Source organism: Panthera leo, chromosome C1 (assembly GCF_018350215.1).
Source record: "Panthera leo isolate Ple1 chromosome C1, P.leo_Ple1_pat1.1, whole genome shotgun sequence".
NCBI lineage: Eukaryota > Metazoa > Chordata > Mammalia > Carnivora > Felidae > Panthera > Panthera leo.
This window is the reverse complement of record NC_056686.1, coordinates 140681927-140754015: the sequence shown is the minus strand read 5'-3', so window position 1 is coordinate 140754015 and position 72089 is coordinate 140681927. Positions and strand designations below refer to the sequence as shown.

Sequence of the window (72089 nt, the reverse complement as noted above, 5' to 3'; positions counted from 1 at the left end):
TGCTTGGTGTTAGGTAATGTGCATCTTCAGCTTTACTAGACAGTACCAAATTGTGCTCCAAAGTAGTTGTTTCAATTTTATCAACAATAAATGGGATTCCTGTTGTATCACATCTAGTCAACAATAGGTATTTTCAGACTTCAAAAATTAGTCAATTTGATAAATGTGAAATGAGATCTCATTGCTTTAATCTTGTTTTCCTTATTAGTAGTAAGATTAAAAAATCTTTTTATATATTAAATAAACATTGAGTTTCCTGTTTTGCGAATTGCCCATTTTTTCTTTTGGGCTATTGATTTTTATTTCTTCTTTAAGTGTTCTGGATACTAATTCTTTTGTTAGTTATATGTGTTGCAAATATTTTCTCCAGTCTGTGGCTTGTGTTTTCACTATTTGCATTGTGTTTATTGTAAAAAAAAAAAAAAGAGCCTTAGTTTTAATATAGTGAATTTGTTAATCTTTCATTGTGCCATTTGTGCTTTTCTGTGTTTTATTTAAGAACTCCTTCCATACTTCAACATCATTTAGTTTCTTCTAAAATGTTTAAGGTTTGGGGTGCCTGTGTGGCTCAGTTGGTTGAGTGTCTGACTCTTGATTTTGGCTCAGGTCATGATCCCAGAGTCATGGGATTAAGCCCCGCATGGGGCTCTGTCAGTGCTGAGCATGGAACCTGCTTAAGATTCTATCTCGGGGCACCTAGGTGGCTCAGTTGGTTGAGCATTTGTCTCTTAGGTTGTGATCTCGCAGTTCATGGGATCGAGCCCTGCGTTGGGCTCTAGCTTACATGGGATTCTCTCTCCCTTTCTCCCTGCCCCTCCCCCACTTGTTCTCTCTCTCTCTCTCTCTCTCTCTCGCTCTCGCTCTCGCTTTGTCTCTCCCCCTCAAAATAGACGTTAAAAAAAAGGATTCTCTCTCTCCCTCTACCCCCTTCCCTGATCACGTGCACTTTCTTTCTCTAAAAAAATAGAATAAAATGTTTAAGGCTTTACTTTTTCACGTTAGGTTTTTAATCTTCCTGGAATATTGAATGTTTATATAGTGTAAAGTAAGGAATCAGATGGCTATCTTATTTTCCAGTCACCACTAGTTCATTAGCAGATCCTTACCCCATTGTAATTACACCTCTGTCAAATATTAAGTGTCCACACATGTGGTTGTGCTCCACTTTTACTGAGCTATTTGTCCATTGCACTCTCATTTCTCTGACTTAGGAATGGGATCATTTTTCTGTATTAGATTGTCTAATTAGTTATTCCTGGTCCATAGACAATTATCAGTTGTTGTATAATGAGCTTGTATTTACTAATCTTGCTGAGTCTTTCATTAATGGTTCATTACTGACTTGAATCAAAGAGGCCTAGTTCCTACTCTCAACTTTATTAATTAACAAATTCCGTGACCCTAAAAAAGTTATTAGTGTCACTAAATTTCAATGTTCTCTTTGGAAATAAGCAGGTCATAATATCTAACTCATGAGGTTGGTTTGATGTGAAGGTTAAGAAAAGAAAATGGATGTCAGTAGCCTAACACAAAGTAGAGACCCCAAAATGCCAGGTCCTTGTAAAAATCTTAGTGTCTGACAAATAGTCTGGTAATTAGTCGATGTGTAATAAGGCTAATTAAATCAGATCTCTCACACACACATGCACGTGTGCACACACACAGAAGACCCTGCTGGCCATCCAAAACTCTAGGTTACATAGGTTACTAATGCATTTCTATAGTCACAATGTCACAGGCTTCATTTGTGTTTTCTTCTTGAATAAGAACATACTACCCAAAGAAATCCAAAACATTAGGCTGGGGGAAACTATTCTGGGGGAGGTAAGCACTGGGAGGACACAAAGTTATCTCTTGGTTTCAGGTAAGATCCATGTGCTTTACATGATTCATTATAGATCTTAAAGCTGTCAGAGGAAAAATGGCCATTACAATTATGTGACTTTAAAGTATTTTCCAAAAGAGCCATATCTGTCATCAGTTATGAAAGCTGACCAAATGTACATGATGACAGACAGACAGCTGGTTCTCATTCATATTAAGTTCCTCTCAAGCAAAAGGAATGTTAAGGAAATCTGGCCTCATATTATGTTGATTCCAAAGTAATTACATTTGTTATTTCCTGGCGATGCAGTAAATCAAGCTGTGGCAAGTAGGTGGATATTTCACAGAAGTAATTTTGGAGACCATTAAATATGGTCACATGGTGTGTTGAACCCTCTTCTGCCTCAAGACAAATAATGTCCAGTCCAGGTGTGGGAAAAGGGAGAGAGTGGGAAAGCAACTACTTCCTTTAAAAGAAGGGAAATGCATGGTTTTCCACATGCAGATGCAAAATTTGTAAGAAACAGAGGAGTTCACTTAAGGCATGTGGGGGTCAAAGGGATGGACAAACTGCCCCTGTGCGAGAGATTTCCTACCTCTCTGTTCTCAATCCAAAAACTGCCAAGTCCAGCTGCTTCCCAGGCAGTCATGTACCTCCCCCAAACACACCTGCTATCCCAGCACTTTACTCTGGGGTAAGCTGGCCGTTAATTAATGTCTACAGCACAAGGGTTTATGACCCTTCTGATTTCATTATAGTTAGAAGCTCTGTAGAGCTTACTCCCATTCACATAAAGGCCAAATGCTTTTAGAATCCTTTAATAAACCGATTGCCTAAAGGCTAAATTCAGGAAGGAATCTAATATAGGCACTAAATGATCATTTTGTTGTCTAAAAGTCTCTGTTCAAAATGGACATAATTCTTCTTTTAGCCTGTGATTTGACCTCTCTTTAATGCCAGCTTCCTGAAGTATTATCACAATGTAAGAATAAAGAAAGCAAAACTAAATTTGACTTTAAAGGGCATCCTCGCCTTACACACAGATTTGCCTAGGAGTAAAATTAAGACCCACTGACTCTAACATTTCTTCCTGTAGACATCAGAGGTTTAGCTATCAATTGCTCAATGCATTTTAAAGAATTAAGGAATGAAAAATCTGGAATGCTTTAAAGGAAAACTGCCTGGAGGCCTTAGGAAAAGATGACCTCTGGAAGACCTACCCAGCTCCAAACCATTCCTTGGTAGAGCACACAAAATGGATCCGTGTGTACAGCAGCAAAGGAAGGCGTGGCTCTTGACCCATTACGAGTAGGTTAGTTTCAGCTGCCATGAAAAATTCAACCCAGAGGTGAAGATTTTTCACTTCAAAACTCTTCAGAGCAATTGGGCCCTTCTCATTGTTCCCACCTTTGTTTAACTCGGCCAGTGTTTGTCAGTCAGTTAGCTTATAGCCCACTGAATTTCATTCAGGGAATCTGAAATCAGAAGTGACATAAACATATGGGGGGCATGGAGAGGAGGGACAAAAGGAGAGAGGGAATGAGAATTACCAGTCAAATGGGAAAAAGATATTTTTTTTTGCTTAATTTTGTTTCTTCCACCCCAGATTCATTTACTTCATCTACATGTTATATTTCAAAAATGGGACACAGACAGCTTATTAAGGGAAGTGGGTTTTGGTTCCTTATTTTGGGGAGCATTTGCAATTCCAGAATATTCATTAAGTTAAATTAGGGTTTTATTAAAAGTATGGTTTATTATGTAAATGGTAGAAAAATAAATATATAAATATCTATGTACAATACCTATAATGTATTGCATATATACATGTAAGACAATGTTTGTATTGCCTTTAGCAGATCCAGAATACAGATACTATGGAAAGTTCTGAAAAGAGCAGAACAGAGGGGCCCACACAAAATGGTGTGGAATGATGGGTGATAGTCACTAAATGTTTCCTTGTTTATTCTTTTCTTTCTTCTACTTCATATGGAGATGTCACAAACATCTCAATCTACAGTGAGGGTGCTAACATCCTGCTCTGTGGAGTCCATAATACCAGCCATGCCTAGGCTGGATTCTATGTGCTCATCTCCCCAATCTGGGGAGCACCACACTGACTGTGACACGAGCCTCAGCTGCTTGGGGATCCAGACTCTTATGCCAGTTTTCACACTAACCACCTCACTTGGAGACCTCACTTCATCTCTTAGCCCCCAGTTTCTGTACTTCCTTGGTACAAAGTGGATTTGCCGTACAGTTTCATTAATTAATTAATGAATGTGGGTTTTTATTTTTATTTTTTTAATATATGAAATTTATTGTCAAATTGGTTTCCATGCAACACCCAGTGCTCATCCCAAAAGGTGCCCTCCTCAATACCCATCACCCACCCTCCCCTCTCTCCCACCCCCCATCAACCCTCAGTTTGTTCTCAGTTTTTAAGAGTCTCTTATGCTTTGGCTCTCTCCTACTCTAACCTCTTTTTTTTTTTTTCCTTCCCCTCCCCCATGGGTTTCTGTTAAGTTTCTCAGGATCCACATAAGAGTGAAAACACATGGTATCTGTCTTTCTCTGTATGGCTTATTTCACTTAGCATCACACTCTCCAGTTCCATCCATGTTGCTACAAAGGGCCATATTTCATTCTTTCTCATTGCCACGTAGTACTCCATTGTGTATATAAACCACAATTTCTTTATCCATCCATCAGTTGATGGACATTTAGGCTTTTTCCACAATTTGGGTATTGTTGAGAGTGCTACTCTAAACATTGGGGTACAAGTGCCCCTATGCATCAGTACTCCTGTATCCCTTGGGTAAATTCCTAGCAGTGCTACTGTTGGGTCATAGGGTAGGTCTATTTTTAATTTTTTGAGGAACCTCCACACTGTTTTCCAGAGTGGCTGCACCAGTTTGCATTCCCACCAACAGTGCAAGAGGGTTCCCATTTCTCCACATCCTCTCCAGCATCTATAGTCTCCTGATTTGTTCATTTTGGCCAGTCTGACTGGCGTGAGGTGATATCTGAGTGTGGTTTTGATTTGTATTTCCCTGATGAGGAGTGATGTTGAGCATCTCTTGAATGTGGGTTTGATTAGGAACTTGGATACTTAACAGCTTACCCTGCTCCATTTGACGATTCTGGTCACCATTTTTCATTCAGAAAAATCAAAGGATTTTTACTGCCTTGGCTAACAAGATGGCATATCAACTGGCCAACAGCCTTTTCTAGACATGTCAAGAAAGATACATTTGAATATTGGTATGAAATCCGTGAAATTATTTGTTTCAACATTAGGTTTTCAAACTTACGTAGTAATAGCAAGAACTATGGTTATTACACATATGATGATTTTGCACACTTTTCAAAATGATTTAAATAATTGCACCCCTTCATGTAGGATGACGTAGATGAAGCTCATGTCTTGGAGAGTGCAGCACAAGTTAGATTTCAGACCCATTCACCCTCTGCAGCAGCCAGGAAACACCATTGTGTAGCACACTTGTAAAACAACATGTGGGGGCCCAGGAGGTATCATGTACATGACAATTCCAAGGCATGCATAAACCTTACATTATTTGTAAGTCCCCTTCGAACCACTAATAAGTGCAGTTTGATTTAAAATCAGACGTCTCCAGAGTAAGGAACTATAAAGGGAGTATAAGGCGACCTATAATTATGCCAAAAGAATATAATAAAATTTTAATTTAAATTAACCTTAAAAAATTATGCTTCACTAATTTTCTGGTGATTTTTTTGTGTGGTAAAATATATAAAACATAACATTTACCATTTTAACCATTTTTAAATACAATTCAGTGGCAATAAATATGTTCGCAATGTAATGTAACCATCAGCACTATCTACTTTAAAAACTTCTTTAACATCCCACACAGAAACTCTGGACCCATTAAATAATAATTCCCCATTCCCTTCTCTCCTCAGCTGATGGTAACCTCTATTCTATTTTCTGTCTCTATGAATTTGCCTATTTTAGGTACCTTATACAAATGGAATCATATGATATTTATTCTTTGTGTCTAGCTTATTTCACTTAGCTTAGTGTTTTTATAGTTCATCCATGTATCAGAATTTCATTCCGTTGTATGGGTATACCACGATGATTTATTCATCCACTGAAAGACATTTGAGTTGTTTCCACCTTTTGGCTGTCGTGAATAATGCTTCTGTGAACATTGGCATTCAAGTATTGTTTTTGTCCGTTTTCAATTCATTGGGGTATACACCTAGTAGTAGAATTGCCAGATCATATGGTAATTTTATGTGTAACTTTTCAAGGAACCTCCCAACTGTCTCTAGAGTGACTGCAGCATTTTACATAACCACCAACAGAGCACGAATTTCCGATCTCTCCCCAGGTTCTCCACATTGCCAACACTTGTTATTTGTTTATTTTTTTATGATGGCCAGCCTAATGGGTGTGAAGTATTATCTCAGTGAACTTTTGATTTGCATTTTCCTAATGGTTAGTGATGTTGAGAATGCTTTTATGTGCTCATTGACCATTTGTATATCTTTGGAGAAAGGACTTAAGACCTTTGCCCATTTTTTAATTGGGCTGCTCGTTTTTGTTGTTGTTGTTGTAGAATGATGGGGATTTTATGTATTCTCGGCATTAATTCCTTATCACATGTGTGATTTAAAAATATTTACTCACATTCTGTGAATTGTCCGTTTACTCTGTGGATACTGTCCTTTGATGTACAGAGGTTTTAAAACTTCGATAAAGTCTAACTTACCGTTTTTTGTTATTATATACAACTAATTTTACTGTATGCAGTACCAGTGATGCCACCACCTGCCCATTTGTCAGCTAGTGTGGAAGCTGTCTTGTAGGTAGGATAGGAGTTCCACATCATGAAGAGCTGTCCCTGGTAGCTTCATGTGATTGATGACTACCAGTGCTTCGTAATACCTTGTAATTCAAGGGTTTCCATAAGTGAATTTGGGGGTCATATTTTTATGTCATTTATATATTTTTATTTTTATATTTTCATGTGTATATTTATAAGGTTAACATTCACAATTATGGAGCTAAATGACATGAAATATCTTGCACAGAAAATTCAAATGCAAAGTAAAAATAATGCAAGCTGAAGGCAATAACAAGACCATGGCAGAGTTGACACTTCTGCTCTTGGTAGGAGCTCTTTATCAGCCACATTAAGAGGATCTGACAAGAAGTCAGTAAAAATTCACAAACACCAATACATCTATTTTAAAATGTGGATTTAAGTCAACCCCAGTTAACGATGCATCAAACTCGGTCTATACCATGTGTTAGGATATTAGTCAGTGGTAGTATGGAGGTATGATAATTTGCAAGACATTTTTAATGTTTATTTTATGCTTATTACATCATTTTAAATGCTTTTAAATATTATTGCATCCAGAACATATTTTTTAGAGTAGCTTAATATCACATACATATGTAAATTAATAATTTTATAACGAATACTTACCAGGCATGCATTCTCCAATATTTTTTATTGATGGGGGTATTTTAAAAAGTTTAGAGACCATTGAAGTCCATAAAAAGAAGTAAACTTACAGATATATTTATCTATCAACTTTGTCAGGTGGATAACTGGCACACTTTTATGCTTAGAATTTCTTCTCCTTTTAAAAATGTAACATTGACTCGATTCCAGTCTATTTGGCAAAAGTTCCCTAGTGGATCACTGCAAAGGCAGCAAAGCATTAGCACGTTTGGCTTTATTATTTATGTGACAACAGTGTGCTTTTTTTGTTTGGGTCTATACAGAGTCTGTGTATGTATAGTTGAGTAATCCTTGGGACCAAACAGTTATAACTCCAGGAGGCCGATTTGATGCCTGAGGAAAATACCATAGCTTGAGTTGTGTGAAAGCCATTCTGGACCTCAGTTGTGTTAGTAGAGAAGATAATTTTCTCAACAGCAAACTGTGGATAATCAATCACCTTGAATCTGGACTTCTCACTGTACCATTCTATTATCCAAGCTTATAGATTTGCTAGGATCCTTACTTACCCAGACATTCTCCCACTGGTGACCCTTCTGCCCACTTCACTCCTTATTAACACATCCATTGAATACTGAACCAGGCAGGGATGGGAATTTTATTTGGTGGCTTTATTCCCTTGTTGTTTACATTGGCATGAAATTTTTGGGTTATATGTGAATTTTCTTTATCCCTGTGGATCCTGACTTCACAGCCACGGATAATCAACCGCCAATCAAACCTACTTTCAAAACAACCATCTTCAAACTAAGACATGGTTTTCTGGTCATGCTCTAGATGGTCATAGCTGTAAAGCCACTTATGAGAAAACTTGGAATTTTGATATGATTTTACAATAAACTTATGCACTTCTTTGAAACCAGAAGAGCAGCAAAGCCAGGCTACACACTGAAATTTTTTCTACATGAAACAGCCTGAAGTTAATTGAGAAAATAGCATTCAGCTTGTAGTTACCCACCTCACCTAAAGTCTGCAGATTAAGCTGGGCTTACAGAATCACAGAGTTAGAAGGGAACTTAAGGAATACCTTATCTCTCCTCCTCTCTGTACTTGTGGTTATGTGAGATCTATAGTAAAAGCTTCCTTTTCTAAAGGAAGTGTTAAACTCTCTCAACACAGGATTGCCCTATACAGCATCCTTGAGAGATTTTCTTTTTGTCCATTCCAGATGACCGTGTCTTTTGGAGTGTTTCAGGTGATGGGGAGCTTTCTACATCCTAGAGGGGATCACCAGCACCTTGAATTATTTAAGTCCAGATGTGATGTTCACCTGGCTGACCCCTTCCCTTATCACACCCATCTCTGGCTCTCTCATTCCTTAGTCTGAAGGAATCTGTTCTTTGGCTTTGCTAACCCTCTAGATTTATCATCTTTTCATTTTTCTCTCAGTCAGTGAGTCACCTTTGGCTTTTTATACTTCTCTGCTTAGTCAGGATCCCATAGTCCATCACCCCAGCTTCTCTCTTAACAACCGGTTCAACTTCCCTGGTTTCTTTTCTGAGCGTATCCTGAGGTTTCCCATGTTCAGTCTCGCTGAATAATCAACCCTTGCTATCAGAGAAACCTGTTCATGCATAGGCCCAAATAAGACAGAGCTCTTCTGTTCAACGTGCAGTGCAGCTCTTTGCCTCCATGCCCCTAGATACCCCCAGCAGATCTCTGAGATTTTTGCCAATTTGTGACACTGTTCTAAGGTGCATCCTTTCTCTAATCTCTCCAAGAACCCTCAACAGATCCTACTCACTGAAGTCGGTGATGGTTCTTGGGAGAGGATTCAGTGCCTACCCAAACTGGGTAGTAGGAAAGGAGCAATGGAGGTGTGAATGGACCAATAAAGACAGTAGCACATTTAAAGAGAATATATAACTGAATCATCCTGAGGCTTTTTACAGAATAGCTTACTAAAAGTAGGTCACCCAACAGAGAAACTATATTTCTTATCTACCTAAATTCCAAAAAAAGATGACCCAACTCTGATCAAGAGTGAAAATGTGTGAGCAATGGTGACAGAAAGTGCAAGGAGATCCAAGATAAATAGCCACCCATGACATGGGTCCCACATCTTGCACCAAAACATTTTTGTTTAATCTAAAAGAGAAAGAGAGACAAAAGAATGCTTGAGCAGGATGCTGGAGCTAGGAAGTAAATCTTCCACAGTCATAACCAAACAGGGTTTCTCAGTTTCCTGCTTAGAAAGTAGGTGCTGAGTCAGGAATCTGGGCTTCCCAAGGCAGAAGCATCTTTAATGAATGTTTGGTGTATCTTTGACTTAGACCAGACTCCAGAGCTGTTTTTGCTTTCCCAGTGGAGGGCTAAGCCTATGAAGTCGTTGACAAGAATATCTTTCAAATGGCTAACAAACAGAGGTTACTCAGACTCTGGACCAAGCAAACAGTCTGCTCCCTCTGACCCTATACCAGGGTATCTGCACCCTGCATGATAGTGCCTGAACAAGATACAGTCTCTACCTCAGCCAGAACCATAGCATTGTTGGATGCTGTTTTACTGACTATTCTTCTAATCTGTTCAGGCTTCCCACAGCAGCTGTTCTAATCCTTCAATATTATGCAATTTTATTACTGTGCTGCATTCACTTTACTCTTAAAAAGGTAATCGTGCTTCTTACTTCACGGGAAACAGAGGGCTTCACTGCTTAGATAATAGCAAATTGTATGTATTGCATCTTATGTACAGTAGTCCCTCCCCTTTATCTACAGGAGATAGGTTCCAAAACTCCCAGAAGACGTCTGAAGCTGTGGATAGTACTGAACCTTATATATACTATGTTTTTTACTATATGTACATACCTGTGATAAAGATTATAAATTTGGCACAGTAAAAGACTAACAACCTTATAATAGATAATAAAATAGAAAAATTACAACAATATACTCTAATAAAAGTGATGCTAATGTGGTCTCTCTCTCAAAATATCTTTTTGGACTGTACTCATCCTTCTGGAGATGATGTGAGAAGATAAAATGCCTACATAGGGAGAAGAAGTGAGGTGAATGGTGTAGGTACCGTGATGCAGTGTTAGCCTCCTATTGACCTAATAATGATATGTCATAAGGAGGATTATTCATTTTCACATACAGTTAACCACTGTAACTGAAACGTTGGACAGTGAAACCACAGATGGGAGGAATGCCGTACAAGGAAGTGCTTTTATTGTTTCTTACAAATGGTCTCAGTAATATTAACATCACCTTTATGTAGACTTACTATTCCGTCCTGTCAAGACAGTATGAAGTCTTAGAAAGAGTTCAGACATAGGTCTGAGGAGTCACTAAGCCTCTGCTCATTTTATGACTCCACGCTTCTTCTAGAAAATTGAACATATCAAAACAAAAACTAATCCAAACCCAACTTTTTTTTCTGATCTACTCTACATATCTTAATAAGGAGAAAGAATTTTGAAGTTTAGAAATCTTTTGATAAGATAGGAGCTGAATAGAAATTGCATTCAAATGTGAACAGCTGATAGGACTGTACCTCTGTGCACAGATTGTAATGAGGGTAGGAATGTGAGGGTGAGGGACAGGTTGAGGAGACACAGGGCTGAGGATAAGCTTGCTGGAAGGACTCAACCCGTGAAAAGAGGAAACTTGCGAACACCAAATGCGAGCACTACGTGGTTCTCAATTATACCTAGTGTTGGCCATGTCTGTCTGTAATTGAATGTGCAAGACTACTTAGGGAAGAAGAAAGAAAGAACCAAGGCATTGTCTCTAAAAAAGGAGCGATGAGTGAAAAGTTAAGAGAATGACTTACGTTAAAAGTAATATATTAGAGATTGTCTTAGCTTCTCCAAATGTCATCTCAATCAGTATTTGCCCAGGTATTAGCCAAGAATTTATTATGGTAAAAAAGGACAACCAAAATATTCATTCGTGGAGTATGGTGATAACCAAGGCAGTGACGGGGGTGGGGGTGTCCTCATTTCATGGATGGCAGCTTGGCCAAATTCAAGGACAACATTGGTTTCCAAAGGAAACATTCCACTCACTACCCCTCACCTTTTTTTTTTTTTTTTTCACTTGATGAATTGTGGAATCATTCATTCTCTGGAGGTTCCAGTAAGAAAAGCAAATTATATTTAAATGAACACTTGGCATTTGGTTCAGCAAGCTAATGTGACCTGGATTCATTTTAAAGATGTTCCATTTTTTTTAGTAGAGGGAGTCATCTTTCTGTGGGCCAGATTCAGGTCCAATTTCTTATTCAGCTCGTGACTTAAATTGAATAAGTCCTTATTGCAAGTAGACTGCTTGGCTGTGTGTCTCCTGGAATTGATCTCCTCCAGGACTTAAATGTTCTCAGTTAATGAGGTGCATTCTTGTTATTGCTTATAAAGTCACTAATAATTTTCTGAGAATCTATATACAAAATTTATTATAAGTGTGTATTCACCCATACAATAACTTGAGTAGCTATTTTCCCATTAAGACAAACTCTTGGCTAATGTATTTCAGTAGAAGTTTTATTCCAAAGGGTTACTTCTGGTCACTGGAAGTATTTTTTCATATTTAATTTTATATAAGGCAATTGGTTATTTATAGACTTGTTTATGGATGAATTATTCCACTGTTTATAGCTATAATTAGGAAATGTATAAAATCAATTGTTAAGGAAGTGTGAGTCAGTAGCACAGCTCTTTGAAGAGTATGAATATGAAATCTGAAGATTTTATAGAGAGATGACTCTCCTGCAGTTCCTTCACTAAGCATCTGTTCTACTTTGTGTGACTGTTTATCCTGGCCTTTCTGAAGCATAGAACCAAAGTCAAGGGGAATAGAAGGGCTCAGAGTTAACCCTGTGTCAGGGAACAAGCTGAAGCTAATTGTTCCACCAGGGGTTTGAATCCATGACCTTGACCTCATTATATCAAACTCTAACCAACTGAGCTAACTAATAAGGAAGAAACCTATGAGAGAAACCTGATGTCAACTCTAAAGCATTACATGTTATCATGTCACCCCAGCATCACTGCTTCAGTTGTCACCATTAACTAAATTTGGAAACCATATTTTTAGGAGAAATTTTTGATATGTCTTACAAAGTTAGAAAATTCTTCAGGTTTCAACAGTGTAGATTTGGTGCCATCACAAACTCATAGGGAATGATAATAGTCTCTGGACTTGATAGATAGCGACTGATATTTTCTTTTTTTCTTTAAACAAATTTTTTTTAGTGTTTATTTATTTTTGAGAGAGAGAGAGAGACAGAGCATGAGCAGGGGAGGGTCAGAGAGAGAGGGAGACACAGAATCCAAAGCAGGCTCCAGGCTCTGAGCTGTTAGCATAGAGCCTGACTCAGGGCTTCACCCCACAGACTGTGAGATCATGACCTGGGCCGAAGTCGGACACTTAACTGACTGAGCCACCCAGGCACCCCACGACTGGTATTTTCAAAAAAGAAGGAAAGACTTCTTTTCTATTATATGTGTTGCAATGAGAAAATGCCACAAGGTACTAGAAGTATTGCCGTCATCATTCATTTCCAGAGGAAAAGTCAGAATTGATTTGAATTCCTATTGACTCATAATCCTGGGCATGTTAGAAATGTGTCATTCATTCATCCTTTTAATCAAAACTATTTACTGAGCTTTTTTCTTGGTGGCAAGAATTGTCTTAGGTGGTGGAAATGCAGAGGTGACCAAGTTGGACAAAGCTGGGTTCCCATGGAGCCTACAGTATGGCAGGAACATAGTCAATAAACAAGTAAGCAAATACATGAACAAGAATTGATCATTAACTGCTGATGGTACCTGATCAACTTTTCATATTGAGGTTTTCTCAAACTTCAAAAATATGTTTTCCTAGAGGCATAAATTGTTGCAAATTATAGATAAGCTGCTGTGTATGTGGACTGTTGAATGCAATGAGATGAAAGTGCTCTACAATACCGCAGTCGAAATATGAAGAAGTTTTACAGTTTTCGTTAAAGACTTTGGCTCTCAAATCACACACACTTACATTCAAATCCTACGTCCTTCACTTGTTAGTGTTATGAACTCAGGAAAGTTTTTTTAATCTTTTTGAATGTCCGCTTGCTGGTCTGTAAACGTGGTGCACATTTGCTGTATTAACTAGTACGATATAAGTAAAACACATGTCACTTAGCAGGTACTCAAGAAATATTTCACCTTTCCAGTGAAAAAGAAAGATACAGTGTTCTTACAATAACCAGGTGAAACTTATTTTGACCATGAGGTCTAAAAAATTTAGAACTACAGTGAAGAATTTGAGCTATGTTACTGTGCAGAGTGATTTTATTAAAATACATACAATTCCCTCAAGAGCATTGTTGGCCTTAACTGTAAAGGCAGTTCCATTAAAACCCTGCTTTCCAAGATAAAATGAACATTTGATAAATCATATTTAACTTTTCAATAGTGATTTATAATAGTCTTTATCTGAAGATATTTTTCTTCCAACTTTCCAGAGTTGAGGAACAGAGCAGACAATAGGTTAAGGGGAGAACTCCATGTTTAACTTAAAACTTTTCATCTCTGTGCTCTAATCTAAGCATTCCTTCTTCAGGTAGAGGTTTGGTATTTGAAAAGCGAGAGAATCAAGTTTCTTAGCACTCTGTGGCCTGAAACATTTATCAAAATAAACCCCAGGAGCTGGGCCCTACACTGGCCTTTGGAGGTTAGAAGAATGTTGTGCATGTGGCCAGGGGTGTCAGAGAGGGGAGATGATTGCCCCTGAGGGACTTGCTTTCTGGAGGCTTCTGTGCTCCAGTCAGGCTGTCTCTCTATTAGTAACAAAAGACTTGCCTTCCTCAGCCCTAGGCATCTGGCTTCATTCCCAGATGCTGCTCTGAGGCCAGAGTAAAAGACACAGAAAATATCTGGGTGTTTTAGAGTCGATAATACTTGGTGTAGTAATGATGATAGTAATAAAAATTAGATTAGTTATTATATTTATAAATATGAAATATTTAATATTGATATATTTATACATATAAGTAGTATTATAAGTGATAATTGTATGAAATAAAATAACTATTTATACAATAAAAACATTATTGTTATAGAAATAATAATATTTTGGCATACTTACTAAGAACTTCACACACATCAACTCTTTGAAATTCCAACCCAAATATTTTGATTCAGGTGCTGTTATTTCCCTATTTTACAGAAGGGGAAACCAAGATATAGTTTAGTGAAGTAATTTCTCCTAAGTCACCTAGCAGGGAAATGAAGATAGGAACCAAGGCTGTAAACCTCTGAAGTTTAAGTTCTGTCTCACACACACTGACAAATCTACATTCAGCTTCATTTTCTATTACTGATCCGGTGACTTGAAGTATCAGCAACATATGAGATGTAAAACGTCAGCAACGTAATCAATTGTGATCAATGATGCTAAAAGAGCAGTGTGTTCCTTCCCCGGAAGAAATACAGAGAATGCCCATCCCCTCTCCATCCTAGCTAATGTTGCGTGCTTGGGATGGTGCTCTAATTTAATTAGCAAATACAGTAAATCAATTGAGTAAAGAGGAGGAAGTGTTTGTGATTTGGACAGAAAATTCAGATCTGCTCAGCTCAGGGCTGAGCAGGTAGATGGCAATGGAGTGGTCCACGATGTAATCCTGGTCCTTGTCCTTGGGGCCTGCACTGTAGTACACGCAGTAGCTGTGCCTCACTTGGGCTACCTGCTCAGCAGAACCAGTCAGCCCCAGCAACTGTGGGTGGAAGTCCTGTAGGTAGTGGGCCATGGCTGAGACAGTGTCCCACTCAGGGTCCACAGTAACGAAGATAGGCTGCACCAGGGGCAGGTGGGCTCAGCCTCCAGCTGCCGTACCACCTGCACCAACTTCTCCAGCTCATCTGGGCAGATGTTGGGGCAGTGAGTGAACCGAAAGTACATCAACACCCACTGACCCAGAAGTCGGCTTTGCAGCGAGCCTTTCCCCCCCCACCCCCCCGCCTTCAGCAGGCTGAAGTCACCCTGGCCCACGGCCGCCTGGCTCAGGGCCTCCGTTCACTTTTGCTGCTGCCGCTGCTCCTTCTCAGCCCTGGTGGCCAGTCAGACCCCACCCAGCCCAGCCCCAAACAAGGTGGTGATCAACAGCCTAGTTTGAAGCCCAGGGCCCTGGGGCCAGCTCTGCCTGCCTGTGTCTCCAGGGCCCTGCCTTGACAGGAGCCGGCATATGTTGGGCCTTGCCTCCTGGGGTACAAAGGAGGGCTGGGGGCTTCCCATGACAGAGCCTGTGCCAAGCCTTGGGTAGCCAAACCAGATCTATGGGACGCAGCAAAGGCGGTCATCAGAGGAAAGTATATAGCAATCCAGGCCTTCCTAAAGAAGGAAGAAAGATCTCAGATACACAACCTAACCTTACACCTAAAAGAATTGGAAAAAGAACAGCAAATAAAACCCAAAGCCACTATAAGACAGGAAATAATAAAGATTAAAGCAGAAATTAATGCTATTGAAACAAACAAACAAACAAACAAAAAACCAGTAAAACAGATCAATGAAACCAGAAACTGGTTCTTTGAAAGAATTAACAAAATTGATAAACCACTAGCCAATCTAATCAAAACAAAAAAGGAAAGGACCCAAATAAAATCAAGAATGAAAGAGGAGAGATCACAACCAACACAACTGAAATAAAAACAATAATAAGAGAATATTATGAGCAATTATATGCCAATAAAATGGGCAATCTGGAAGAAATGGACCAATTCCTAGAAACATATACACTACCAAAACTGAAACACGAAGAAATAGAAAATTTGAACAGACCCATAACCAGTAACGAAATTGAATTAGTAATAAAAAATCTGCCAAAAAACAAGAGTCCAGGGCCAGATGGCTTTCCAGGGGAATTCTACCAAACATTTAAGGAAGAGTTAACACCCGTTCTCTTGAAGCTGTTCCAAAAAATAGAAATAGAAGGAAAACTTCCAAACTCTTTCTATGAGGCCAGCATTACCTTGATTCCAAAACCAAACAGAGACCCCACTAAAAAGGAGAACTGTAGACCAATTTCCCTGATGAACATGGATGCAAAAATCCTCAATAAGATATTAGCCAACTGGATCCAACAATACATTAAAAAATTGTTCACCACGACCAAGTGGGATTTATACCTGGGAAGCAGGGCTTGTTCAATATCTGCAAAACAATTAACGTGATTCATCAAATCAATAAAAGAAAGGACAAGAACCATATGATCCTCTCAATAAATGCGCAGAAAACATTTGACAAAATACAGCATCCTTTCTTGATAAAAACCCTCAAGAAAGTAGGGATAGAAGGAGCATACCTCGAGATCATAAAAGCCATATATGAACGACCCAACGCTAATATCATCCTCAATGGGGAAAAACTGAGAGCTTTCCCCTAAGATCAGGAACGAGACAGGGATGTCCACTCTTGCCACTGTTATTCAACATAGTATTGGAAGTCTTAGCCTCTGCAGTCAGACAACACAAAGAAATAAAAGGCATGTAAATCGGCCAGGAGGAGGTCAAACTTTCACTCTTCGCACATGACATGCTACTCTGTATGGAAAACCCAAAGGATTCCACCAAAAAACTGCTAGAACTGATCCATGAATTCAGCAAAGTTGCAGGATATAAAATCAACGCACAGAAATTGGTTGTATTCCTATTCACCAACAATGAAGCAACAGAGAAATCAAGAAATCGATCCCATTTACATTGCACCCAAAACCATAAAATACCTAGGAATAAATCTAACCAAAGAGGTGAAAAATCTATACACTCAAAACTATAGAAAGCTTATGAAATAAACTGAAGAAGACACACAAAAAATGGAAAAAGATTCCATGCTCCTGGATAGGAAGAACAAATATGGTTAAAATGTCAATACTACCCAAAGCAATCTACATATTCAATGCAATCCCTATCAAAATAACACCAGCATTCCTCACAGAGCTAACACAAACAGTCCCAAAATTTGTATAGAACCAGAAAAGACCCCGAATAGCCAAAACAATCTTGAAAAAGAAAACCAAAGCCGGAGGCATCACAATCCTGGACTTTAAGATGTATTACAAAGCCGCAATCATCAAGACAGTAGAGTACTGGCACAAAAACAGACACTCAGATCAATGGAACAGAATAGAAAGCCCAGAAATGGACCCACAAACATTTGGCCAACTAATCTTTGACAAAGCAGGAAAGAATATCCAATGGAATAAAGACAGTCTCTTCAGCAAATGGTGCTGGGAAAACCAGACAGCGACATTCAGGAGAATGTACCTGGATCACTTACACCATACACGAAAATAAGCTCAAAATGGATGAAAGACCTAGATGTAAGACAGGAAGCCATCAAAATCCTCGAGGAGAAAGAAGGAAAAACCTTTTTGATCTTGGCTGCAGCAACTTCTTACTCAACGCGTCTCCGGAGGCAAGGGAAACAAAAACAAAAATGAACTACTGGGACCTCATCAAAATAAAAAGCTTCTGGGGCGCCTGGGTGGCTCAGTCGGTCGGGCGGCCGACTTCGGCTTGGGTCATGATCTTGCAGTCCATGGGTTCGAGCCCCGCGTCAGGCTCTGTGCTGACGGCTCGGAGCCTGGAGCCTGTTTCGGATTCTGTGTCTCCCTCTCTCTGACCCTCCCCCGTTCATGCTCTGTCTCTCTCTGTCTCAAAAATGGATAAACGTTAAAAAAAATAAATAAATAAAAAAAATAAATAGCTTCTGCACAGTGAAGGAAACAATCAGCAAAACTAAAAGACAACTGACAGAATGGGAGAAGATATTTTCAAACGACATATCAGATAAAGGGTTAGTATCCAAAATCTATAAAGAACTGATCAAAGTCAACACCCAAAAAACAAGTAATCCAGTGAAGAAATGGGCAAAAAACATGAAGAAACACTTCTCCAAAGAAGACATGCAGATAGCCAACCGACACATGAAAAAATACTCAACATCACTCATCATCAGGGAAATACAAATCAAAACCACAATGAGATACCACGTCACACCTGTCAGAATGGCTAATGTTAACAACTCAGGCAACAACAGATGTTGGCGAGGAAGCAGAGAATGAGGATCTCTTTTGCATTGTTGGTGGGAATGTAAGCTGGTGCAGCCGCTCTGGAAAACAGTATGGAGGTTTCTCGAAAAATTAAAAATAGAACTACCCTATGATGCAAGAATTGCACTACTAGGCATTTATCCAAGGGATACAGGTGTGCTGTTTCTAAGGGACACATGCACCCCAATGTTTATAGCAGCACTAACAACAGTAGCGAAAGTATGGAAAGAGCCTAAATGTCCATCGATGGATGAATGGATAAAGAAGATGTGGTATATATATACAATGGAGTGATAGTTGGCAATAGAAAAGAATGGAATCTTTCCATTTGCAACTATGTGGATAGAACTGGAGGGTATTATGCTAAGCGAAAGTAGTCAGTCAGAGAAAGGCAAAAATCATATGACTTCACTCATATGAGGACTCTAAGAGACAAAACAGATGAATATAAGTGAAGGGAAGGAAAATTAATATAAAAACAGGGAGGGGGACGAAACATAAGAGACTCATAAATATGGAGAACAAACTGAGGGATTGTGGGATGGGGGATTGGCTAAATGTGTAAGGGGCACTAAGGAATCTATTCCTGAAATCATTGTTGCACTATATGCTAACTAATTTGGATGTAAATTTTAAAAAATAAAATTAAAAAAAAAATTAATGAGAAAAAAATTATTAAAGCTATTTAGGAAAATTATTAGGCACATTCTATTAAGTTGAGCATATGTGCATCTCACAACCCAACAAATGCACTTTAGGTGCATATATATGAGGAATTCTGGCACTTGAGTTCTGGGACACGTGTACCAAAATGGTCATATAGCAGCAATAATAAAGCCTCAGACTAAAACCAACCAAAATGTCCCTCAACAGAATGGGTAAATAAATTTTGACATAGTCATACAGTGGAATATTATAAAATAGTGAAAATGACCTACAGCTACATCTATTAACATAAATGAATCTCAAAACAAAAATACAGGAGCAAAGCAAGAACAAAAAATGAAGTCACAAAAGAAATAGAAGAGTATGATTCCATTATTTAATTTCAAAATCTGGTTGAACTAAAGAATATAATCTTTAGCAATGCATACAAAGATAGTAAAATTGTGAGGAAAAGCAAAGTAATGGTAAACCAAAATCAGGATAGGTGGGGGTTGGGGCAGAGAGGAGGAGATTATCAGAGAGAGGCATACATGTGGGTTTCTAAGGCACTGATAGTGTTCTTTCTCTGAAACTGAGTGGTGAGAACATGTGTAAGCCTTTCATTATTATTCTTTAGGCTATACATATATGTGAAATAAAGTCTTACAAATGTGTATATTGAACAACAGCAAGAGTTATTAAAGACGTATCTTTGAAGGCACGGGGCTCAGATAGTTTTGTAAGTGAGTTCAAACAAACATTATAAGTCAGATATATCTCATCCTAATCCAACTGTTACAAAGCAAAGAAACAAATACGGAAAATGTCTACATTTACTTATAATCATAATCTTGATATTAAAATCTGAAAAAGAAAGAATGCCCTGTGAAACCAACTACAGATCAAAGATAAATGTAAAAATCAAAATTACTTATATCCAGCAGCATATTGAAAACCATTGTGATAATGGCTCAATGGTCTCCAAATGCCCATATAAAATGGAAGTTATATAGATACTAGATATGCTAAGAGAGGGCCACTAAGAAGATAAGTGATACTTATCTTCTTGGCATGCCTATTTTTTAACATTCTGCATTTTAAATTGTGAATTGTATAGGTCTTTATCTAAACCTAAGCAAGTTCGTATTGACTGATCCTTAATAAACAAAATGCCCACTGAACTTTGGAAAAAAAAATGGTTAGAGATATAAAATGCTGTCTTCAGCTGGGTTAAAATAGTTTCATTGCAAATATGCACTCTGCAAAGTAGTGAACTTCTTGTCACCAGTGGTAATCAAATAGAGGACTGTCATTCAAGAGATTTCTCCTTGGAAAAGCTACTGGAACTGATACTTGTGAAGCTTCCAACCTGGAAGTGGTGCACTTTTGTGAGTTAAGTGTTTCCTTTGAGTAGTTCCTGGTCTCTTGAGAAGACCGTGACGTGAAGCCCACGCATATTTACCGGCAGCATTTAAGCAAGAACTAAGGGTGATAACAGGTGTGAAGTCCTCTGACTTTTACACTTAGAATGCCCTACTTTACTTCAGTTGTGGAGTCCAGTAGTTGCTTGCTGTAATTGAAATTCCCCTAGAGAAAACAAATAAGAACTTTCCCAGTACAATACAGAGAATGTAGTATGTTTTATTTTGAAATATTAGTATTTTAAAATGTACTATTTTAAAATATTAGTATTAAAAATATTAGTATTTTAGAATGTGCTATTTCAAAGCTTTCTCTAGCATTGTTTCTTTTCTCTAGCATCCTTTCTTATTTTACAAGTAGAGCCTGAAATGTCATTGTCTTTCCCAGTCACAAAATCTCACCTCCTCTGAAATTGAATAAAGTTAAAAAACAAAAAAAGAAACCTCACATGTGTTTGTTAACATAGATTTATTAATATGTGCATGTATGAAATCCATGTACATATCTAAATATGCTTGCAACAGATAGAGAAGTAGTCTTTGATGTTACTTCAAGTAATCACTATGAGTTCTTTATATGAAAATGTTTTCCCTACTGACAAAGAACCTTGGCTTTTAATCAGAGTTTCAGTCCCACAAAGCAACTAAGGTATATCTGATATATATTCTTGAAAACCAAGGTTCTGAGAATCATAGACCTTTCCTGCATTTGTTATTTTTGTTATTATTTTTTTAGTAGTAGAGGGATTTCTGGTTATTTTTTCTAATAACTCTTCTCTGTCTTCCTGACTTATGTTAAAATTTTTTTTCAACGTTTATTTATTTTTGAGACACAGAGCGTGAGCGGGGATTGGGGCAGAGAGAGAGAGAGGGAGACACAGAATCTGAAGCAGGTTCCAGGCTCTGAGCTGTCAGCACAGAGCCTGATGTGGGGCTTGAAACTCACGAACCATGAGATAGTGACCTGAGCCAAAGTTGGATGCTTAAACGACTCAGCCACCCAGGCACCCCTGAGCTGGTCTTGTATGCCAAATATTATCTTAGACACAGTAATGTACAGTTGGGAGAAACCTAGATATTCTTCAGTAGCAGAGAGGATTGTGAAAGCCAACAACCTCAAACAATCCATAAGGAAGGAAGCTGTTTACCTAGGCCCTAACAGTTCTAAATTAGTCATGGTAACAGAAGAAAGAATTTTCCCAAGAGAGAATTGCACCAAAAAGTGTAAAAGGGACTCTTCCTTAGGCACTATTAAGAACTTCCTGTTTGGTTGCCTGGTGGCTGAGTCGACTGCTGCTCAGGTCATGATCTCATGGTTTGTGAGTTCAAGCCCCACATCAGGCTCTGTTGCTGACAGCTCAGAGCCTGGAGTCTGCTTTGGATTCTGTGTCTACTTCTCTTTCTGTCCCTCCACCACTCATGCTCTCTCTCTGTCAAAAATAAATAAACAGTAAAAAAAAAAAAAAAAAAAGAACTTGTTTAATGAACAACTATTACCTCCTTTTACATATTTGAACTTTATTTACTTTCTACGTATGGTTCTGCTTAGGGGAGTTAGCCTTTGCTGCAGTTGCAGGAACACTGGTCCTCATTAGACAAGTCAGACTGGGAACATTGAGGGGGGTTGATTTTCAACCCCAAAGGAAAAATGCAAATGTTCAAACAGAATGTTTGGCAGCATTAACTAAACCCACGTTAACTTTAAGAACATTTAGTGAATCATTCACAATTAATTTCTGAATCATTTTGGAAGATATAGATAGCATGAATAGCAGTTTCATCCTTCCTGATGTTAATAGTACTCCCACAGAAATAACATTACATCCCACTGCACCCTGGGGATCAGAACAGCGTCCCCTTTGTCATATTTGTGCACGCACTTAGAAATAGTAAGTTTGTGGGGCGCCTGGGTGGCGTGTCACTGGGTGATACTGGTTGAGTGTCCATCTTTGGCTCAGGTCATGATCTCTCGGTTCATGAGTTCGAGCCCCTTGTTGGGCTCTGTGCTGACAGCTCGGAGCCTGGAGCCTGCTTCGGATTCTGCATCTCCTTCTCTCTCTATCCATTCCCCGCTTGTGACTCTGTCTCTCTCTGTCTCTCAAAAATAAATGAATAAATGTAAAAAAAAAATAGTAAGTTTGCTTCAAAAGGAAATTTGCACAGAATTCCCTGGCTTCATCAAAAACCTTTTCAGTCAACAAATATTGATGGACTATTGTTCTAGGCTTTATAAGGAAGGCAGAGTTTCTGTCCTCAAGAAACTTACAATGTATTTGAGCAGAGAAATTCAAATTAAAAATAGTGTTGTATCACCAGTCAGGGCAGTCAGACTTGGGAGGAATTCTCCAGCTCTTATGGATGCATGTAAACGTGTTATCAGTGTTGTTCCACAGATGCCATTTTAATTATTTCTTAATTAGTCCATGAATTCCTTAAGGAACAGGAACAGTGTTCTGTAAGTCTTTGTGTCCTCTGCAGCTTTTAGTACACATTTGTTAAGATCTTGGAGAAATTACTTTCTCGTCTTTGTGAATTGTTTTCATCTGTTGTCCAATGTCTCAGAAATTTTCTAGGAAAACATCTGGGTTTTCCCATGCTGTGATGTTGTCCTTCAATAGGTGAGATAGCATTTTTTTTTTTTTTTTTTTTTTTACTGTAAGTGGATGATATGGCATTTTCTAATCAGAGACTCTTAGGAAGGAAATTAGCATTTTATAGCTATTAATTCATCCCTTGTCCCTAAGCAGAAGTGTGACATGTTCCCACCTGTCACCTACTCTAAAGGCTGGTGATATTTTAGTCACGTCTTCAATAAAGAGCTGCATATGAGGGTTATCCCAGACTGTATTGTTCACTGTTGGTAGAACTGAAGCAAGAACTCTATTTGTCAGAGCTATGCCAAAAATAACCAAACCATTTAAGACTGTATCGTCATGAATGAAACACCCTGGCAAAGCAGGTTAAGTCCATAGGCTTCAGTGTTTCAGATGTTAACAAACAGTAAGTCCTTGCAGCCTAACAACAAGTTGGAGTGAGGTGCTGAAGAGATAAGTAGGCTTTGAAATAAGATGGAAATGGCTTAGAACCAGGGCCAAATGTCTTACTTGCAAAATGATTACATTACCCGAAGTCCACCCACCCCTCATTTTTATCCTTTTCATGGCTTTTCAGAAATGAATGCCAGTAAGCTTTTCAGTGCCATTACCACCAAGTTAATGTTTTTCTGTTGTGGAATTCAGGAAATCAGAGGCTCAGAATTAATTTTTGAAATTAAGAAAGACTTTTATTATAGATTAGGCAAACTTGTCTTTGTGTAGCTCTTGGTTACAGTGACAGAAGAGTATTTCAGTCAATAGGTATTTGTTCCTTTTAAAATTTAACATATGCAAGGTGCCTGGGTGGCTCAATCAGTTGAGTGTCCGACTTTGGCTCGGGTCATGATCTCGCAGTTCATGAGTTCAAGTCCCACGTTGGGCTCTGTGCTGACAGCTCAGAGCCTAGAGCCTGTTCCGGATTCTGTGTCTCCCTCTCTCTCTCTGCCCCTCCCCCACTCACGCTCTCTCTCTCAAAAATAAACATTAAAAAAAAATTAAAACTTAACATATGCTATGGCTTAATAAGATTCTTCCAAGAGAAATCAGAAAATAAATTGTCCAGAGGAGTCCTCTTGGCTCTATTATGAATTTCTGACTATATATAGTTAATATTAATAGGACATGGGTTGGGGCCCATGTGGAAGAAATCTATGCTATCAACATATCTTGAAATACTGTGACTGCTAAAGTTACAGGTAATGAATCAATCATAGGCATGTAAGCTGTTACTCAGGTGGTAGATTCATATTTTGGATTTATGGGTTAATATTATCCCCCTTCTATATAGGAGGAAATAGTAGCTGTTTAAACAGAAAAACAAAAACAAACTTTATAGTCATATGATATTTCCTGTTTTAGTATCATTTGGGCACAATTTAGAAATATAATTTGGGTAAAATTATGCCTCAGAATAACTCTGTAAATATTACTATAAAATTCTGCTGTCTGGAGGCAATACCAATGGACCATGAAGATGACTCCCAGTTAGTGAACAATGACAGGGCTCAGGAGAATGAGACAGTCTTTCATCCTGCCCCTGACTGGGGCCCAAATTCTTGGACTCAGTAAAGGAGCAGTTTGTTCCCAGATGTGCAGTGATGGAGTGAGAGTTGATGCTGAAGGTCACCTATTTTAGAACTCTGTTTAGGGGCTTCTGATTCTAGCTGTGATGGAATACCTCTTACCAGCCTACTCTTTCTGATATCAACTATAAAAGATGGGTAAAATTCTAGGTAAACAAACAAAAACAAAAATCTTCATGGACTCATTGAAGAATAACTAGACATCCAGGATTTGAGGGGCTAAGACCTCATAGAGAAAAAAAAATATGTGGATGTGAGTTTTATATTCATTGCTGCTTTTACCCCCTCAGGACATGGCACACAGGCTGAAAAGAAAGTAACGTCTTTTGGGTTCTGGCAGCCTCACTGGGTGTACAATAAAAATTTGGAATTTAAAGCTACTAAGACAACTAGGACCTGAAAGATCTTTGTACTGAAAAGAGAAATCTGCAGAGAATCGCATGCAGCACTCTTTGTGCAGTTTTCCTTTGAGCCATTTGGTTACTTCTAAGCTGTATGTGCACAGGATGAGACACATAGAAACTCAGCAGAATACAGTTGTAAAGAGGTGACAAAACTAAGCTGTAAATATTTTGGCAAATTGATGGTACTGAGAAAAAACTGGAATTCAAGTTTGCCAAGAAGGGTCCCTCAAAAATACATCTGGCTTTCATGTGAGATTCCTAAAGGGCCATCCCCTAGGAAAAAAGACAAAGAATGAAAGGTCAGCAAATTTATGAGGTCAGCATAACCTGGAAATTAAGACCTAGTAAAGAAATTACAAAAAGGAAAATTTTAAAACCAATTTCTTATATAAGTATAGATTAAAAATCTTAAATAGAATATTAGCAAATCAAACCCTTCATGACCAAGATGAGTTTATTCTAGAAATAACATGGTTGATTTAATATTAAAAATTCAATCATCATTAATATGCCACAGGAAGAATTTGAGAAAACCACATGGTCATCTCAGTAGATTCAGAAAAAACATTTGATAAAATTCAATACCGTTCATGCTAAAATCTCCTAGGATCTAGAAATAGAAAGAACTGTTCTTAACTATTAATGGATATCTCTAAAAAACATACATAATAGGGAGATAGTAAATGCCTTCTTTCTCTCAGTTAGGAATAACACAGGATGTTCAATATCACCATTTTAATTCAATATTGTACAGGAAGGTGTAGCCAGTGCAACAGACAAAAAAAAATGAGTCTTAAGAATTTGAAAAATTTTAAATTTCATTATTTGGAGATGATGTGATTATGTTTATAGAAAATCCAAAATCTATAAACAAAATACATTAGGCTTGATAAATGAATTAGCAAGGTAACTAAATACAAGGTAACTGTAAAAAAACTATTTTTTTATATAGCAGCAATAAATATACAGATAATTCATTTAAAAAATGATACTCTTTACAATGACATAAAAACATTAAACACCTAGAAATAAATAAATCAAACAGAAAACTACAAGATATTATTGAGGTAAATGAAAGAAGAACTAAGTAAAAGAAGGGATATGCTATTTCTAAAGATTAGAAAATGCAGTGCAAAGATATCTGTTCTCCCTAAACTGATTTATAGATTTAATGCAATCTCAATCAACATTCCACTAGCACTTCTGGGTGTCTAGGTTAAGTGTCCAACTCTTGATTTCAGCCCAGTTCATGATCTCATGGTTTATGAATTTGAGCCCTGCATTGGGCTCTGCGCTGACAGTGCAGGGCCTTCTTGGGATTCTCTCTCTCTCTCTCTCTCTCTCTCTCTCTCTCCCTCTCTCCCTCTCTCCCTCTCTCTCTCTCTCTCTCTCTTCCCTCCCTCTCTTAAAAATAAATAAGTAAGCTTAAAGAAATTCCACTAGCACTTCTATAAATGAAAATTGATAAGGTAATTCTAAAATTATTATGGAAAAGCAAAAGATCTAGAATAGTCAAGACAATGTGAAGATCAAAATTTGAAGACGTAAGCCACCAAATGTCAATACTTTCATAAAAGTCTAAAATGAAAGCATTATTTTATTGGCACAAAGATAGATAAATAGACCATTGAGCAGAATAGTGGGTCCAGAAATAGATCTACACATATACAGTCACTTGACTTTCAACAAAGATGTAATTTTAATGCAGTGTAATTTTAAATTACAAAGATGTAATTTCAATGTAATTTAATTTTGAGGAAAATATTTTAAAAAGTAAATTGAAATAGATTAATTGAATTGGATTATGCACATGGAAAAAATATCTTGACTCCTACCTTATACCGTACACAAAAATTAATTCTGGATTGATTTAATGTATGTAGTTAGTTAAATATAGAATGCTTAAATGTAATTATGCTTAAATGTGAAAAGTAAGACAGTAAGTTTTTTAAAGATGATCATACAACAAGATTTCCATGACCATGGGTTGAGGAAAGATTTCAAAAAAGGACACAGAAACACTATATAAAGGATAAACTTGACATATTGCATGTGATTAAAAATTACAAAATTCGGTTAATCAAAAGATACTATGAAGAGAGTTGAAACTTAAGCCATAGAGGGCGAAAAGCAGTTTAAATTGCATATATCTAGCAAAGATTACTATGAAGAAATAGTAATAAAGAAATAGGAAGACAATCCAAATAAAATAGGCAAAAGACTTGAATTGGCAATTAGGAATATATACAAATTGTTCTTATGAAAGGACATTCAACATCATTAATAGAGTTATGCACATTATATCCACAATGACATAGCACCACCCATTCAACAGTGACTACAATGAGAAAAAAAAAAAAAAAAGAACAGATAACGCCAATTGGTAGTAAGAATGTAGAATAATGAATTCTTCCACACTGCTGGGGGAATGTAAATTGGTACCCCTGCTGTGGAAAACAACTTGCAGTATCTACTGAAATTAAATACACATAAACCTCATGTCACAGAAATTCCAATCGTAGGTATACACCTAACAGAAATGCATACATATGTTCACCAAAAACATATACAAAATGTTTATATTACCATTATTTGCAAGAGTTCCAGAATATAAATAACCCAAATGTTCTTCAGTAAGTTGTGGTATATTTTACAATAGACACTGAAGAAAGATCCAACTACAGCTACAAGTAAAAATTTGGATCAATCTCACAGATAAAATGTTGAGCAAAAATGCCAGACTCAAAAGAGTACATACTATAAGATAATGTGTGATTCCATTTATATAAAGTTCAACAAAAAAACCACTAATCTATGGTGATGAAGTCAGAATTGGTTACCTTTCGAGGAATAATGATTGAGACTGATTGAGAAAGGACAGGGGGAGGTTTCTGGGGTGCTGATAATAGCTTTGGTCTTAATTTACATGGTAACCTGAGTGTGTTGAATTCATAAAAATTTGTTGAGCTGTGCTCTTTATTATATAAACAGTGATCTTTAATATATATATATTCTATCTCAATACATAAGTTTACCATGAAGAATCCCCCCCTCCCCATGTATTTTCAGTGATAAATTCATACCATTTCAAAATATCAGGCTTTTGATCCTACTTTGAAAGAACATTGCCTAGTGATAGGTTTTTATAGTTAGGCAGTTGTAAGATTATACCTATTGCATACCAGTTGTAAGATTATAAAGTTGTACTATTATAGCTATTACTTGGAAAGCAGACCACAATTCTTTGTGTCATGTTTATTACAACCCATCTATTTAAAAAGATCCAACTAGTTATTTTATTTCTATTTATAATGGTGAATCATTCTACAGTGATATATTCTACAGTCAACTCTAAACAACACAAGATTTATCAATAGTTTGGGTCTCAGCAAACTTGTGGTGATTCTCAACTGGTCTTGGTAGCTTAAGGAAAGCTCCATTTTAGTAAGGAAGTGGTTCTGGCTTAGCTTCAAGTAACTGAGTGAATTTATCTTGGCCTTGAAACATCAAAGGCAGTTGGGTTGAATTTGGCTGTGTGCACGTATGTTTTGTCTGCTACTATTCATTTTGGGTAACTGGGAAACAAAATTCTACTTAATTTTAGGGTCTTTAAACATATGGCTATTTTAATGAGTATAACACTGGATTATATCCTTAAAATAGCATGATTAAGGGTTTATAGAAAAATATTAAAATCTTCCAGCCATGACCTTCATTACTAGCTAGTGTGTCAATGTACAATTCACAGAACTAACCACACCAGGTCCTTAAAAGTTCAATGTAGTTTGATTGAATAAATAGTAAATGAAGGACTTATGATGCCTTCTTTTTTTTTTATTTTTTTTAACGTTTATTTATTTTTGAGACAGAGAGAGACAGAGCATGAACGGGGGAGGGTCAGAGAGAGGGAGACACAGAATCCGAAACAGGCTCCAGGCTCCGAGCTGTCAGCACAGAGCCCAACACGGGCTCAAACTCACGGACCGCGAAATCATGACCTGAGCCAAAGTCGGCCGCTTAACTGACTGAGCCACCCAGGCGCCCCTGTGATGCCTTCTGATATTAATTATTGATATATCTTCTTTAGCTGACCCTTCTATTCATAGGTAATAAAATAGGCATTATGATTCCTTGATATTCAGGTATTAATTAAGTTGGTCATCTTAATAATAAAGTCAAGATGCGGTAATAGCACAAATGTCTTAAGGAATTGTCATTGTTATAGCTGAAAAAGTGCATTAATTACCGAATTATAAGCCCATGATGTCAAGTACCTGAAGAATAGATAGAGTATGTACAAACCCTCTATTAGTTATCACACCAAAATAGAAATTAGAGTTTTCATTTTCTCTGAAATTTCTGAAAATTCTTTTTTTAAATCTCCAATTTTTTTTGTTAATAAGACTAGCCTAAGAGGCGGTGAGCAAATGACAAGCAGCACAGCACTGTTCTGGAAATGTTTTTTGTCTATTCTTCAGGTACTTGACATCATGGGCTTATAATTCGGTAATTAATGCACTTTTTCAGCTATAACAATGACAATTCCTTAAGACATTTGTGCTATTACCGCATCTTGACTTTATTATTAAGATGACCAACTTAATTAATACCTGAATATCAAGGAATCATATTAACAAAAAAAATTGGAGATTTAAAAAAAGAATTTTCAGAAATTTCAGAGAAAATGAAAACTCTAATTTCTATTTTGGTGTGATAACTAATAGAGGGTTTGTACATACTCTATGAATATGGGTCTTTTAAAAATGATGAAATTAAGAAAGTAGATAAAAAAAGTAATAGTGGCTAGCTAGCCTGGATTTCTCTCAAAGCGGAGCTTGAATGAAGGCTTGGATGAAAGTTTATTTGGAATGTAATTTCAGGGTCCTGGGGTGAAGAGTAAGAGAAATTAATCAGGGAATTGGTTAGTGTTATCATGGTGTATCTTTTCTCATCTTTATACATTTAACCTATTCTTGTTTTTAATATTTAAAGTGAATTTCTTATAGGCAGCTTACAGTTAGGTCTTACATTCTTATCCAATATGACAAACTCTACTTTTAAATGGGGGTGTTTGGGTACTTTAGGTTTTAGATTTTAGGTAATTAGATTTTATGTGATGATTCTTTTGTTGGATTTAACTCAACTATATTGTTGTTTGCTTTTTTAAATTCTATCTGTTCTTTTGTTTGTTTTTCTCTTTTCCTGCCGTTTTTTTGGAATTAAAGAAATGATTTAATTTTATCTCTTCTGTTGGCTTAATAGAGATACTTTTTTGGTGTTATTTTAGAAGTACTTTAAGCCTTGTAGCATACCTCTTTAACTTACGACAGCCTACTTTTAAGTGACATTGTATTGCTTCATGAATAATATGATAAACTAACAAAGTTGTACTTCTATTTCTTCCCTCCAGGCCTTTATGCACTGTTGTCATATGTTTTTATTTCTATATATGTTAAAAATCTCATACTTCTTGATTATTATTTTTGCTTTAAACGGTAGATTATATTTTAAAGATTTATATAAATTAAATAAAATAAATATTTATAAAAATAGTCTTTATATTTACCTGTGTAGTTACATTTGTGGTGCTCTTCATTTCTTTGTGTAGATCTATGTGTTTTCCTGGTATTATTTTTCATCTGCTTAAAGGTCTTCTTTTCATATATTCTATAATGTAAGTTCAATGTTACTGAATATTTTTAGTTTTTGGAAGCCTGAAAAATCTTTATTTTGTCTTCTTTGCTGAAAATTATTTTTTTCTGAATAAAGAATTCTACATTGCCAATTATTTCTTTAGTGGTCCATCACTGTCTTCCACCTTGCATCATTTCCAAAAGGAAATCTGTTGTCATCTTGATCTTTGTTCTATTGTAGGTAATGCATTGTTTTCCTTTGGCTGCTTTTAAAGTTTCCTCTTTGTCCTTGATTTTCAAGGATTTGATTATGATGAGTCTTATAATAGTTTTCTTCATCTTTCTGATGCATGGAGTTTGTTGAGCTTCTTGGATCTGTGAATTTATAGTTTTCATCAAATTTACAAATTTTGCTGCAAATATTTCTTCAATATTTGTTTCCTTCACAATACTTTAGAGATTAAAGTATATATATTAAGCTATGTTAGTGGTTTTATTCTTCGTGTTTCATTTTGGAGAGTTTATATTGCTGTGTACTTACGATCATCTTCGTATCTAGAATTTCAGTCTTTAAAGATATCCTTTTCTTCAAACAGAAATACAGACTCAGACAAACCCAATCAAAATCTGAATTTTTATCTTATTTTATTTTTTTGATAGAATAGAAATGCAAAGGGTCAAGAATAACTAAGACAACTTAAAGAATACAAATAATAGGAAACATTCTGTTAAATATCAAAACTTACAAATCTATTAAGTGAGTATAGTATTGGTAGAAGTATCCCAAATAGGATAGTAAAACAAATTACTGGACCTAAAAATAGGCCCAAGGATATATGAGCTTTTATCTTTAAAAAGAAAAAAGAAAGGGTGGCACTGAAAAGCTGAGTAGAAGGGATAGCTTTTTCAACAAAAGGTGCTGGGGCAGTTGGATATCCATTTTGGAAAATGAAACTAGACACCTACAAATCACCATACATAAAAATCATTTATAAAATTTTATTTTAATATGTGAAAGGCAAAACAGTTAATATTCTGGAAAATAAAATAGGAGAATATCTTCAGAATTTCAAAGTAGGAAACAGTTTCTTAAGGGCACAAAAGAAAGAAAAGGGGAAAAAAGGCATAAGAAAGAGAGAAGCCAATCATAAAGTATTGGAATGATACTGAATAAATAATTTAGTTTACTAAAGGACACCACAATAAAGTGAAATTCAATCCATGTAGTGAGATAATCTGTAAAAAATACAACTAAGAATACAAAAAGGACTTCTACAAAAGAAGTAACAAGAATAAAATAGAACCTCCCCCTCCCCCCCAAAAAGGCAAAAGATTTAAACTGTCAATCCATAAAGAGAAAGTTCAAAAGGCCAGTAAACATATACAAAGTGCTTAACCTTATCAGATCAAAAAAATGCAAATTACACGACAGTGAGACACCACAACATAATCGTTGGAACACCAAAAATTGTGTTTATGATACATAATTATATAATAAATATATATATAATTTTCGCTATTCCAGTGGTAACTATATATAATATATGTCTCTATATAAATTTAGAGATTAATATAAATATAAACATGTATAATATTAAATATAAATATATAAAAACCATATGTATGTGGCAATTTCAAATATTGGGAAGGATATGAAGGAACAAAGATATATTGCTGATGGCAAAGTAAGTTGCTACAAATATTTTGGAAAATTGTTTAGTATTATCAAGTAAATTATACATAAACAACCAAACAATACTAAACTTTAGTTTGTAAGATGCATAATCACTTGGGAAAGTAAAACATGAAAATAATATACAATAAAATTAATGTGTAGGTTTTCTCTGAGAGAGGGAGGAAATGTGCTTGGAAAAGAGATCTACAGGTAATATTTTTCTTGGCCAGGGTAGTGGTGTATATAGATGTGCTTTATATATTGATATCTCATGTCATTCGCTCTGGATATGAATATTTTACAGTAAAAATTTAAATAAAATAAATGTAGCCAATATGAAACAGAGGCAGTTATTGGCTCTGTTAAAACAAATGTTTGTGCAAGAAAGAATGTGTAATCAAAATATACTATGTGGTTCAGCTCAAAACACTTTTTGTCTTAGTATTATAATATTAGTTTATAGAAACTCAGAATTTTTTTTATGTTGGTTTGCATTCTGAAACTTTGCTGTATGTGTTTATTAGTTCTAAAAGATTTTTGTGGAATCTTTTGGAATTTTTATGTATAAGATCATGTCATTTGCAAATAGAGGCCACTGTACTTCTTCCTTTTCAATTTGGATACCTTTTATTCCTTTTTCTTGACCTAATTGCTTTGGCTAAGACTTCTACTACTAGGATGAATGGAAATAGTGAGAGTGGACATCCTTGTCACGTTCCTGATCTTGGAGGAAAAGCTTTCAACCTTTCACCATTGAGTAAGATGTTAGTTGTGAGCTTGTATATATGGCTTTTACTATGTTGAGGTAAATTCCTTCTACATTCCCTCCTTCCCTCTGAGGAAATGTGTACATTAATTTTATTGTATATTACTTTCATGTTTGAATTTCTTGAGTAATTATGCATCTTATAAACTAAAATTTAGTCTTGTTTTGTTGTGTTTATATATAGTTTACTTGATAATACTAAAATGTTTTTTATTTTCTATACCTGCTTTTTGAAAATTTTTATCATAAGATATTGAATTTTGTCATATGCTTTTTCTGCATCTATTGAGGTTATAATATGATTTTTATCTTTGATTCTATTTGTGTGGTTTATTATGTTTATCAGTTTGCATATGTTGAACCATTCTTGCATCCCAAGAATGTATCCCACTTGATCATGACATGTATTCTTTAATGTAGTGTTATGTTTAGTTTGCTAGTATTTAGTTGAAGAGTTTTACATCTATATTCACCAGGAATATTGGTCTGAAGGTGGAGAAAGGATAATTTCTTCATAAATGGTGCTGGAAAAACTGGATATCCACATGCAAAAGAATGATTGGATAGCTATCAAAAATTAATTTGAAGTGGATTAAAGACTTAACATAAGACATGAAACCATATAACTCTTAGAAGAAAAGATAGGGAAAAAGCTCCCTAACATTGGTCTTGCCAATGACTTTTTGGATATGTTACCAAAAGCACAAGTAACAAAAGCAAAAATTCACAAGTGGGACAATATCAAACTATAAAGCTTCTGCACAGCAAAAGAAATAACAAAGTAAAAAAGAAACCTATGGAATGGGAGAAAATATTTTCAGATCACCTATCTGATAAGAGGTTAACATCCAAAGGAATACATATGACCCAATAGCAAAAAAAAAAAAAAAAAAAAAAATACTATTAAAAAATGGGCAATTGACCTGATTAGACATTTTTCCAAATAAGATATTCAAGTCATTAGTAGGCACACAAAAAGGTGCTCAACATCACTAATTGTCAGAGAAATGCAAATCATAACGACAATGAGATATCACGTCATACCTTTCGGAGTTACTATTCAAAAAGACAAGAAATAACAAGTGTTGGCAAGGAAATAGAGGAAAGAGAACGATTGTATTAGTACTGGTGGAATGTAAGCTGGTGGAGCCACTATAGAAAACAGTATGGAGGTCCCTCAAAATAGCCAAGACATGCAAAAAGAAAATCTGGTGTCTATATATAAACAATAGAATATTAGCCATAAAAAAGAAGGAAATCCTGACATTTGCAACGATGTGGATGAAGCTTGAGGGCATTATGCAAAGTGAAATAAGTCAGAGAGAGAAAGACAAATACTGCTTGACCTCACTTATATGTGGAATCTGAAAAAGCTCAACTCAGAAACAGAGAGCAGATTGCTGGTTGCCAAGGGTTTGGGGGTGGGGAAAATGAGGAGATCTTGGCCAAAGGATATAAACTTTCAGTTATAAGATGAATAGGTTCTGGAGAAACTAACATACAGCATGGTGACCGTAGTTAACAATACTGAATTATATACTGGACGGTTGCTAAGACAGTAGATCTTCAATGTTCTCGCAATCATCACAACAAAAAAGATGGTAGTTACGTGAGGTGATGGATATGTTCACTAATATTATTGTGGTAATCATTTTATAATACATACATTTAATAAATCATCACATAGTATGCCTTAAACTTACGCAATGTTATATGTCAATTATATCTCAATTAAATTGGAAAATATAATCACAGTATTTTCATTTAATAAAAAATTGTGGTTATCTGTTTTGAGAAGGACATGGGGGAATCATGAGTTGGGGTAGTTATCTAAGAGAATTAAATCCTCTTTTTCTATGAAAGAAATCAATAGATGATGTTTAATGTTGAAAAATATATAGAAATAGAAGCCAAATGTGTGAATATGAAGGTAAATTGAAGAGAAAACAGTTAAGGGAATTAAAATTTGTTGCTCCCGGGAAAGATTTGGAAAAGGAGTGGGCTTAGGGAAGATACTGCTTTCTGTTTCTTGGGGAGAAGTATGGGGAAAGTGACTAGCCTTATAGTTTAAATAAGCCTATTAAACTATGTATGTTTTATTTGATACAAATAAGAATAAAAATAATAAGGAAAGCCATTGGTAGCACAAACAGATTGTGAGCAAATACTTTTCCGAGAACAGCACGATATAACCCCTTTGCTCCTTGAGAGTATTCAGTCAGTAAAAATAGGTGGCCAGTCATGAGTAAAAACAAATAATGATTTCTTTTCAGTAGTGCAAATATATTTATGCACAAAACACAAAAACTAATAATTCATGCTAAATTAAGTAGGCATGTATACACACACATATGCAAGACACATGCATAGTATATTTCTTATTTTATCTTAATTCTTATTTTTTAATTTGTATACTAGAAGTTGCCTTCCTGTAAGGGACTAGTTCAACTTGGACCAAACTCCAATGCCAGAGTTTGTGGCAGTTCAAAGCTGCCCCATGAATCAGCCCTTTACTTCTTTTACAATGCTTTATTTGTATGTAAAGTTTATTCCCTTTCAGTGTTTTCCTCCAAAAAGCCAATCATACTCCAAATTCCTGAGCTTTGAAACCTCATTGAGGAAAAGAGAAGTCATAATAAATGATATCATCTCCCCCCCACTCCTTACTTGGTCTTCTGCCCTCTCGCTGGCTCTCCTTCTACTTCAGTGCTTGCCAAAGGCCAGCTGCCTTCTGCCTGACCTTCCTCTTGGTCTGGAAGTCCCTGTAAAAGTGTCATACAATCACTCTAGACAACTCCTACTCTTGGGGTGGGGGGGCGCTGTGAGTGGGGTGTGTGGTTCTTGCCAGTTTGGCCTGCCTTCTTAACCTCCTGGGAATTCTGGTACATAAATTTGCTCCATCTTAACAAATATGTAAATATATTATTTATTTATTTATACCTCCAAGGTATAAGACTCAAAATTTCCTTGTTCTTACTGACACTCCATATATCTCATTAATTTTTTTTACCAATCTGAAGGGTAAAATATTTGTGTCTTTTTGGCTTAATGTACATTTTTTGATACTTAGTAAGGCTGAGTATCTTTTTAAATATATTTACTGTATTTCTTTTTCTGTGAATGGCTTGCTTATAACCTGTGGTCATATTTCCATTGTGTTGTTTTCTTTTTCTTACATAAATATAGAAATAGGAACTCCTTATAGATTTTGATTGAAACTTTGCCTATTGTATGCATTGCAAATATATATATATATATATATATATATATATATATATATATATATATATATAATTTCTTTTCTGTCATTTAACTTTTGTTGTAGAGTCTTTTCTTGAATAAAAGTTTTAAATTTTTAAGTAGTATTGGTGGTCTTTCTTTCTATGTTTCTTGGCTTGCTTTTGATATTCTTGCTTACCTCAGGGTGATGGTAAAAGTTATACTATATTTAGTGCTACTAATGTTATGGTTTTAGGGTTTACATCTTTAATTCACCTGGAATATATTTATTTGTTCACATTTCTATGCTGTAAAATAAGAACAATTTTTTCCCAGATGTTTGGCCAGCTGACTCAGCGATTTTTTACTGAATAGTCAATCCTGGCCCCTGATTTGAAAAGTTCTCTATGTCATGTATTAAATTTATATATGTGTGTATGGGTGAGTTTATACATGTACATCTGTTTCTGTCCTTTCTATTTTACCTGTTAACCTCACAGGATTTTAGTGGAACTAGAAGAGAAATGGAAATTATCCAGAGATCCTGAGAAGATGGAAAAAGGCAGGAGAGAGGAGAGGCGAGATGTTTCAGGGTAGACATTTAATTAAAAAAAAACTATATATATATACATATATATATATGTATATATACACATACATATGTATATATATGTTGAACTATGTGAATGTGTTACAAATTCAAAAGTTAAACTAAAAATATAAACTGCACAGTCAGTTAAAGTTCTGGTATTGCTTTGGTTTTTTTGTTTCCCCATTGTTTACTTTTATTTTAAATTTCTTCTTGATTACTTTAGAATTATTCTTTTATTTATTTTTTGTAATAAAATTGCCTTTAATCATTTGAAAAATTATTTAGCATATTTTTAAACTGACAATTCATCAATTTTTTAGTGGATAATGATTTGCATTCATAAATGAACTAGTTTCTGTGAGCACAGAAAATGGTATGTATAATGTACTTCCTGCTCAGAGGAAACTTGTGATCAGATTAGGCATGTAACTTATATTCATACAACTAGAATTATTCCTTTAAATGGTGTGTGTGTGTGTGTGTGTGGTGGGGGTGTGGATGTGGTGTGGGTATGTCTGTGTCTGTGTTACTATGTTGCATTTGAGAGTAGAAAGTTAAATATATATTTTCAAAAATAATTGTTTATATTTCTGATGTTCTACCCATTAATAACTCACTAATTTTAATGGAATGGAAGATTTTTATGGTAGTTTACTTGGCATAGTTGAGAAAAAAAAATGTGGCTGGAATTATTCACTATGGCTTTGGCTTGCATATATACTTGGTTCATTTGCATATTGCCTCAAGGGAATTAATATTTGACTACATGAAGTTTGACCCAGCCCACATGGGCCATCTGGGAGAGGAGTTTCACTAGTCAGTCACTCAGTGACTGAAATGTGAGAAAAGACTGAAAGCCAAGGATAGCTTTCCTTTGAGTCTCTTACATGGATATGATCCAGACTGAAGAATCTTTACACATATGCAGTGAATTCTGCTATTACAAATAATAATGGCTTTCATGGTTTTAGAATTGCCTTTGGGTTCTGCATGTAGTTCATGATATTCCATTTTATACTATTTTGTATTTAATGAAAATTTTATTTGAGGGGAGCCTGGGTGCCTCAGTTGGTTAAGCATCCAACTCCTGGATCATGAGGTCATGATCTTATGGTTCGTGAGTTAGAACCCCCCATCAGGCTCTGCGCTGACAGCACAGAGCCTGCTTGGGATTCTCTTTCTCCCCCTCTGTCTGCCCCTCCCCTGCTTGTTTTAAATCTTTCTGACTTCAGTGATGCATATCCTCTCTATACCTACTAGCATGTGGGCATGACTTCTGACATTCTTTTTGTCTTATTTGTCCAACTAAGAGTGCAAGTTTTAGGCTGTGATCTCTTTATGGCTGGTATATATTTACATAAATCATTTCCCTTTCTACTTGATTTAGCTGATATCTAGTTTTTCTGTTGATAATGGGCATTGCAGACAATTAAAATTCTGTGATATAGGGCAAGAGCAGGTCTCAGATTACTCTAATTTTTTTTTTTTAGCTACCTCAACATTTATGTAGTATCGATTTAGTGGCAAAACTACTAAATGTTTGACATATTTTTTTAATATTGTTACTAACCCTTTTCTACATTACTTTTTGTTTGTTTGCTTGTTTCCCTATACTAACCGCTGTTTACTAGAGCCATGGGTGACATCTTGCTCTTCTTATGCTAGGTGGGCCCGTCCTCCTGGGGAAAGAGGAAGAGCAGCCCACCTCTTAGAGGGTACTCAGAGTACACTTCTGCCTTTTCCCAGCCCCAGGCAGTGATGTTGAGGTGTGGACTAGGTGGAGAGAATGTGCAGCTATGTCATTTATTCCTCAACTGACTGTCAATTGTTATGGGAGAACTTCTGTATCAGTAGGACCCAGACAACTTCTCAGGTGTGCAGGCTCATGGCAAACCTTTGATATATCACTAGAATTATTTCTGTCAGTACGTCTTGATGTGCCTAATAGAACCCTCCCAAACTCTTCCTGTCTTTTCTCCAAGGTGTGGATAACTAGACCACTTGATATTCTACCTCTGATTACCATTTGCTTTATTTGTATATGGGTTATTTACTTTTATTAGCATCAGTGGGAATCCCGCTGCCAGGAACTCTGGGAGTAGAGCATAAGCAATTCTGTCTCTGTTTTGACTTTCTTCTATTTGGGCAAACTCCAACCACAGTTGGTTCACCTCACTTTTGGAAATGTATCTGGGTGCAAATTCCTCAGTCTTAATTTATCTGTCTCCCCATAATTCCGGGTGAACTCTCTGTCCACATTCTTCTGAAGCCAGTGGCTTCTCCCACTCCATTAATGCTGGACCCTGACGACATCACTTCCTCTGGGTGTGTATCCAGTCCCTGAGCAACACTGCCTGCTAGCACCACTGCAGTAGCCCAGATCTCAGCTCCTCCTTCCAGAATTGTCACTGCCTTCAGAATGTTCTCCTCTTCCCTCTTTGCTTTCTTCTTTGTCGCATCTTCCTAACACATTATTTTTCCTAAAATATTTCTTCCATTATGTTACTTTCCAATGACCATAATTGTTCTTGGTTACTCATCAAATATAAAACAAGTTCTTGGGGCACCAGGTGGCTCAGTTGGTTCAACTTCTGACTCTGGATTTTTAGCTCACAGTTGGTGGGATTGAGCCCTCTGCTGAGCATGGAGCCTGCTTGGGATTCTCTCTCTCTCTCTCTCTCTCTCTCTCTCTCTCTCTCTCTGTTTCTCTCTCTCTCTTTCCCCCTCTCTCAAAATAAATAAATAAACATTAAAACAAACAAACAAATAAGTTCTTGTGCATCACGGCTTGCCATGACGTCTGTGCTCCAGTCAGTCTAAACTCTGTAGTGCTCCCCAACCTCTCTGCAGCCACCTGTTATCTTCAAGCCGTCTTACATTTTATTAAGATAAATCCCATTCTGCTCAAGTTTTAGCCTACTCACATCTCCTCTGTGAAATCTTCTTTAATAATTAAATCTTCATCCCACAACCTTTTCTATCTCAATTCTAAGAGCAAATTGAGAGTCTGTAACACATAATTTAACCCTTTTAGCTTCCTATGGTTATTTCATTCTGTATAGGTTAGGAGGTACACTTGGCTACTTATAAGAGACCTGATTATGGTGGCCTGAATATGACAGATACTTGTTCTCATGTAATGAGGTGTCAGGAGGTAGGGAGTTCACAGTTGCTACAGTGGCCCCTTGTGGCTTTCCGTTCTTCAGTTCCTCAGTTCTGGTCCACAACTTGAAAAGATACAAAATGCTGCAGTAGCTCAGTCAAGAGGAAAGAAGTGGAGTAGGTGGTCAGCCTATTTTGAAAAGCTTTTCTGGAAGTGGTACCCATTGAAAGGTCACCGTCTTCTGCAAGGGAAATGTAATCTTTGAGACATTCACATCACTGCTCCCCCAAATCTAGGGATACTGTTAATAGGGAATGAAGGAAGATGGCTACTGTGGGCCCCTCTCAGTCCATGTGATGCATGCATAAATGTGAGGCTCCCCATTCACTGTAGCTGCAGGGACACAGCAAGTGTCTGCTTTGCTTTCCTGATCAGTGGTGACATAAGTAAACTGTAAATGTTTGACAAATCGGGATGTTCCCTGCGGTCAGGAAGACGATTTCTTTACTTTGTCTCATACTCATCACTCTCATACAAGAAATATGTACAAAGAGATAAAAAATTTTAAACAACTACAGAAGATAAAAATAAATGTGAAACTTGTTCATTTGTGAACACTTTTTTTTTTCTGTTGAAGAAAACAATTATATAGGTGTAGCTGGATTATGATGCTTACACTACTGGGTTAGAATATTCAACAAATGTCTAGTAATTACTCTTCACCATGGCACACACTTCTGGGTCTACGTGACATGCAGATTTTTTTGACATTCATCTTAAATTTGCAGACTTTGGGGGCAATTAATCCAGTGGTTTGTCTAACCCGAGTAAACTGGCTTTGTATTCTTCCCAGAATTTAAACAAAGAATATGCATGATAAATATTTGCTATTTGTGATGCTGTTGTGGGTGGTCATTAGGAGCTTCAACTGAAGGGTGTTTTCCTACCTTTGTCAGACACAAAGCAAGCCTCCTTTTGTCTCCTGATCACAGCTCTAATTTTCCCAGCTGGGTGAATGCACCAAGTTGAGAATCTGAGAGGCCTTAACATTAGCAAAATCTACAAAGCGCCAGAGGGGCACAAAACCTGCGTAGGACACAGTTCGCTCTCCAGGCTTGGCAGTGCGGTTGCCACAGCTACCAAAGCTGCTGATTTCTCTGCTTTGTGTTCACGTGGGAAGAGAAGCTTTCAAGGTGACAGTGGCTTCATTATATAACCGACACTGCAATTCATTTGCTTTAATATTCGCATTTTAATCTACGGTGCCTCATCCTAAATAGGACTTTTCCTTGGGAATACTGTTCAGCGGGGGATGGGTGGACAAAGTTTTGTACAATCAGGATGGACAGATCATAAGGTGAATGAATCTGTAATTATAATTTTTCCCTGGACTTTGCGACCATTCATCCCGTGGCTTGAACCGATATTAGGGAGTTACTAGCTGCATTGCTGCATCCTCCACAAAGAGAATACAAAAACCACTGATTCACATACATACACATTATATGCGCCTGTTTTCAAATAGCAATTAAGATGAAATCACATCAGCCTGTCCTTGGTGAAGTTTAAGTAGATATCCATGTATAATTAACTTAAGAGTCATTCTGAAGCCTTGAAGTTCTTCCACACTTTATTTAATGATCTTTAAGCACTATGTGTAAAATAATAATTGCAGATGAGTAGGCTTCGCTTAAAACCAAGTCATATACATAATATAATTGACATATGACCTTCTCTAGGGGAAATTGCATACTGACAGATACATAAGAATGTGCTTAATAGTGGGTTTACCATTTATATATTTCCATTTCTTTTCATAAATATATATTATCAATGATAAAGAGGTCTCTAAGTTCCTTCCACTGTCTTGTCTCCAATCTCAGTTTGAAAAAGAATGTGAGTTTTGCCCTTTTTTTTTTAAATGGAATGGCATTATCAACAGCAAAACACTGAGTGTTTTTTTTTTTTTGTTTTGTTTTGTTTAGGTTAAGAAAGGGCAGCTGAAGCACGGTTTATGAAATTTAGTTAATTTTTCCTTGCTAAAAGAAGGCTCCCTTGGGGTGCTTGGGTGGCTCAGCCGGTTGAGTGTCTGACTCTTGACTTCAGCCCAGGTCATGATCCCATGGTTGTGGGGTTGAGCCCTCTGTCAGGCTCCCTGATGAGTGTGAAGCCTGCTTGAGATTCTCTGTCTCTCCCTCTCTCTCTCTCTCTCTCTCTCTCTCCCTCTATTTCTCCCTCTATCTCTCTCTATATATCTCTCTCTATCTCTATCTCTCTCTCTCTCTCTCCCTCTGTCCCTCTCCCTGCTCATGCACTCTCTAAAATAAATTTAAAAAATAATAATAAAAAAGAAGACTCCCTTGACCACCATTTACAGTTCATTAGCACCTTCTATCAGGCCTTGGGTGGGAAGACAACAATGTTTTGGAGCACTCATTGTGTTTTTCTCTCACTTTGTATATATTGTCTCTTTTAATATAGCACTATTAAGTATTATTATTATGTTTATTGTGCTCACTTTTAAGTATTACTAATTTGTTTTATAGATGAGGCTAAGGAGAGGATTTTTTCATATCCACCATCACAAAGCCAATAAGTAACAGAGATATAGTGGTCTTTCTCACAGAGACACAGGTCTGTCTAATCCCCAAACCCATATTCTTTTTATCAATTTGGGGAGACAAACCCTGACAGGATGACTTCAGATTTGGAGAGATAGTATGATATAATTCTCCTTTGTTTTAGTTTCTAGTAATCATTGAATTACCTTTAAGAAATTTGATATAAACGTTGCTAAATATGATCTATATACTGGGTGCCAGGTTTCATCCCCTGTCTTGTCCCCTGTCCTGTCCCCTGTCTTGCCACAGAGACCTCCACGTTTTTGGAGAGGATCTATTTGTGTCCAGGGAAGCAAAATTTAACCCCAGTTTCAATGGTGTGTCATGTGACGCAGGTGGAGCCAATCATCTTTCTGTTCCTCTGGTACAATGATTAGTTCAACAATCGAGCATGCAACCTTAGTTTGTCTAATCAGTATGAGTCTCAAGACTTAGTATGGAATGCTGGGGCAAAGGCACTTCTGTTCATTTAGTTAACATAGGATTCTATTTCCCAGCTCCCACTGACTTCAGATTAGGGCATACAACTTAACTGCGGTCAATGATATATAAGAAGAAGTAGTGTGTGGCATGTCTAAGTTGGAGCTTTAAGTGCCCGCATAGTGTTTGCACCATGCCTGCCCCCTCATATAGTACTGGCAACGTCCCACATCAGGGTTGCTCTATCAGCCTGGGTCCTGGAATATCGACTGTGTGAAACAGAGTCACAGTTGACCTACAATGGAAATGAATAGTAAATGAAAAATACTTTTTTTGTTGATGTGAGACATTGAAATGTGGGAGTTGTTTTTTTCTGCAGCATAACTTAGCATAAATGGTAGGGTATGGAGGTGAGGCTTGGAAGAGCTGCAGCCATTTTTGCCTCATGAGGCAGCCTAATGGCAAAGCTGACATAAGAAGGAAGCAGAGTCCAGGAAATCATAGAGAAAGGCAGATGGAATTCTGATGATGTCGCATACCCTTGGCTCATGGCTGTAGTCATGCATCCCTACAGCTGACTTTTTTATTTAAGTGAATCAATATATTTGCTTAAGCTAATTTTAGTTCAGTTTTCTGCTACTTGCAGCCAAAGCAAACAAATTGCTTTATGTATCATACCATAAATTCCACTTCGTTTTCCTACAACAGACATCTGAAGTAACTTTGAAGCCAGCCCAAGTAATTTAGGTTATAAGGTCCTAAAAGTCACTAGCCAGATCAATGATGACAAAGGAAGAAAACCACTCAAGAGGCAAGACATAAAAATAGGTGGATGCCAAATAAGAACTATGTAAGACTACTATACAACTAATAAGATTCAAATGATTTCTTCAAGGATAAGTGAAGAATTTACACTTTTCAAAACAATACCTGTTTGAAAATATATAAACAAAGATTTCTGAAGAGAAGGGTTGGGGGAAGGCACAAGGAGTCATGAAGTGATAAAGGGTCTAAAATACTGGATTTTTTTTCCTGATTAATCATTGCAGTTTTTTCACTAGAAAATAATTGAAATTAAGAAAACTATGACAAACAGGTTGTAGATAACAACAAATAGAACCTATAACGCTTGCAAAATTGTGAGGTTTCCTTTTAAGGGTAAGTACCTTGTTCTCAATTGTTGCTACTTCTCGCTGAATTCCCTGAATTGGCAGAATGGACTCAGAACGGGGTCTCACCATGGCCAATATTTTTATTCCATCAGAGGCAGTTACTTACTAAGATCAGAACACTTTCTTTCTTTGAAGCATCATCAGCTTATGGAATAAACTTTCTGTGTCTACCCCCAAAATGTGAGTAGACATTTGAAAGCAGTAGAGTTGGGTAGTAGTTCTCTACCCATCTAGAGAACCAAAACCAAGAAGTAAACGGTGATATTCTTAGTGAAGGATAATGTGCCAGGAAAACAATAACCATGAAATTTTAAAATATAATACCTTTGAATAGTCTCTGTGTACTGAAGTTTGTATTTAATTTTTCATTTTGTTTTCTTTAACAAAATTGAATAGGGAGTATTTTTACATGATTAAATATACAATACAAAGTGCAGTAAAAAGGTTAGCTATCACTTTAACCCTCATCAGCCCCACTTTTTCTGTCACCAGCAGGTCACCATATTATTAATTACTGAGTATTCTTCCAGAATGTCTTTATGCAAGACCAAGGAAATGCAGATATATATTATTTCCACTCTTTCTTCCATAAAATGTAGCACACTATACACTGCTCTGTATTTTTCTGTTTTCACCTAACTATACCTCTTGAAGATCTTTTCTTACCCATACTTCAAGTGCTTTGCCTTTTTTTTTCTTACAGTTTTATAGTATTTCTCATGGCATGCATGTACAGTAATCTATTTAAGTAGTTCCTTAATGATGGGAAGCTGGATTACTTCCAATTTTTACTGGTATACACAGTGCTTTTGATAAATAACCTTTACATATGTTGCTTCATACATGTTCATTGCTTATTTTCAGAGAATTAAAATAAAGCCAAACCCTAAAAATAGAGTCATCCTCAATTTTGGCAAGCTTCTAAATCTGAGGGCTCACTGGGGTTATTTTTTACTACCTAAAGTTACTAATTTAGTTTTCACTCTCTAGCTCATTTAGCCAAGAAAAGTGGCTTTCATTTGTAAATAAATACAAGCTACCTATACACTTGGAAAGAAGGGGAAATGTGTCATATATATCCATAGGGCTATCCTAGGACCTCTGCAGAAATACTGCTTCCCAGAAATATGATAGGAGTAAGGGTCATTTCCATAAGAGTTACTAAATAACACATTTACTAGGAAAATCTTGGCTTTCTTTTCTTAGCCTCCATATTTAACTCTGAGGATTTGTCCTCTAAATTGACTCACGTGTATCTCTTCCCTTATATTTCTTTTCTCATCAGCTACATTCTCCAAAATGGTTGCTCTGTACCAATGCTCTTTTTATTCCAACCTGTGTACATTGTTGCTGATGTAGCACTTGAAAATAGCCCACTTATTATATAATACCTATATCAATTCTTCTTTTTTGTTGTTTCTGTTGTTTTCTCAAGGAATTCTTTGGGTAATTACTTTAACAGAATTTGGTTTTTGATGATCGATTCTCCTCCCAACCCCCACTCCCAAGCACCCAATAGTAAATTTAAAATATGGGTAAGATTTTGTGGGGTTCTTGTTTGTTTGTTTCCTTTTATTTTTTTTTATTTATTTTTTTTTTAACGTTTATTTATTTTTGAGACAGAGAGAGACAGAGCATGAACGGTGGAGGGTCAGAGAGCGGGAGACACAGAATCTGAAACAGGCTCCAGGCTCTGAGCTGTCAGCATAGAGCCCGACGCGGGGCTCGAACTCACGGACCGTGAGATCATGACCTGAGCCGAAGTCGGCCGCTTAACCGACTGAGCCACCCAGGCGCCCCTGTTTGTTTCCTTTTATTTCTTCCTTCTTAATCACAAACTGTTGGAATATTAATGTTGGAATATTCATTAAATCAACATTTAAAACTAATATATTTTTACAAGTTAATATCTATACAGGAAGCCAATATTTCCAACTCTACCTACTGTCTGATCTCTGCACATCTCTCTTACAGAACAATGGCTTACTTGAGTCACGTTTCCTGGTTTCAGTTGTTGGGATCATCACCAGCTTTTCTCAGTGACTCCACTATTCAGACCATGCCCTCTACTGGATTTTGTTTGTTTATTTGTTTGTTTTTGGAATCTGTGGTTCATGCCTTCAGGAATGCTTTGAAAAGTATGAATGGAGAATGGGAGGTACATACTTACTTTCTTTTCACAGCCATGCTATTATTTATTTCATTGCTTGATTCATTACCATCTTTTTTTTTCTTTCTTACTGCTTCTGTTTTTTTCTCCTTAATGTATAAATTCCTGTCCTTCATGGGTCTCTGTGCAAGTAGTTTTCCGTCCACTGCCTTTATCTGCCTTCCCATATTCTGAAAGCAAATTTCTCCAAAATGTAAAAGACCTACTAGTACACTGGGAATAGTTTATTGGTTTAGTTTGTTTAATTATAGTCAGAGGTAAGTCAGTATCACTACAATTTAATTCATAAAAAATTGATATTTAGGTTGGTTTAGGATGGTTCTAAATAATTCTTAGTCATTTGTGGGGTGCATGGGTGGTTCAGTTGGTTAAACGTCCAACTGTTGTCATGATCTCAAGGTTCATGGGTTCCAGCCCCGCATTGGGCTCTGTGCTGATGGTGCAGAGTCTGCTTGGGATCCTCTCTCTCCCTCTCTCTCTGTGCTTCCCCTGCTTGTGCTGTCTCTCTCTAAAAATAAATAAACTAAAAAAAATAATTCTTAGTCATTTGCTAGCTGTTCCTTTTTAATAAGTTAAGAGAACTGATTTTGTATTTGTGTAGTTTTGTGTACATGTTTATTTAACAGTCACAAAGGTACAGTCTCACCCAGATATATAGATTTCATGTTTTTACAGGGCTCCAAAAGGTAACACTATTGGCTTATGAATTCAAACTTATTTTCTGATATAAGTGAGAAAAAAACAAGGACATGATTTTTCCAGTGGTTATGGTTACTTCATGATGATTAATCCTCCAAAATATTATTATTTGGACAACGGGATTTTGAAGAGAACAAAAGGCAGAAAAAAAAATATTCAGCAACAAAGAGAGAGGAAATTATGTTTCACCAGATTGCAGGACTCAAATTGTGGTTAAACTGATGGCCTGCCTGATATTCTAAGGCTGATTACTCCCTCCCCAGGGGGATATTACAAACAAGGATTTACTATCAAAATATTTTTTATTTGTCTGAAAACTAATTTGCCAAGCCTGGAGATCAGAGAAAGAGGCAGATGGGAAAAGCAACCTGCTCCTCTGCCTTTAAGAAATCAGCCGTGGGGAGAACTCGACCAGGGGGATGGAAATGTCACTCGAGCCCTGAAGCTCCATAAATACCAGGGAAGAAGACAATACCAGTCTCCAAGCCCATAGCTCACAAAGCCCCTCTCTTTTCCAGCAGGTATGAAACATTAATGACCATTCCTATAATGAGGGGCAAGAACGGCTCTTGGCAGTAGAGCTGCCCAGTCATGTGGGTAGTGTTGGATTTTCAACAGCAGCACGTTCGCTACTTTTTTTCCCTGTTCCTTTTATCCCTCTGAGAATCTTCAGCCTGAAGGTAATGAAGTGCTTCCTTTATCACTCTGTATCATTGAAATATTTATCTGATTATTTGAATAAAAGATTACTGCAACAATAGTAACTCTCTCCCTGGGTGTACTCAGACTTCAAAAGGGAAAAGGAAGCTTGATGAATAAAATAATACCAAGACCTTTGGCAGTAAGCTTTACAAACAACAAAAATTGCTATGATTAAGTTGTGGCTTGTTTACAGCTTGTAAACTCACGCATGATGCTAAGCATGGGTATGAAACTTAAGCAACACTTGGCCTTTGGAGTAATAATTTAGACAGCAGTAAGTTTGAAGGTTTTTTTTTCTCCCCACACCTTTGAGCATTTCTAAATACATTCCTGCCATCTTGCCGAGTCCCTGAAGGTAATGTGGATTCGTTAAGGCAGTTTTCTCAGGATCCATTTTCCTCCATCCTTGTCATGGGTTTTATTAACTGGTAAGCACAAAGTACATAAAAGCCTGAACGTAAGTGGCTTCTGATTTCCACTTGCCTGGCTGTGTGTTTAGGCTTTTGCAGAGAAACCCTCCCCGAGCACTTCTTGGAGTAAACACAAGAGACAACCTGAGTCCACAAATGAGCCCTTGCCTTCCTTAACTGTCATGGAAGGTCACCCTGAGACTTTGCCATCCTTGCTCGAGGCTCAAAGAGCCATTGGCATATTTCGGCAGCCATGACCGTTGTCTCAGTACCATTGGAACTGATCATCAGCGCCCAGCCGCACAGATCCTGTGAGGTGAGAAGGGCAATCCTGTGTCCCCGCTCACTGGGGAGTAAGGACAGGGAAATGGCATTGCAGGGTTGATTTTGCTCTTAATCATTTGCAGGCTTAGTGAGACCGTTCTCTCAGTGGACACACCATCGCTGCCTTCCACAGTGCATACCCCTGGATGGAAATGGAACATGCTCCCATCCAACCAGAAGCATCTGTTATCGTCCACTGTTTAAGTTATTGCAGTTTTAGTTCACTCTGCAATTTCATCTTTCTTTCTGGTGAGCTCTCTTTCAGCCTTCCCATTGCTCCCTCTCCAATTCCTCTTTTACAATAATCTCCCTAGGCTGTTATTCAGGTCTCAACACCACCTATGCACAGTTTGTTTATCCCAGAAGCCTTCCTAGCACTCGTGATACTGATGCTGTCAGTAGACACATGGAGAGGGGAGAGTTGTCTTAGTCTCCTGGCCAGAGTTCCCTAAGACCAATTCTATAATAATTGCTTCTCATGTTACTCCAGGGCACAGAAAAAAGATACTTTTTGCCTTCAGAGCTTCTGTGTATCAAAAACAAAAAACAAAAAACAAAAACCCAAAAAGCCAACAAACCAACAAAAAACCAAAAAAAATTTTTTTAATGTTTGTTTTTGAGAGAGAGAGAGAGACAGAGACAGAGCCAGACAGAGCACGAACAGGGGAGGGGCAGAGAAAGAGGGAGATACAGAATCCAAAGCAGTCTCCAGGCTCTGAGCTGTCAGCACCACTATGCTGACAGCTCAGAGCCCAATGCGAGGCTCCGACTCACTAGCTGTGAGATCACAACCTGAGCTGATGTTAGATGCTTGACTGACTGAGCCACCCAGACACCCCAAGGATGTACATTTTTGGAGTTTTATTTTTTATTATTTTTAATAGACTTTATTTTTTACACCAGTTTTAGGTTCACAAAAATTGAGTGGATGGACTAGAGGTTTTCCATATACCCCATTATCAACATCTCTCTCAACAGTAATGCATGTGTTATAATTGATGAGCCTACATGGACACATCATTATTACCCAAAGTCTATAGTTTACATTAGGTTTCGCTCTTGGTGAACCCAAATTCTATGGGTTTGGACAAATGTATAATGACATGTGTCCACCATTATCATACAGAGTATTTTTATTGACCTAAAAGTCCCTGTGCTATCTTTTTATTGTCTGATCTTTTTATTGTCTCCATAGTTTTGCATTTTGCAGAATGTCATACAGTTGAAATCATATATTTTTTAGCCTTTTTAGACGGACTTTTTTTTCTTTTTTTAATTCTTTTTTTAAAATTTACATCTAAATTAATTAGCATATAGTGCAACAATGATTTCAGGAGTAGATTCCTTACTGCCCCTTACCCATTTAATCTATCCCTCCTCCCACAACCCCTCCAGTAACCCTCTGTTTGTTCTCCATATTTATGAGTCTCTTCTGTTTTGTGCCCCTCCCTGTTTTTATATTATTTTTGTTTCCCTTCCCTTCTGTTCATCTGTTTTGTCTCTTAAAGTCCTCATATGAGTGAAGTCATATGATTTTTGTCTTTCTCTGACTGACTACTTTCGCTTAGCATAATACCCTCCAGTTCCATCCACGTAGTTGCAAATGGCAAGATTCCATTCTTTTTGATTGCTGAGTAATACTCCATTATATATATATACCACTTCTTCTTTATCCGTTCATCCATTGGTGGACATTTGGGCTCTTTCCATACGTTGGCTATTGTTGATAGTGCTGCTATAAACATTGGGGTGCATGTGTCCCTTCGAAACAGCACACCTGTATCCCTTGGATAAATGCCTAGTAGTGCAATTCTTGGGTCGTAGGGTAGTTCTATTTTTAGTTTTTTGAGAAACCTCCATACTGTTTTCCAGAGTGGCTGCACCAGCTTGCATTCCCACCAACAATGCAAAAGAGATCCTCTTTCTCCGCATCCTCGCCAACATCTGTTGTTGCCTGGGTTGTTAATGTTAGCCATTCTGACAGGTGTAAGGTGGTATCTCATTGTGGTTTTGATTTGTATTTCCCTGATGATGAGTGATGTTGAGCATTTTTTCATGTGTCAGTTGGCCATCTGGATATCTTCTTTGGAGAAGTGTCTCTTCATGTTTTTTGCCCATTTCTTCACTGGATTATTTGTTTTTTGGGTGTTGACTTTGATAAGTTCTTTGTAGATTTTGGATACTAACCCTTTATCTGATATGTCATTTGCAAATATCTTCTCCCATTCTGTCGGTTGCCGTTTAGTTTTGCTGATTGTTTCCTTCGCTATGCAGAAGCTTTTTTATTTTGATGAGGTCCCAGTAGTTCATTTTTGCTTTTGTTTCTCTTGCCTCTGGAGACATGTTGAGTAAGAAGTTGCTGTGGCCAAGATCAAAGAGGTTTTTGCCTGCTTTCTCCTCAAGGATTTTGATGGCTTCCTGTCTTACATTGAGGTCTTTCATCCATTTTGAGTTTATTTTTGTGTATGCTGTAAGAAAGTGGTCCAGGTTCATTCTTCTGCATGTCACTGTCCAGTTTTCCCAGCACCACTTGCTGAAGAGACTGTCTTTATTCCATTGGATACACTTTCCCACTTTGTCAAAGATTAGTTGGCCATACATTTGTGGGTCCATTTCTGGGTTCTCTATTCTGTTCTGTTGATCTGAGTGTCTGTTCTTGTGCCAGTACCATACTGTCTTGATGATTACAGCTTTGTAGTGTAGCTTGAAGTCTGGGATTGTGATGCCTCCAGCTTTGGTTTTCTTTTTCAAGATTGCTTTGGCTATTTGGGGTCTTTTCTGATTCCATACAAATTTTATGATTGTTTGTTCTAGCTCTGAGAATATTGGTGTTATTTTGATAGGGATTGCATTGAATATGTAGATTGCTTTGGGTAGTATCAACATTTTAGCAATATTTGTTCTTCCTATCCAGGAAAGAAATTATTCACCACAACCAAGTGGCATTTATACCTCACATGCAGGGTTGGTTCAATATCTGCAAAACAACTAACGTGATTCATCATATCAATAAAGTAAAGAACAAGAACCATATGATCATCTCAATAGATGCAAAGAAAGCATTTGACAAAATACAGCACCCTTTCTTGATAAAAACCCTCAAGAAAGTAGGGATAGAAGGAGCATACCTCGAGATCATAAAAGCTATATATGAACGACCCAATGCTAATATAATCCTCAATGGGGAAAAACTGAGAGCTTTCCCTCTAAGGTCAGGAACGAGACAGGGATGTCCACTCTTGCCACTGTTATTCAACATAGTATTGCAAGGCTTAGCCTCTGCAGTCAGACAACACAAAGAAATAAAACACTTCCAAATTGGCCAGGAGGAGGTCAAACTTTCACTCTTCGCAGATGACATGATACCCTATATGGAAAACCCAAAAGATTCCACCAAAAAACTGCTAGAATTGATTCATGAATTCAGCAACTTTGCAGGATATAAAAATCAATGCACAGAAATCGGTTGCATTCCTATACACCAACAATGAAGCAACAAATAGAAATCAAGGAATCGATCCCATTTACATTTGCATCAAAACCCGTAAGATACCTAGGAATAAATCTAACCAAAGGGGCTTTTTTTAGTTAGAAAGATGCACTTAAAGTTTCTCCATGTCCTTTCATGGTTTCATAGCTCATTTCTTTTTAGTGCTGAATAATATTCCATTGTCTGGGTGTGTCAGATTATTTATCCGTCATCTCTCATAAAGGATAGTTGTACTTTTAAATTAATAAGTTATTCTTAATTTGAAGTGCAGTCACAGAAGGTAACTAGGCTTTACAAGGCAGTGTTCTCTGGATCCATGTTTCTCTATCCTTACTGTATTTTCCCAAATAGTATCTCTACTTTTGTTCTTTACCTTCATTGTTCGTGGTTGCACAAGTTTGTTATACAACCAGTGTTGTATGGGGTATGGAGAGAATTAGGTTCAACCCATTTTTAAGTTTTCTTAACTTTTCTTTTTTCCAGGGTTATTGTTAACCATGTTTCTCTGAGATAGAACTTAAAGCAAATAAAACAGTAGCATGTAGACATTTCAGTTCCTCCTCTTCTTCTATTTTAGACTCAAGGAAAGGGAGAGAGATGGGGAGGAGAGGGAGGAAGGATGGGGAAGTCGTCATTTGATTCCAGTTCACTTGATACTGGCAAAGAAATGAGTGCCCTCTGAGTAGATGTGACATGTCAGAGTATTGAGGCTGGTGAGAGGGTGAGGACATAGCAGAGCCACTCCTAGAGGGTTCTGTTTTGGAGAGTGGTTTGGGTCTTTGTTACATTTTGGACAGCTGACATGAAGTGTTTCTCATTCAACTGATGATGGTGTTTGTGATGAGACAGTGATGACAGAAGCTGGGATGATGAGTTCTAGCTGCCAGGCATTTACCAGGCTGAGGTTTCTGGACTCCATCGGCTTCATGGAGATATGTCATCTACCTTCTATGGTGTTTTGCATCCCAGTTTGAGGTATAAATATTAACACTAAAGATGTTTTTCATCTGGGTGCAGACTTTCTATTTAAGCTCTAACATTCTTAGCTAATTTTTTTTTTGCCTATTCTAAATTAATTTGGGGGGATTTATATTTTTATAATATATTATTTTGATTAATAAACATGCCTTTTAAAAATTTATTTAATGTTTATCTTTGAGAGAGAGAGAGAGAGAGAGAGAGAGAGAGAGGAAGAAGGGCAGAGAGTGGGAGACACAGAAAGCAAAGCAGGCTCCAGGCTCTGAGCTGTCTGCACAGATCCTGAGGCGGGGCTTGAACTCATGAACTGTGAGATCATGACCTGAGCCGAAGTCAGATGCTTAACCAACTGAAACACCCAGGCGCCCCAATTAATAAACATATCTTTGATCTTTATAATCTTTAGACACAATAATGTACACTTATATTTATTATTTTCACAGCAGTACTGAACCAGATGTGAAGTCATTAAAAAGCATCTTAGGTCATTAAAGGGAGAGAGGTCTCTTGTGAATGAGCCTTATCCCCAAAACAATTCTACCCCACATTTCGTCCATTTATCCTGCCTCCTTGTCCCTAGCGCAAGTAGGATTTGAGATTTCAGATGTTCTTCTTGATGCTTTGCTGATTAACTATTATATCATGATTCTATGGTGATTATAATAACACTTTCTCAAGTAAAAGCTCATGCATAAACCAGTGGGAGAATAGGGGGGTCCTGATTAGCCAATGGTCCCTTCTGATATGCCAAAATTCACCTTAGATGAACATTTTTACTATGCTCATATTTGTGATTAGTCTTAGTCTTCTTCCAAGGGTAAAACCAACACTGTCTTTGGCTTTTGTTTTTCTGATCATTTTTTTGCCAACTTAAATACTAGCCAGTTTCATAACCAATTTTTTTTTTTTTTTTTTTTGCCACATCAGTCCATTAGACCTCTCATTTAATTACCAATCAAATGACCTATGGTACATGAATCCTGGGGTTCTCAATATTATCTTTTCCATTATGGATATATCAATTACTTTTGAATAAACTATGAGCTTCGACTGCTAGGCCCCAAAAAAGAGATGCTCAGCTCTATTCTTTTACTTTAATAAAGAATTTCTAGAATTGCCTTGCAGAAATTTTATTAAGGATCTTAAACTCACCCCTGACTTGCCACATGGAATTTAACTTCCTCAGTTTAGCTGTCCCATCCACAAAGCTGACTCAAGATATATGAGTTGCTAGCATGGAGGATAAATTTATCATTGTACCCCTCTCTACTTCGACCATCTGATCTTGGCAACAGAATTAAGGGAAAACAAGCATTTGATGTAGAAAATATTTCCATAATGACAGAATAAATAATTTCAGAATTGGCTTATTAGTATTGGGGGTTTAAATTCATTTATTCATTACACAGAGATTTATTATGGACTTACTATGTGCCAGGTGCTATTCTGGGTACTTGAAATAGAGTGGGATCTCATGGAGTTTACTGCCCAATAAGGGCAGATTATAATAAAATGTAAATAATATGATGTCAGAAGACATGGATAAAAATAAAACAGGGTATGGCTTAGATGGCAGGTAGCTGGGGGTGGCCAGGAATTATTGACTGGCCCTCCAGTCTGATTACAGGAGCATATAACTGCAGTCGTCTGGGAGGAAGTGACCCTGCGTCTGACCACAGCATCAAGGCTTTCCAAATGAAGAGTCCTCACATATCAGGGTCATGAATGGGGTGACTTCATCAGGAATTTGGCAGCTTGGTGAGAAGGGTAGACAATAGAGCATAGAGATAAAAGCCAACCCTTGGATAGACTTGGGTTTGACACCACTGACGAGTTGTGTGACTGAGGTCACCTTATTAAATTTCTCAGTCTCATTTCCTCAACAGTCAAGTGGGAATTATAAAGGAACCAACATTTATTTCATATTTAGAGTGTACCAAGCTCAGGACTAAGTGCTTTACTATGTAATTTTATTTGACAAGCACACTTCTAGCAAAGTACTGTTATTATGTCCACTTGAACCGTGAGCAGGCTGAGGTGTGACCTGAGGTTACCCAGCTGTGGTGACAGACAGTACTGTCGGAGAAGTTACCCTGGGAGCTCTTTGTGGTGTTTGATTTTGTTTTTGTTTTCCCAGCAAGCTGGCTGAGACTAGAAGCTTCTCTTTCCCTAAGTGAGGAGCATTCTTCATAGACTTAATTCCCCACCGGGACCACAAACTCCAGGTACTAGGGAAGTGGGCAGCTGGCATTTCCTGGCACTTCTCTAAACAGATGGCCTTAAGCTCAGATAATTTGGACTTGAACCAACATGTTTATTCCATGTGAGGTCACTCTCATGTTACCTCATAAATCCCTCTCCCAGTGCATGAGAGAGTTGCACTGGTTACCCAATGCCTCTCTGTTTAATGTTGTTAGAATGGAGACTGTGTACCCACAGACTCTTTTCCCTGGAATTTCTGGGTGGCACCAAAGGACATTTCCTAGTAAACCTTTTGTAGGACAATGGCTTTATTTTTCTGGGGAACCAGAAATCAAACTCAGATCCGTGTGGCACCAACGTTCTTAACAGCTGTGTCATAATCTATAACCCCTAGAATCTCTTGTAAGTTAAGTGAGATATAAAGTGAAACACTTAGTTTAGTACCTGACAGAAATTTTCCACAATTTAAAAAATAACTATTACAGTTGATCCTGGAGCAACACAGGTTTGAACTGCATGGGTCCATTTACATGCGGGATTTTTTTCAATAAATACCGTATTGTAAATGTATTTTCTCTTCCTTATGATTTTCTTAATAAAACTACCTCTTCTCTAGCTTCCTCTATTACAAGAATACAGTATATAATACATATAATGTACAAAATATGTGTTAATTGGCTGTTTATGTTATCAGTAAGGTTTTCAGTCAACAGTAGGCTATTTGTAGTTAAGTTTTGGGGGAGTTGAAGGTTATACATGCATATTCAACAATGCAGGGGGTGGCGCCCTTAACTCCTGCCATTGTTCAAAGATCAACCGTAGCTATTATTATTCTAGCCTCATATTATAACTACAAATTGATACTGCAAGAAGTTGTTTTGTTTTAATACAAATTAAACATGTTAATAGGATTCTGAGGAAACTGCCATCTTTTCTGTGCCCTGTTTTTGGTATTTCCAGGATGGCTAAAGGAAGAAAGAGAGCAGTTTTCCATCAGGTTAATTACCTGGTGAACTTGTGCAGGACGACTGGGAAAGGAATGCTGCATTGCTTATAAATTAAACTATTATATTCATTGTGATCCCGTTGATGGGACTGTTGCCTTAGCAGACTTCCTCTGCATAAAGGATGAGGACAGGATTGTGTGGCAGGCGATAGGAGAGAAAAAGTGGTACAGGTCAAGTGAAGTCTTGGGATACCTGGAGATGCTTCTGTTTGCTTAAGCTGGCATTGCCAGGGGGACTCCCATCTGGGAGCCAGACACAAGGGCACATGGCTCCTGTTCAGTACAGTGGCTTGGCCAGCTGTGCACATTGGAGGCAGAGGCAAGCAAGAAAGGAGAAAACAAGATAGGCATTGTGCAGAGCCGTTTCCAATCAAAGAACAGTTTTCATGGGGGTCAGCGCTGCTGAGTGAGCGAGTGAACAGTGAAATATTTTAGCCACATGGAAGCAAGATTTTTAGAGAAGGGTGGGCAGATGGATCTTTTCTCAGATTGTACCTTCAGTCACAGGAGGCATAAAATAAACTGACCTAATAAAAACTATGACATTGCATAACAGTGTGAATGTAATTGAGTCGTACACTCAAAAATGGTTTAAATGGGTGAGCCTGGGTGTCTAGGTGGGTTAAACATCTGACTCTTTGATTTGGGCTCAGGTCAGGATCTCACTGTTGTGGGATCAAGCCCTGCATCAGCTCTGCACTGGGCATGGAGCCTGCTTGAGATTCTCTTTCTCCCTCTCCCTCAGCCTCTCCCCACAATGCATGTGCTCGCGCTCTCTCTCTCTCTCTCTCTCTCTCAAAAAAAGGTTTAAGTGGCAAATTTTATGTTGCATATATTTTTTACATTAAATTAATTCATAAATTAAAAAAATTAATAACATAATAAACCAAAAGCTATCGAGTTACAGACACTTAGGGGCAATAGCATACTGTGTGAATTAGATATCCGTAAAGCTCTTCAAAAAAAGCTATGGAGAGCACTCTTCTCCTGCAGTTATAAGTTCATTTTACTTTAGTTTTCCAAAGGGTTTGTCACACAGGCTACTCAGTAAACACCAAGACTTTGATATAACAGGAACCACGTAAATCTCAAGGTGGTAGGTCCCTATGCGAACACAGATGAGACACTTTATTTCTAGCATTTTGGACAATGCAATCAGTTGAAGGAGAAAAATAATTGACTGAAATACAGGGCTTATGTATTTATTATGAGACTCTCCTTTTTTTATTCCTCAATAGCCGAGTACTGTGTGTTACTCTGTACTCGGCCTAATAAAGCTGTGCTTGTAAAAATCTCATCAATACAGGATCTGACAGGATCAGACAATAGACTTTTGCTAATTAATATTTAATGGGCCTATGGATTTTTCCTCAGCAGCTGGAGTGCTAAATAATAGTCAATTAGCAAATGTGTTAATTAACTCTAATTACATAGCACATGAGCTTCTCCAAGGACTTTTCCTTTACAGATTTACACATGAATGTTCCACCACTCTTCTTCAACACACCAGGCAGCTAATTAATTGATAAGTAATAATTCTTTCTTCTCTCTAAAACATGTATTTAAAAATAAAACCCAGTTTAATGCTTGATGACTTTTAGAAGTGACATTTAAGTGTGTAAGATGAATCTGATGTCTGCTTTTTAAGTAGGCTTCTCTTAATCACTAGGAAGTTTTTCATTCGTGTGTGAATGAGGAAGAGGGGGAGAGCATTTTGAGTTTCGTGTATATGTGCATATGGTGTGCATGAGAGAAAGAGAGGGGAAGGAAGAAAGATGAAAGGAGGGGAGGAGGGAAGGGAGAGAAGGAGCAAGGCAGTGAGGGAGAACAGAGGGAATAGAAAGAGAAAGGGGTAGGGAAGGAGCGAGAGGGGAAGAGAAGGAAGGAGAGAAAAAGAGAGAGGGAGCACAGGGAGAGAAAGGAAGAAGGAAGAAAGGAAGAAAAATGAACTGAAAAATATAAAGGAGGCAGGTCCTTTATGAGGAGTCAGGATATGCCTCGTTTGACTTGCAGTATGCAAAATTGTGAAGTCCGGGAGCAAGGGTAATCAATATGTACCATGCAATTAACAGTAATCTTCTGAGCTTCGTGTGCCAGTTAAAGAAAAGGCTTCTGAACATTGTATAGTGTCTGCCACTGGGGATAGAGAATGCTCTGAGGAGAGGCATTAGCATAGCAGCTTTGCACATGGTCTGGCATGAGTTGAGAGATCAAAGGCGGGGGATGGCAGCAGCCTTCTCTGGGGGAGCCCGCAGCTCTGCCACCATTTCGGTGCCGGAGGACATGGCTGCTGCTCGTGGCTGCTGCTCAAGGCATTTGTAGGGAAACCCTCGAAGGGGACTCTGAGGGAAGAAAGTTGTTTTTTTTCAAATAAAAGAATGGTCATGGAATCTAGTTCAAACGTGCTACTCATTTGAAGAACTGTGTGTCACGAAGCCTGCGTTAACTCTCAGTTCACTGCTGGGAGCCTGTGCTAAGACCCTTAAATGTTGGTTAGCTGTAAAGAATGTTTAGGGGAAAAAATGTTAAAATTGATTCTTCAAATTGGACCTGTTTGATCATTTCAGTAAGGCTCAGAGGGGCCGCCAGCTTCGAGCAAGGATACCCTGCCTTCTTCCTCTCTCATGGCATCAGTTACCAAGTTCTCACTGAGAACAATAAAGAAACAGAGAACAATGCAGTCTCGTGAAAGTGCACACTGAAAAATGCCAAGCTTTGCTTACCTGTTTACTGTACTGAGAGACAGTGATGTTCATCATTTTCTTGGCTTGCAGGAAGTGGTGCCTTAGAAGCATGTGTGTGCTTGTGAGTTACCAACACTCTGAATATCTAGCAAATAGTATATTTGGTTCTCATGGTCCAGGACCCTGTCTCCTGTGTTCTGTTGTGTTTTGGGCACCTGGTTGAGAGCCATGTTTGGAGAGGACCTATAGGGAGGCCTTGAGGCCGTGGAGGGCAGTGGTGTTCAAGACAAGGCTGGAAACCTATCTGGGAGAATCCGGCAACATAAAAAATGCAAGTCTGGGGACAGCAGGCATGAAGCTGCAGGCCTCTTGTATCGGAAAACTCACTGCCTGCCTCTCATCCCCTCGGCTTTCCTCTTTCTTCCAGCAGTTGCTTCAGCCTGGCTGCAGTGGGTGTGACTTGGGGGCTCCTGGCCTCCGCCGTATCACTAGTCAGCTCACGTTCTGTTCAGGGGGACCTCCGTGGGGGCCCAGGCAGCCTGCACAAACCTGGCAGTGTGCAGCAGTTTACAGCTCTGGAGCACCCCCTTCGGTCTTTGAGTCCTCTCTGGAACGGGGACTTGGCCTTCCTGACTTATTACCAGCTTGGCACCATGACCTTGCACTGGCTTTCCCACCTTCCCGGCTTCACCTCCCCCAAGCCCCAGCTCCCATCCTTGGGATCACTACCTGCACTCAAGCTCTTGTCTCAGGCTGGGCTTTGTGGGGAACCTAGGCTGTGACAGTTCCATTCTAGAAGTCACATTGAAGCAATGACTGAAAACACAGAAGTGAGGACTCAGGGAACGTGTTCTCCAGACTGTAAGGAAATGGCAGGGAGATAAAAACCAGCCAGGTAGTGCATGTTTTGAAGCTAGTACCCTGGGCCTGAAGGAAAAAGGAATGTAGACTTCTAGGGAGGTCTTTTAGGGTCCTTTCAATCTCTGAACTAGAAACCTTGCAGCGGCTGCGTGGGTGGGAACAAAGCCTGTGTCAGGAAAATCCCTTAGAGACATTATTTAGTCTATCCACCTGGCAGAGTCTTCCCATTGCCAAAGAAAAGGGAAGTACAGTGTTTACTCTTGTAGCTTGGACTTGAATGGGATAAATGCTTGGAGCAAAAGATGACTTCTAAAAGTGAGGAAACTTAAAAATGAGAGATCACCTTTCACTTTCTTCTTGTTTTCTCTGCCACAAGTATACATCCTACCCTAGTGGCATTGCAAAGGGGATGTGGCTGTTATTTCAGTTATCAAATAACTGTAGAGTCCTGAATTAGTTCTCTGTTTCTGCTGTAACAAATCACCGCAAACATTGTGGATTAAAACAACAGTTTTATCTCACAGTTCTGTAGGTCAGAGGTCTGATGGGTGTTACTAGGCTAAAGTCAGGGTTTCAGCAGAGCTGAAAAAAGCTCTAGGGAGAATTGTTTTCTTGCCTTTTCCAGCTTCTAGGGGGTTCCTACTTTTTTTTTTTTTTTTTTTTTTTTTTTGCTTGGGTGTTCTTTCTTTTATCCTCAAAGTTAGCACTGATGGCTGAGTCCTTCTCACATCACATTATTCTGGCCTCTTCTGCCCCCCTCTCCTATTTTTAAGGACTCTGTAATTACATTGGCCCACTAGTATAACTGAGAATAATCTCCCTATCTTAAGATCAACTGATTAGCAACCTTAATTCCTATTTTCTGTGTAACAGAACACATTCGCAAGTTCTAGGGATTAGGATGTGGACATTTTTGGAGTCGCCATTATACTGCTTACCCTAAGCCCTTTCTGAAACCTAACTTACAGACTGAAAATTTTCTCTAGATAGGAAGTCCCCAAACTGGCATTGGGGTCTGACTTCTTCAAGGTTCAACTCAAATATCTTCCATTTAAATCCTACCTTGAATCCATACAGGTAGAAACAATCCTTCCCTTTATACTGCTTCTACAATATTTTGTATATGCCTTTGACATAGCACTTAGACGCATATACAGACAATTAATATACTGTAAATTGTTCTCTCCTTTCTTAATAGACTAAGATAAGGGAGTTGTCATAATTATGTTTACAGCCCTAGCTCACAGGTGAAGAAATGAAGGATGGTCAACATCCACAACTATTCCCTGAACTGAATGATAGTGGGAACTGAAGGAAAGTCCTTGTAATGCATCTGCCGCTTTAACAGTTATTAAGTGGAGCACATGGTACTGTATGCTGAGCCATAGTTCAAAAAGAGACCACAGAGAGAATGAAATAGAGAAGTTTGTTACTCACAGGTCCTGGAGGAAGTCCCCAGCACGCACACAGGGGGAGCACATGGGAAGGTGGGGGGCACACAGGAGGTCAAGGTGAAGTGCAGATGGGGAGATTAATAAGACTTGAGTCACATCCCTTTATTAGCGTCTATGGATGGAGTCTTTGGGATTCCTGGATTAAGAATGGATTGGTCAGCTCAGATTAAAAGAGTAGGACTTGATAAGCCCCATGGCGATCTAATCTAAGGTATGCATGAGGAGAAGGTGCTGGGTGGTGGGGACTCTTGATCACAAGGGCTGTTGGGGAAGTTATCCCAGGGACTTATACTTGTTTATAACTCTGTGGGCTGTTGCCCTAGGGCCTGTGCTTGTATGAGGGGCTGGTGTCAGTTTAAGGTCCATGCAGACCGCTGAACCAAACAGCATGGATGCCAAGGCAGCTATACCATGGAGTAGCTTAGCTAAATTCTCGGCAGACCCACATCCCGGACCTAAAGCTTCTTTATGGGAGGAACTGCATTTTCTCACCTTCATATGTATTTACACACAGAGACTAATGCCTTTTGCCACTTGCTCATGGTGGAATATAAGGACATTTATTTAATCTTTTAGGCTTCCTATTTCTTACCTGTAAATTGAAGATGTTATTTCTCAAGATGTCTTTTAGGGTTCCTGGCAGCTCTAACATTCAGTGACTTAATTAAATATTGAGCCTGATAGAAATGAACTAAATTTCAATCTGGTTAAAAATACTGAATTTATATCTTACGTTGACATATGAGAGTTTCCTACAAACAACTCCTGGGACTAAATTTATCCTCATTTAGTTGAGGATGATAATCATGGAGTCACAGAAGGGCCGTATATACTTAAGTGAACTTACTGGCAGCCAGCCTTCTTATTCCTGGCTTAAGCTCTTCCTCCCAATCAACTTGTGCAAGTGAGCAGCTGATGTAGAGGAAAGAAGTGCTTGGTGTGAGTGTGACATCTCATCAAAGGCTTCACAGAGGTGGGGAAGTCTACCTGCTTAGAGAGAAGAAAGGAAATACATGGATGGGCAGAGGAGAGGTTGGAGATGTTCCATGAGATTATGACAAGAGTTTCTCCTTCTTTCTTGCTTCACCTAAACAAAAGAGCATTGTGGTTGCGATAGCTTTCCTGGTAAGCCTTTTTAGTGACCGGATTCCAAGAACTTCAATGTATATAGGCTATAGTTGATGATACTCTTTCTACCTCTATTACTGAGATGGGGAAGAGAAGAAGGGATAAGACAGTCCATCTAAAACCTCAAAAGAAAACTGTACATGAGAGAACACATGTTTTAGTAAGAGGACTGTCACTGAGATTGTAGATCCCATTATAGAAAAGTTAAGACCCTGTCACACACAAGGATTTCATTGCTGTTTGCACCTGTGTCACATGCAGACATGCATCATCATATAACTGGCATTATTTGAAGTCATCCTTATTGTATTTAAGAGAGCAAGGATAGAGATGAGGGCAAGTCTCATAAAGTTTCATAATCAGGCTCAATTAAAACTAGAGAAATGTAGGAGTTTGGGGCAGCAGAAATGCATAGTGAACAGATCGAGAAATGGATTTCTCCCAGGTTGTACATTCTTTCTGATCACATTCTGAGGGGTATAACCTCGGACTAAAATAAATGGAGTAAGTAGCTTCTGTAAAATGTGTTTTTAGGATTACCAAAATGTCCAGTTTATGGTCTTAGTATAAAAATTCCTACCTTTTAGGCTATGTCATTAAAACACATTGTAAGCTGAAATTTGAAAAAAAAAGAAAACCAAAACTCCTTGTTTTAATACAAACATATTCTTTTTTTAAAATTTTGTTTAATGTTTATTTATATTTGAGAGAGAGACAGAGCATGAGCAGAGAATCCTAAGCAGGCTCCAGGCTCTGAGCTATCAGCACAGAGCCGGACATGGGGCTCGAACTCACAAACCGTGAGATCATGACTGGAGCTGAAGTCGGATGCTCAATCGACTGAGCCATCCAGGAGCCCTAATACAAATATTCTTAAGGAAGAGTCTATATAAAATAAATAAGATTAATTGGTTTATTTTTAATAAATATTACATGTCATTTACTATGTGTTAGGGACTGTTCTAAATGCTTTATAATATTGTTATTTAATTAGGTTTATTACCTATATTAACTCTAAGAGAATAATTTACAGAGATAAGAAAAAATTTATCATGGGCATTAGGAAGTAAGGGAGAAGTTCTGGGTGGGTCACTGAAAAAGGAAGAACCAAAATGAAGGAGATGGGGGAAATCAGGATGAGGAAAGATACCTAAAACATGTTTCTGTTTGCATTTCCATGTGCCAGGTCCCTCTGGTTCTCTCAAGGCTGTAACCTCCAGGTTGAAATGGAGAAGAAGCCATGCAAACTGTTTGAAATGGCAAAAGGAAACTAAAATGCATCTCCCTAAATCCCCAGTTGTCTTTCAAGCACTACCAAAAGATGAGGCTGGGTACAGTGTCCTAACTTAGCACTAGCAAAACATCCAAATCCAGAGTGAGCTGTAAAACAGCAGAATGCCTAATGCATTCACCAAAGTCATTACTAAAAATAATTAAATGGATTATTGGTCTCAGGGATTTCAAAAGAGAGGAAGACGCATGCCAGAGCCATCCATACATTTCCCAGAGGAAGGACAAAAAACTATGAATAAAATTAGGGCCACGCTACAATAGGTGATCAAGCAATTAGCATACATGAAAAGAACACAATTATGAGCCACAGAGAGGCAACAGCACAATTTATTTTCCACAATTGATTTCTTAGATTCCACATTTCAATAACATTGATATGTACTTTCATAACTATAAAATATAAGATGTCCAAAACTCTCTTCTCAATTCAATTATTGAGGAAATCATCATTGTATTCACTAGCAACTACTATGGTGACAGTTTTTGAACATATCATGGGGAAACAAAATTATTTTTAACTGTTTGGTAGTTTATAGATTTCAGGACAATGGGTGAGGTTTAGATATGAATCAATAAAAACAGAATTATCTTCTGACAGTTCAGCAGGGTACTGAGGACAGATATCAGGCTGCAGGACGTGAGTAAATTGTTTAGTGTCTCTGGTCCTTCATTTTCTCAGCTATAAAATGAGATTTTTTTTAGATTAGATAAGAACAGTGATAACATCTTCTACACAGAGCCCAACGCAGGGTTCAAACTCATGAACTGAGCCGAAGTTGGATGCTTAACTGACTGAGCCACCCAGGCACCCCCCCCCCCCCAGAAATGTCATTATTTTCATTATTTTTTTAACGTTTATTTATTTTTGAGAGATCATGAGCGGGAGAGGGGCAGAGAGAGAGACACACACACACACACAGAATCCGAAGCAGGCTTCATGCTTCCAGCTGTCAGCACAGAGCCTGACGTGGGGCTTGAACCCACGAACTGTGAGATCATGACCTGAGCCGAAGTTGGACGCTTAACCGACTGAGCCACCCAGGCGCCCCTAGAAATATCATTCTTAATAACTATACCCAAGTGACTGTTCCAAGAGAACCATGGATGAAACTGAGAAGTGTTCATTCAAGGGTTTTATGTAACTGTTTGGTCAAAGCAATTTGGTCAGTTATCTGTAAATTGCACAGATATGTTCATCTTGGAGAGGAAATGCCAATTCTACTCACATGGTGTCCTCTTTTTAATTTTTTTTTTTTAAATTTTAGAGAGAGAGAGTGTAATCAGGAGACAGAGAGGGGCTGAGGGAGAGAGAGAATCTCAAGCAGGCTCTGCGCTCAGCACAGAGCCTGACATGCGTCTCAATGCCAGGACTCTGGGATCATGACCTGAGCTGAAATCAAGACTCAACTGACTGAGCCACCCAGGTGCCCCTCACATAATTTTCTTTCAAAATAAACATTTCCATAATAGCAATAATAGTAAAAATTAGCAATATCTTGTTTTTATTGTGCATCAGGCATTTAGCTTTACTAATTTAATCCTCAGAGGAGGAACTATTTTGTTGTGTCCATTTTAGAGAAGATACTACAGGTTGTGGGAGAATGTGGATGATAAAATTGAGAGTAATTTCTTAAAATTTTTTGTTAATGTTTATTTATGAGAGAGAGAGAGAAAGAGAGAGAGAGAGAGAGTATAAGCAGGGGAGGGACAGAGAGAGAGGGAGACACAGAATCCAAAGCAGGCTCCAGGCTCTGAGCTGTCAGCACAGAGCCTGATGTGGGGCTCAAACTCACAGACCGTGAGATCGTGACCTGAGCTGAAGTTGGATGCCCAACCGACTGAGCCACCCAGGTGCCCTGAGAGTAATTTCTACTCAAGGGCACACAGCAGGGAGTTCTGGAGTCCATGTGCTCATCCCCACTCCCCTCCCCTTCTTACCTTCCTTCCCTTATTCTCTCTCACTCTCTCTCTCTTTTTTTCTCTCACTTCCATCTGTAGGAGAGGAAAAAGTTTTCCTTAACCTTAGCGTCGCTGGCTGGGTCTGTAAATTAAACTGACAAAGACAGGTTGTCAGGAGAAAAGCAAACAAACTTACTAAGTTTTATGTGACAAGGGAGCCGTCATAAGGAAATGAAGACCCAAAGAAACCATTACACTGAGTCTTTTATGCTAGGGTTGATGAAGAGTGGACATTTGTGGAGGAATATGATAGGTTAACGAGTGTGGGGCAGTTGTAGTGAACTGGAGGAAACTTAGCAGGCCTGTTTGTTAGGATTCTTCTCAGAGTCTCTTTGTTTTTGGAGAGAAGTAGCTTTTCTCTCCAGGTATAGGGAGGGCACCTCTCATGGAAGGGTTTTATAATCTGTTTCAGGGAAGAAGGGCAAGGGAGGGGAAGGAGGTCAGAGTGATCTTCCTGCTTCTGCTGTTTTCTCACATTCCTTCAGCCTAAAATATGGCCACAGTGCTGTACTTTGGGGTAGTGTGTCCTGATTTCCATCCCTTTGTTTCTTTCTTTTGCCACCTAGTAAGTAGTATTTATTTTACCATTTTCTGTAGTCTATGCCTTAAACCTTAAACAAGTGTTTACTACACAGCTCTGGACTACCCTTATGAAGACAGAGCAAATTAGCTCCTCAGGGCGGATCTGAGCTAGCTTTTGGCCCCATGTCTTTTTTCTGCCATCTGCGTTATATCTACAATCATAAATGTCAGAGGTGGGCCTAGACAGACATTATACAGACGCCAAGGTAAAAGAGGCAAAAAAAAAAAAAAGATCATACCTTGATTTATATGATAGCTTAAAAAAAGCACTTACAAAAGAAGGTAGGTATTCCATCTTTTGTCCTTTCACTAAAAGACCATTGCACAAAAGCACGGCCGTATTCTGTGGCCTTTTAAAATTGGCCGCTTTGTGTCAGAGTAATTTTTGGACAATGATTAAATAAATTATACATGGTAAATTATCAATCAGTAAGATGACTTCTTAAAAACAATTTTAACATAGGAGAGAATAATCCCACGTTAAGTGAAAAAAAAATGTGGCAAAGTAAAAATCTGAACACAAATACACCAAAAGGTTTACTATGACTTTCTCACAGTTGGGATTGCAAGGTATTTTAATTTTATTTTTTGTTGTTCTTTATATTTTCATATTTTCCCCAATATTTAGGTATTGCTTTTGTAATTACCCCCAAATTGTTATTTTTTTAATGGTATAATTTTATATGGATATAGAGAGACAGGTACTGTTTTACCTACAAAGCAGTATCTTTTCAAATCAAAAATGTATATTGAATTTTCTGGCAAATCAAACTGGGGTGAAGATTGGCAAATTAGAAAATGGAATGAGAACACAATGGATGGGCTGGGGTGTATGGGGAGGCAGGAAGTAAACAATTCCTTATAGAGCTTATGCTTCATAAAACTAGGAATTGCATATTCTGTCTTACTCACCATTGCATTGCTGGTACCTAGCACAGGTGCTTGATAAATGTTTGTGACTTGAGTGAATAGAGAATTATATGGCAGAGTTGATTATGTATGTGGACTGCCAGTATTTCTACTTCATCGTAGGGCAAGCCAGTTTTCATATTACTGTTTCTGTCTTGGGAATCTTAAAAACTAAAGATGTCCATAGAATTCTGGCTTATTTGACCATGGTACATCAGTTTTGGTTACTCAATAAAAACTTGAAATCTGATTTTCTCTACCTTTTGCCCTATTTCTGTACCTTTTCCTCAGGTGTCAGATGGTAAGCACACAGATAAAGAAATGTGGTGTTAACAATAATCTAGGCCAAGTAATTAGGGGGGGATATGCCATGCATTATGCATTTAAGTGACTTTTGATCATTGACAGTTTGAATCATCCATACAAGTTAAGCACACATCACTTCTGAACAATTCACTTTGCCAGTTTCAGAAGGAAAACAAATTGCATTATTTCCAGGGTAAACAGAAAGCAGCAGATAGAAAACCAATAAATCACACCCATATAATTACAGCTGATCCAGAACACAAATTCAAGTCAGCCTGCAGCCATATGCTTTCTGTAGAAAAGAAGATTCACATTGGTGATGGGCAATGAGTGGTGTTGCTCCAAGCCATTGGAAGGTTGAAGTGACATAGTCAATTTCATTGTCCTCCTAGCTAAGGATAGGCCTAATTGCTTAAGCATATCACCATGTGTCAAAATTCCTAATTGATTTCCTACTCATTAAAGCCATTATGCTTTTTCAAGGCCAGATTGCTGGCTGTGCATACTTGAGTGCTGATTACTGGGGGAACCAGCTTCAGAATCTATAGATTATGCAGGAATCGACATCAGAGTTGATATGAAACAAAGTTAAATGAATCATAGCAGAATATAGAGCCAGTACAAATCATTTAGGTGTATCTTTTAGTATGGTATTCTTTAAAGAAATTTTTTTTTAATTTTTAAATTTTTTATTTTAGAGAGAAAGAGTGTGTGCAAGTTGGCGGGGGGCGCTGGGAAGAGAGAGAGAGAGAGAGAGAGAGAGAGAGAGAGAGAGAGAGAAAGAGAGAGAAAGAAAGAGAATCTTAAGCAGGCTCCATGTCCAGTGTGGAGCCCCATGAAGCGCTCGATCCCACAACCCTGGGATCATGACCTGAGCCCAAATCAAGAGTTGGATGCTCAACCGACTGAGCCACCCAGGCGCCCCTAGTATGGTATTCTTTTTTTTTTAAATGTTTATTTATATTTGAGAGACAGAGAGAGAGACAGAACGCGAGTGGGGGAGAGGTGGAGAGAGAGGGAGAGACACAATCTGAAACAGGCTCCAGGCTGTGAGCTGTCAGCACAGAGCCTGATGTGGGGCTCGAATTCACGAACAGCAAGATCATGACCTGAGCCAAAGTTGGATGCTTAACCGACTGAGCCACCCAGGTGCCCCATGGTATTCTTTATAGATTATATGTGGCAATCAACTATCTTATTCTAAATTCTCATAAAGACTTTTTTTCTTTTAAACTAGGCAGTACCTTTGAATATGGCTAAATTTAATGGGCCTTCTCTGTCACATTTTAGTCTCTGTTTAATCTCAAAAACAGAATGTTTTTCTTTACACTTCTTGATAGATTTTATACACACACACACACACACACACACACACACACACACACACACACTTTAAATCTCTAATTAGTTTGGTTTTTAAAATAAAAATTTGAAATGAATCTAAGCATTATATGAGAATTTGCTCATTGAATAAACAAGATTATTTAAATAAATACATATTTTTTACACTACATGACTTTTTTCAAGAAGAAGACAAACCTTGTTTAGAAAATACACCAGAAAATATACCAATCACATAAAAGCATAAACACAAAATTTATTTTGGTATGGAATTTTGATATGTTTTCCGTTCACTTATTTCTTTCCTTTCCTTTCCTTAGAAAGCTAACAATGCTGCTTAAACTTTAAATATTGTTCTTTTGATTTTTTTTCATTGCATAGTTAATAAACTCGAAAGACTTTGTGACTGGCAATTTTCTATTTGATTTTGCTATTGCTATTCTTTTGTTTCTTCTTTGACCAACTGAACATGCTTAAATGTTGGGCAGCAAAATAAATTTCTTTATCTTTACCTTTTATATTTTCAAGAGCAATCAGTTAGGCTTGCCTTTGTGGATTCTCTATAGAGCTATTGATTGAACTAAGACACACTGAACCCATCTGAATGATCTAACTTTAAATGAAATAGATACAAAATTTTTGCATCTTTCCAAATTCAGAGAACAAATATATATCTTTGATTCTATATGATAAGCATTTTTTTACTTTGCTAAATTTTCCTCATCCTGGTTAGTATCTGTTATGAGTTGAGTTGTGTTCTCTCTCCCCCAAGCAAGATATGTTGGAGTCCTAACCCTAGTACCTCAGAACGTGACCTTATTTGGAAATGGGGTTGTTGTAGATATAATTAAGAAGTTCTATTAAAGTAGGGTGAACCCCTAATCCAATACGGCTGGTGGCTTTATATGAAGGTGGCTATGTGATGACAGACATCCAGAGAACACGTGTGACAATGGAGGCAGAGATTGGAGTCATGCAGCTTTAAACCAAGAAACAGCCAAAGATTTCCAGCAACCACCAGAAGCTAGGAAGAAGAGGGGAAAGATTCCTTCCCTCATGGGTTTCTGAGAGAGCCTGACCCTGCAGCCACCTTGATTTTGGACTTCCAGCCTCCAGAATTTTGAGATGATAAATTCCTATTATGTTAAGCCTCTCAGTTTGTGATATTTTGTTACAGCCACTGTAGGAAACTAATAGTGTCACCTGCTGCCAGTCCCACTGTCAGAGACTTTGGGTGGTGGATGTTGCCCTGGTGACTGCAGTGATTGGTCTTCATAGAGCCATCTACACACACTGACCACTGTGCTCCCTCATGGCCACAGGCAGCTTCCCAGGCTGCACACCAACACTTCAAGGCCAATAAGAGATGGCAGTGGAGATGGAGCTTCACCTCCTCTCTGGGTTCAGGATGCTTTCCTGGTTCCAGTTCCATAAGCTGGCGTGGCCGGGGGCAGAGTGATAGAAGCCACAGGTAGGACCCCACTGCTCACCCTGACCAACAGCAGGTGAAGAGGCTGGGGGGCCGCTGGACAGCCCATGACATTTCCCCACTTCCAGACAGGACCTTTTTATGCTTCACCATCTCCTTTTCCATCTTGCCGCAGTGTCTTACAATAATTACCAGGCTTTGTTCCTCTCCCTGTACACTTCTCTATTTGAACGTTTCTCTAATGAAGGATTTTTCTCTCTCATCCCTAATTCAGACCTACTCTGCTCCAAGATCAGTTTTTAAGCCCCATGGTTGCTGCATAGAGCACAGTGTTTACAAATCCTGTCTGGGGCTGGATGTGCTATGTCTGCTTTTCAGCTTCTATGACCTGCTTCAGAAAACAGATTATAATTAAGGCTGTATCTTTTCTACTTTGGTTCTTTTTCTTTTTCTCTCTGTCACATGTAAAATATGCTTTTTTTAACGTTTGTTTATTTTTGAGACAGAGAGAGACAGAGCATGAACGGGGGAGGGTCAGAGAGAGAGAGACACAGAATCCGAAACAGGCTCCAGGCTCTGAGCCGTCAGCACAGAGCCCGACGTGGGGCTCGAACTCACAAACCGCGAGATCATGACCTGAGCCGAAGTCGGACGCTTAACCACTGAGCCACCCAGGCGCCCCTGTAAAATATGTTTTAATTGATTTATTGTTGCTAACATAAATATATCTTTTGTCTTTCTCAGATTCTCCACCTCCCCATTTTTATTGAGGTATAATTGAAAAATTAAATTGTATATTTTTAAAGCATACAACCTGATGATTTGATATATGTATACATTGTGAAATGATTACCACAATCAAGTTAATTAACACAGCCATCACCTCACAGTTACCTTTTTTGTGTGTGCTAAGAACATTTCTCTTCTGTTAGCAAATTTAAAGTATACAATACAGTATTATTAACTATAGTCACCATGTTGTACATTAGATCCCCAAAGCTTATTTGATTATTACTTTTTGTATCAAACCCTTGACATCCCACATATCCTATTAATGGCAAGTTCACAATCTTCCCCAGGAAGCCCTATCCCTCTCCTCACTTGTTTCTCCCTTGACCATGAATGATTTAAAGATTTGGAGCTAACTCTATCTACTCTCAAAGACAAAACTCAGTCCTGCTTGCAAATGCCAGTGAGAACAGACATTGCCATTGCCTGTCCATGCCACCAAGTGTTGCCCTGACTCTTAGTCACACACAGCCGGCCCTGGATGACTGTCCCAACCAACAGTGTAAATCCAATGTGGATGACCAGTATTGACAATCAAGTCACATTCTGGCATTGACTGTAAATATTCCTTGACTGTAAAAAAAATATACTTCACCGGCTTTCTCAGCCTTTTTATTCTAACCTGTATAAACATTCTTTTTTTCTTCCAGCCTCTGTCACATTAGTTCCTTTCCCTTTACAACTATGTATTACTGAGGGGTGCATGGGTGGCTCAGTTGATTGAGAGACCGACTCTTGATGCTGCTCAGGTCATAATCCAAGAATCGTGGGATTGAGACCAGTGTTGGGCCGTGTGACGACATGTGGAGCCTGTTTGGGATTCTCTTTCACCCTCCCTCTCTGGCTCTCCCCGACTTGTGTGCACTCTCTCTCAAAATAAATAAAACATTAAAAAAACAACACCCCCGCCCCCCCTCACAACTATGTATTACTGAGTTTAAACTCTTTTGGACACTAAAAAACCACATAGGATGGAAAGATAATTGATTTAGTGAAAGTGGCCTACCCACATCTCTTCAGGAAGACATTTATGGCTAGAAACTCCGGTGATTTCTAGTTCATTATTTCTAGTTTGTTTCCTGAAAACAAGTTCCCAACTACTGCTACCCATCATTGAGTGCTGATGCAGTCTTGAATCAGT

General features: G+C 37.9%; 1 pseudogene; it reads right to left on the bottom strand.

Annotated features, from left to right (window-relative positions):
- Positions 1-14847: 14847 nt before the first annotated feature.
- On the bottom strand, positions 14848-44301 carry LOC122226011 (annotated as a pseudogene).
- Positions 44302-72089: the final 27788 nt, after the last annotated feature.